The following is a 56,810-nucleotide window of genomic DNA, read 5'->3' as shown; positions in this document are numbered from 1 at the left end:
TCAGCAAGCTGGTTCTCATCCCCCCATCGGTCCTCACCTCTCACCGGGTGGTGCAACCCGTCCACAGTCCTGGCTGGCATCCCTTTCACACCCCTGATGCCTCACACCACCTCACGACAGACGCCTCCCTTGTCAGCTGGGGTGCTCATCTGGACAGCCACGCAGCTCAAGGCCTCTGGTCACCCAGGGAAGTGTGGATGCATTTCAACATCCTGGAGCTGCAGGCCATCTGCCTTGCTTGCCAAACTTTTCTGCCCTTTCTCCACTCTCACCACATCCATCTGCTATCCGACAACATGACGGTGGTCATCATAAACAAACAAGGCAGAGCTCGATCCCTCTCTCTTTGTGCATAGACCATCCTCCTCTGGAACTGGTGCCTCTCACACAACGCACACTACAGACTGTTCACCTTTTGGGCACCAGCAGCTCCCTGGCGGATATGCTGTGCCGCTCTTTCCATGCCAACACAAGTGGGAACTTCACAGCCCCACTCTCTGTCCCTCTTCCGTCTCTGGGGCACACAGCGTTGGGACCTCTTTGCCACCCCAGAGAATCACTAGCTTTCCCTCTTTTGTTCCGGGGAGGCCTCAGCCAGGGCTCCTGGGGTGATGCCTTCCTCCTATCCTGGACCACCAGCCTCTGCTAGGCCACATCCATTCCCCTGCTTCCCCATGTCTTGCGCAAGGTGCAGCATGACCACACAACTCTTCTCCTCATTGCCCCTGCCTGGCCTCGCCAGTACGGGTACCCGGATCTCCTGCTTCTCTCCACTCGCCCTCCGATCCATCTCCCGGACCTCCCACATCTCTTTACACATGCAAAGAGCCAGCTGCAACACCCCAATCCATCTCAAAACCTGGGGTTTGGATGGGGCTCATGCATAGACAATGTATGCTCCTCTCCTGTCCGCAACATCCTTACCCAGAGCCGGTACCCATCTACTCAGGCATGTTACTGAGCCAAATGGCGCCATTCTACCATCTGGGTACAGCGCCACCAACACCCCCTGCACTCTGCCCCCATTCCCATCATCCTCGATTATCTGCGCTCTCTCTCTCTGCCGATCAGGCCTTGCCCACTCCTCTGCATCCACATGGTGCCTTCTTAGTGCCTTCCTTCGCCCTGTGGATGGGTTTTCCGTCTTCACCCACCCTGCTACCTCCTGCTTCCTTTGTGGCCTTTTCAACACCTTCCCCATGGTCTGGAACTCCTTAATCTCATCCTTGCCGCTCTTTGAACCACCACCCTCTGCTCTCTCACTCATCTTTCCATGAAGGTGATCTTTCTGGTGGCTGTCACCTCTGGACGATGCCTTAGTGAACTGGTGCCCATGATGGCGGATCCGCCTTTCACTATCTTCCATGAGGACAAGATCTCCCTACGCCTCCATCCCAAATTTCTCCCCAAAGTGGCCTGACCATTCCACCTTAACCAGAGTGGAATTTATGTATGCATCCGATGAAGTGAGCTGTAGCTCACGAAAGCTTATGCTCAAATAAATTGGTTAGTCTCTAAGGTGCCACAAGTCCTCCTTTTCTTTTTGCGAATACAGACTAACACAGCTGTTACTCTGAAACTTAACCAGAGTGTGCACCTCCCAACCTTCCACCCTAAACCTTTTACCCTAAGGCCTATTACCTTCAGCGTGCCCACCCCTTCTGTGTATCTCTTCAACTCTTCATCACCATTGCTGAATGCTGCCAGGGTCACGCACTCTCTTCACAGTGACTCTCTCAATGGATCAGCTGGTGTATTGACAACTGCTGTGCGCTTTCCTGTGTCTCCTGCCTCTGGGGGTCACAGTCCGCTCTATGCTGGCCTTCCTCGTGGCTGTCCCGTGGCATGACATTTGTAGGGCAGCCACCTGGACCTCCATCCACACCTTTTCTGCCCATTACGCCATCACCCCTGCCACTGATATGGATGCAGCAGTCGGTCACACACTATCCTACAGAGCCCTCCCGCCCACTTCCTCACTGACCACTGCTCGCTACTCTCCCATGTTTGGAACCCACCGAGGGACCAGCACTTGAAGAAGAAGAGAAAGTTAGTTACTGTAACTGGAGGTTCTTCGAGATGTGCGGTCCCTGCCTGGATTCCAATCCTGCCCTCCATCTCTCTGCTGTGTGTTCCCTTGCTTCCAGGTAAGAGGGAGCGGCACTGACATGTGTAGCCTCTTAAAGCTTTGGACATGCCATGCGGTCGACACCCAATGCACATGTGGATCAACGGACGCGACTGTGATCAGCTCCGGCGCAAGGCATGTATGCGCACCCGCGTTTGGAATCCAGATAGGGCACACACATCTCAAAGAACCTCCAGTTACAGAAAGTCACCTTCCCTTCAAGAACGCAGCTTTTCTCCTCTTTACAAAAGCTCCCAACTGAGTCTTGTTTTCAAACATCGGCTCTTACTTGCAAACTGCTGTAGAGTTCTTTGTGCAGTTGCCAGTCGATTAAATATTTAAACTTGACAATGAGATCATGACTCAGTGGCTGACAAATAATGGTGAACGGCTGTGTCACAGGCAGGAAGAATTAGATCATTTAATATCTTAAAGACACAGCCTCTTCATGTCCAGAACCAACCTTTGCAACCTCAGGGTGGGAGACCTGTTCCTAAGAGCCCAGCTGAGGTGAAACCTCATGGCAGGCTCCTAGCTCAAAACTGATGCCTAGCTTGGCCATCCTTAACAAACCCGAGATGCCTTCTTGACACTGAGATTCCAGGGAGAAGTGTTTTGCTTGTTTTTCTTTTTTAAATTGGAAGAGAAACTAGATCTTGCAAATGCCAGTTCTGCAACTGCGCAAAGCAGCTGGGTTCAGGTCCTTGGTGCAAGCCAGGGATCACTGTTAGAATATATTGTGCTAATAGTTATGTCTCTAATAACACTCAGCACTTCAGTGGCACCTTTCAGCGGTAGACCCTAGAGCGTGTTACAAAGCCACCTATCATTTTGCCCAGGGTTAGGGTTAGGGAAACTGAGGCACAAGGCCACCTAGCGACTCCACAGCAGATCTGAAAATAGACCCCAAGTCTCCTGCCTCCCAGTCTGCTGCATCTATGGCTTTTCCTCTGCAGGTCTCAAGGGGCCGTAGCAAAGTCCCCAGGTCGTGGCACGGTGCCGATCCCCCAGACTAGCCGTAGGCACAGAGGGTCCATTGGCGCGGAGCAGTTGGCAGGATCGGGGCCGCCACTAGCCCGGTTCTGCAGGCAGGGCGTTGCGCCCTCGCCACTGAGAGCCACAGAAGGGATTTAACCCGGCTTCCGGCCATTGCCCAGCACGGGTCGCTGCCCCGCGCCCATCCCGGGACTGGCTGAAAATCCCCCGATTTCCTCCCCGGCACAAAGCGGCGCCTGGCCAGTCGCGCCCGGGAGGAACGCGCCGCTGCCGCTTTAACAGCGGGCGCAGCCCCGCCTGGGCCGGCTCCGGAGCCAAGTGGGCGGCCCGCCGCCTTTGTGCCCCGGCCTCTGGCGGCTGGAGCCGGCGGCGAGCTGAGGGCGGCGGGGAGTTTCCACAGCGAGCGGGCGCCGCCGAACTGCCCGCCCGGGGACGGACGCGAACCGGCCCCGGGAAACTCCGGGCGCCCCCGGAGCCGGGCTGCTCCCGGGCGAGGCTCAGCCCTGGCAGATTGAACCTCGTCGAGGCGTTGGCGGCGGAGGCTCCGGCGAGGACGAGGGTGAGTCTCCCTCCGGCGAGCCCCGGCTCCCCGGGGCTGCGCGGCTCTGCCCCGCCGCCCCCCGGCCGAGCTCCCTCTGCCCCGGCTGCTCGGACGATCGCTAGCGGCCGGCGCCGGCGGGGGAGAGGGGCAGGGAGGATGGTGACTCAGGTAAGCAGCGCCCACCTCTCTCCCCTTCCCTGGGCCCTGCCCTGCGCCGGGGAGCTGGGCAGCTGCAGCGGCTGCCTCTCGGTCTGGCTGGAGAAGGAGCTCGGCAGCCCGCTCCGAGCTCCATGCTTCGCAAAGGGCTCCGCTGCAGCTGCCGGGTGTATCTTGCATGGCCCTTCCCTAAGGCCCGTCCTCGTGCTTGGCCAGGATGCAGCACCCCTCCTTCCCCCTCTCGGAAAAGCGCCTCGAGCCCCCTAGGCCCAAGCGCTCCGAGCTCTGAATATGGGCCGCAGCTCGGCTGGCGGCTGGCGAAGGCCGGCTGTGAGTCACCCTTGCACAAGGGCTGCAGCCCAGAGCGGCTTGTTAGGCACCTGAAAGGAGCCGGTGAATACGGTCCTGAAACCCAACTGGCTCCTGCCACTTCCTCACTCAGGGCAGGCCAGGCCTGGCCACAGGGGTGTCTCCCCTCTATTCAATGGCTGGTGACCAGCTCACCGGCTCCTTGTTCCCTTAGTTAAAAAATAACTGATGACCAAGGGCTGGAAATATTCCCAGAGTCTGCTGACCTGCATGGTCTCCCCGACCCAACAGGAGGAATGAGGGCAGAGCAGAGGGAAGGGGCCATGAGACGAAAGCTTCAGAGTGTCACCTGAGCTAAAGATACTGGGTGATGGGCCCTGTTTGCAGAGGTGCTGAGGACTTGCAATTTCAGATGAAGTAAGTGGGATTCAGGGTTGCTGAATACTCCTGGAAATCAGGTCCCAAGACCTCAAAGCACTTCATGCATGTGGGGTGTGCCTCACAGCCCCCAATTTACAGATTTGGGAAACTGAGGCACAGAGGGGAAGGGAAGGAACTTGCCCAAAGTGACACCAGCCCTGCCCATGGGACCATGCTACTTCCACGCAATAGCTGGCATCTGGATCCCGATGATGCAATCTGTTCCCGTTGTTGGACTTGTCTGCTACATAGGAGGAGCTGGGCATAGCTTCCAGCTCACTGGAGAGGTGAGGAAGGAGTGGTAATTTCTCTGCTTTTCTCTGTCTCTAATGTGTGTCATCTTCTCGCTGAAGTGACGCCCAGGGACGGGATGCAAGATGGCTGAGCTGAGCAACATCCAGTCTGCAGCTTCCAAGAGCATCCGGCCTTTCCGGTCCAGTGAGGAGTATCTCTATGCCATGAAGGAGGACCTAGCTGAGTGGCTCAACATCCTCTATGGCTGGGATGTCCAGGTGGAGAATTTCATGGAGACCCTGGAGACCGGGTGTGATCTCTGCCAACATGCCAACAACGTCAACCGCATTGCTCTGGAGTACCAGCAGCAGCACCCAGAAGCTGCCGCCCACATGAGGGTGCCCCAGAATGAGGTTGTCTACCAGGCCAAGAATGTGGTGCCTGGCTCCTTCATCGCCAGGGACAACATCTCCAATTTCATCCAGTGGTGCCGGCAGGACCTGGGCATCCAGGACGTGCTGATGTTCGAAACCAATGACCTGGTGCTGAAGAAGAATGAGAAGAACTTCGTCCTGTGCCTTCTGGAGGTCGCCAGGAGGGGCTCCAAGTTTGGGATGCTGGCCCCCATGCTGATCCAGATGGAGCAGGAGATTGAGGAGGAAATGAGGGATCAGATAGCCTATGGGGGGCTGGAAACCCAGGAGGATAACCGAGACCTGGGCCCTGAGTCACCTGTCTACCCTAGCAGGCCGCAGAGAATCTCCTTGTGTGACCTCAAGAACCTGGATGAGCTGGTGAGAGACTGTTCCATTTTGTTGGTATTGTGTGCCCCCAGGTAACTTACAAGCAACATGAGACCCTCTCCTCCCACCATTACCCAATGTGGCTCTCCTAGTGATCTAAGCCACTTCAGCGTTGTATGTGGGGGAGGTAACTGGAAGGCATTGGTTCTCTCCACCCACCAGTGGTTACATTTCCTCCCACCCCAATTTATTTCTACTCTCCTTGCTTAGAGCATCTGTAGGCCTGGTTCATTCTCCCATCTGGTCCCCAGTCCCACCCACAAAGATGTGCTGGGTGGGAAGGGGACTATCACGTGGTGTATTAAGTAGTCTCTTGGCCTATTCAAGGCCATGATCAAGTGTCTTGATGGTTTTGGTCTTTTGGCCTCGAGATGAAAACCATGTCTGTGTCTCTTGGACCTTGAAGTGAAAAAATTATCTAAGTTATAACTGAGGGGGATCATGGCAGGCAGACCTCGGATAGCACAGGGGAAGACTTCGAACAGAGATCTCTTCAAATATGGAGACGGGAGTGCTGTGTAGCTTGGAGGCTTTGGTGATGGGGGAGCGTGGGGCCTTCCACCTCCAATGGGCAGATGGAATTGGCCCCAGGTTATTGGTGAGAAGTTGCCCCTCTGATGGCACTGTGGTGACCCATGGGAATGGGGAGGACAGGAGTTGTCTGCATCCTAACAAACCCCCGTTGTGACTGGCCCGCTGGGCAGAGAGGATGGGGTAGTCCGTGGCACTGACGGAGCCTTCCCGTCCCAGGGATGGGTGTGCCAGGCCAAGCGTGAGCCGTGCTTGCAGCCGAGTGGGGCATCGGGGAAGTGCGCCACCACCCGGTCTGCGGGGGTGGGTGTCGGACTGAGCTGGCGTGTGGGGATGCACCAAACCGGTGAGTCTCTGGCCACACCAATGGTTCTGGCAGGCTTTAAACTTCCACTGTCTTTAAAAATTAAGTTGTTAACCCCTTATGTCTGGGAAGCAGTCATTCTGCATGGGCTCCAAAGCAGTGCTGGCTGAGAAACCGCTCTGCAGTGAATTTCTCCCATCCATCTCCCTGTGGCATTAACTCTGAAACCTGATGGCAAAGTGTCAGCATCCTTAAAGGGGCAGTGCCACCTTAAAAATGCATTGAAAGCAAACTCCTGTCTCTAATGATGTCTTAGATGAGTGAAAGCTATTTGTGGTCTCAGAGCAGCAGCCGGGTTAGTCGGTATTCGCAAAAAGAACAGGAGGACGTGTGGCACCTTAGAGACTAACCAATTTATTTGAGCATGAGCTTTCCGGAGCTGCAGCTCACTTCCTCAGATGCATTCTGAGCTGTAGCTCACGAAAGCTCATGCTCAAATAAATTGGTTAGTCTCTAAGGTGCCACAAGTCCTCCTTTTCTATTTGTGGTCTGTTTGCTTTCTTCCCCTCTCTCAGACGCTGGCTGGACATCAGTGCAGGTGGCTCTTTGGCTTGCCAGTTCGTCTTGCTGCTGGGTTTGGGTGCCTGGGGCAGCAGGGCTGGCTTGTGGAACAAAGGCAGCATTTTCCACTGGAGCGTGTGTTGAGTTGGGCAGCATTTCTGTTGGTCTCTGGGCTTTTATAAAAGCTTTTTTCAGGATTGCCATTTTGGGCCACATTTTAAGTTGACTGCAGCGTCTCTAACTATTTCACTGCTGAGTCAAATGTAGCAAAGAGGGCCAACCATGCTGGAGTATGGGCTCCTATAGGGAGCCAGTACTATTTCCTCTTCTTGCCACCTCTCCGCCCCTGGGGCGGGTAAGTCTCATTCTAGTCAGTGACAAGGGCTGCAGGCTCTAAAGCTGTTAACATGCCACCCCGGGGTATGCTCAGTTGAAAGGGCAAAGTGGTCCAATAGCAAAGCCAAATACCTCCCGGAAAGTTGTCCGTGTGGGTGAGGGACGTGATTCCCCTTAGAGGAAAATCTAACTTGTGTAATCACCCGTCTGGTTCCCTTGGTACCTTTTCTATCTGTGAGGATTTTGATCTTGCTGCTTGCTTTATTTATTAGTTCTCAAAAGGGACTCCTGGCACCCACTGATGGGAACATCCTGACATCCCAGCAAGCTCTGGCAAAGCCAGGCTGTGGGTCAGAGCTGTGCGGCCAGTGCCCATCTCTAATGGAGGCCTAGGGCCGCCCTGGGAGATGAATCCAACGACAAGGGTCTCTCTCTGCTCAGCTGCAGCTTCATCACAAATTTTCCCATCTAGAGAAAACAGCTCTTCTCCCAGTCTGGACTTTGTTCGAAGCCTAGTGTCGGGCCAGGGTGGAAAGCAGGGGCTGGTGGGGTTCTGCTGAAGCCAGGGGCCGAGGGAATATGACAAACGGAGATCTCTAAGTATCTCCCAGCCCCGGGAGCTGCAGGTCCTGAATTCTGCTTTCAGAGCTGGCCCTGTGGTTGCCGAAGCAGTCTCTCTCTCCCAAAGTACACAGGCTGAAATTAAGCCCTTGGATAAATCACTGGCTTTATTTTTAGACCTGGAGTTTGCTTTATAGCTTCTCAAGGGGAAACATGCAGAAATGCCGGTTCTTCCCAAGGTGCGCCACGCCCATTTCACAAAGCAAACCAGGGAGTGGCTGTGCAGGGGTTGTAGGCAGAGAGAGCAGCCTGCAGACTTCTGGGGCCTGCTTGTGGGAGAGGCGCTACTAAGTGAGGAAGCTGCTGGTGCAGGGGAGTCAGCCTAGGGAAACCCTGGTTTCTCTCCCCCTTGCAGTGGGTCTGTGTGTCACACCTGGGGGGCTGAGCCTGATTCTCAGTGAATTGCTCCTCAGGGCTGACCCCTACCTGAGGGCTGGAAGTTGGGCTGGTGCTGAGCCTTGATTGCCCTGGGGAAGTCCCTGTGTAGGAGGAATCCTAGGGGGGCCGGTTCCACCTGGTTTAAGGCCTTCTGTGTTGCTCTGTAGTGTGAGGGGCCCTCTGTCCTGACAGCACTGTTCCGATGTGGGCCTGGGCATTCCAGGCTGGCCCACATTAACCCATGTGCACTTGGTGTGTTGGCCCGGGGCCCGCACCCCAGGGGAGAGAGCCCAGAACTGAGCGGCACTGCGACCCGTACGCCAGCTCATAACGCCACTGACTCAGAGTGGCCTGGCCCCTCGTCTGTTGTGGATCAAACCCGAGCAGCACTGGGCCATGTGAGTGCAGGGAGCGATGGGGGTACACACAGTTGCTGGGCGGCTGCATGGGGACCAGCCACTCTAGCCTGGGACAGCAGCTAAGCACTGAGATGGGGGCGGGCGCTTTGCTGGTGAAGGTCCAGGCAGGTCCTGGGGGTTGGGGCTGAGTTGTTGGTGGGCTGTGGGGTGAGTGGACCCTTTGGGGGCATGAGTTAGGGAGGATCAGGGGGCTGGGGAATGTTGAAGGGTGGTGGGGATGGTGGGAGCAGTGGGGTGAGTAATGGGAGATGTTGGGGACTGCGGTGAGTGGGGTGTATGTCAGGGCTGCAGGGATATGTGGGAGTTAGGGGAGGGTTGTAGGGGGATACATGTGGAGTGGGAGGGGCATTTGGGGGCCTGTGTGTGGGGTGGGGAGGGGGGCATTCTGGGGTCTGTGGGCAGGGATATATGTGGTGAGTGCTTTGCTATCTAGTTTATGAAAGGTGAGGGGCCCCCCAATTTCCATATTACTCGGCCCCAAAATTCCTTAATCTGGGGCTCCCAAGGCATCTATCCCATAGTGCTTAGCAGTGCTGCTGGGAACAGGGGGCTTTGGGGCTGTTTCTAACCAGAGCGCACTGCATTGTGGGATGGGGCGGGAGGGCCAGCTGATGAGGGTAGCTATGGCAGTTGCAGTTTCCCGGGACTGCTGGCAGTTCTGGGACAGTCGAATCCCAGCCCAAGGTTTCGTCCGCAGCAGTGCAGCCACCTGGCCCGACTGGTGCTTGGAAGGAGCTGGGGCATGGACAGGAAGAGCGGCGAGGTCGGGGCAGGCAGTGGGGTTTTGTGATGCTCTCACCTGGCATGGCCCGGGATGGGGAGTCTCACTCACTGGGGAGTGAATGCTTGCGGCACAACCAGAGCTTGTTAATGCTGCTCTCCAAGTGCCACCCCTGCGCCCTGCTCCGCTAGCCCGCTCCTGGGCCTGCGCGGGGCTCGGCCTCGGCACTTGACATCTGCAGAGACAGCAATCAACCCTCCCGACTCAGTGGGGAAACTGAGGCACGGGGCAAGGCCTGAGCATGGTGAAAGGTTGAGTTGGTGTTAGAGCCAGGAGTGGAACACTGATGTCCTCAGCCATCTGGCGGCTCCTGGGCTGGGGGCTAAGAGGAGCTGTCCTTGAATCCAAGCAGTCTCCACTCGAGAATCTAACAGCTGCCAAATGCCACTGCTCCCACGTGAGGCTGGGTACTTCCTGATTCTGGTCAGAAGCAGAAATGCAACAGGGAAGCAGTTTGCCAGGGTTTTCCCAGCCAGGCTGCAAGCAGGAGGGCGTGGTGGGTGCAAGCCTGCTCTCTTGTGAGCTTTCCGCCCTGGATTCTCTGCTGAGAGATTTGCAGAAGCAAGTGAGGGCAGGGGTGGGACCTTAGAGCTCCATCCCTGGGGTTGCGCCATGCACTCCCCTAGAGATGAAGCAGGGATGGAACTGTTCATCTGACCCTAGAGGGGTCAGCCCTTGCTGCTGGGCCTGTACCCAGGGTGTTGGGCATGGAGTCCTGTCCTTATAGTAGCAACTCTGCTGGGCCCCCTTGACTTATCCTACATGACAGCCCCTGCTCGGCAGAGCTTGCAGTCAAAGCCCAGACACAGTGGGTGGATGAGACACCCGTCCTCGCGGCAGGGCCAGCAGCAGCTGTGATAGGATGTGCATACCTCCTAGCCCGTTAGTTGTAGTGATCACCGCTCTCTGCCTGCCCAGCCATAACCCGGGAACCTCCAGCTCCTCTCTTTGTTGGCAGTGACTTTGCTTAGTGTATTCTTGGGCGCTGATAAGGCTTCGGTGGGATGCGGTGCATTCTGGGTGCTAGGGGCTTAAATGGATGCCAGCTGCTGCAGGGCATGTTTGCCGGGTGTGGGGTGTATCTATGGTTCTTCTCTGGCCCCCATCACCACTGTATCAAGCACTTCACAATCTATAATGGATTTATCCCTACACCCCCCTGTAGGACAGGGCTGTTCTCTCCAGAGTACAGAGGGGAAACGTAGGCCCAGAGAGAGAGATGCCCTCCAAGTCACACAGGGAATCTGTGCCAGGTCAGGGAATTGAGCCCTGGTCTCCCAAATCTCAGGATAGCAGCCTAACCACTGGACCATCCTTCCTCTGAGGCCTGGGCTGGGCCATGTAATACTGGGTTTAAGGAAACCATGTCCCAGCTGCTGTTTCCTCCCTCAGCTCTGCTCTCTGCTGGTGTAATGAAGCTGCCTGGAGTTAGGAGAGACACACTGATCCTGTCCGGCCTGTTGCCTGGGAGTGGGGAATCACTGCAGAATTGGGCCTTGCAGCATAGGCCGGCGGGGTTCCTTCCAGTGAGGGTGGGTGCTGGTCATGTGGCTAGTATGAAAGGACGGAGGGATACAGAGCAACATGCTTTCAACCTGAGGACTGGGAGAAAATCTGTCTGGCTGCAGATCGAGCTGCTGGGTCCTGCCTCCTGTTCCCAGCCGAAAGCACCATGGATCCTGTTGATTCCCCACCCGATTTCATTCGCTGCAGGGTTGGGGAGCAGCCAGCCAAGCGACCGGAGTTGCTCCTTGTCAAGTGTTTTATAGTTGTAATGGTGGGTTGTGCGTTTGTGCTGATGTCCCTCTAGCAACTTCCGGCCTTGCGGGGGGATGGCTGGCAGGGCTAATCGCAGCTGGGCTGCGGCAGAGGCTGGTGGCTAGCGGTGTTGGGGGTGTAATGGCATTGTGCGTGCTGCGGCCTCGTGCTGGCCGCCCACAGACGCTGTTGCCACTGGTGTGTGTGTGCCGCTTTTGCCAGGCGTGCAGCGAGTGCAGGAGGGCTGCGCCTCTCTGCCGTGGGGAGCAGAAGCGCAGTGTTTAGGGAACGGGACACTGGCTTCCCATTGCCCAGGCTAGATCTGCTGCCTCTTGGAATCCACCTGGGGGCTGGGTAACGGGACCATGAGGCTCTGCCCCGATGACGAGACAGTCATCAGCCTCCTGGCTCTATGGTGATGCGACGGCCACCCACAGGTGGTGGCAGGCTTTTCTTCTGGCCCTGCAAGCGACCCTGTGGAGCTCAATGCTGGCTGGCAGTCTTCCTCCCCTACTCCCCACGAAGGGCCATCCTGCAGCAGGCAGTAGGCATAGGAACCTGCTGCCAAGGGGGAGCGCCTGGCGTTGCTAAGTGGGGGTGCCCTGAGGCCTGGTGGGAAAGAAGCTTTCTCTAGCAGGAGAGGGCGCTGTGTCTAGTCTGGGCACCATATTTGCAGCTTCCCTGCCAATAGGCATGGAGAGGAACCTCGTGAGGCAGATGAGGCGATCTTGGCCTTCAGGAGCAGGAAAGGGCAGCAAACTCTGGTCGTCTAGTGAGGGCCTCAATTTATTTACTCCACGCCTGGCGGTAGGGCTCTGCTTTCCCATCTATTTCGGTGTTCGCTTCAAGACTTCCCCACTTCTTGTCTCCGCACCAATTTAAGATGTTTTCCTTCTCTAAAGGGCAGGGTGAGATTATAGCCTTTCTACCAGCCAGTGGCTGCTGGCTCAGGACCCGGCAGCTGTGTGCGGTAGGAGCTTGCAGCTGCTCCAACAGCAAGTTCGTACGAGAGTCTTGGTGATGGGGCAACTGGAGATCCAGGAGCATGGTCGGCACAGCCGTGCTAGGCCTGCATGGGGTTCTGAGGCCCTACACAGACTGTCCCGCTGTGCCCACCAGCCAGCCACAGTGGGCCACTGGCGATGCAAGGTCCCTGGGCTGGAGTGTGCTGTTTGGGTCATGCCCATGGGGCCCCGTGTTCCACTGCTCCAAGGGGGCTTCCACTGAGCTAAGGAGGCATCTGGGCTGCTCTTGGCCTGGCTTCTGGAGGACTGACGCACAAGATCCGTTCCGGACTTGGTGGGGTTGGGTCAGCTCCAAGGAGGGCACGGCTAGCGGGGGTACAGGAAAATGGTGAGGGGGCAGCAGCAACACAGGGTATTGCCCCAGGGACACCCAGCAGCCTTGGCTGTCCCCAGGCCCCATGATCGTGGAGTGCACTGCAGCTGGGGAAGTCCAGCTCTGCGCTGCTGCCCCACAAGAGAGATGGGGCAGTTTCCCAAGTGTCAGTGCAAGAGAGCAGACTGGCAGTGCACAGAGAGGGGCGAGGGCACTGAGGTGGCCATGGTGAGAGATCGCTGAGGCCTCTGCTCTCTCCCTTGAGCCCTTTGCGGTGGGCGCTAGGCCGTGAGCACTCCGGAGGCTGGACTGAGCCCCAGCAGCTCGAGCAGGCATCCCAGCTCTGCTTATGAAGGGGATGGCTGTGCTGGGGAGCTCCCCTCGGGCTGGGAGCCCAGAGCCTGGCAGCTGCATTCCAGCACTGGCTTTGGGTCTGATACAGCCTGGAGGGAGGTGGGGGGCAGGGGGCTAGGGAGGGAGAAGTAGAGGAGGGGCTCGGAATGAGGGAAAGGGACGTTGGAGGAGACGGGAGACCCAGGGCTGGCAGCGTGATTGGAGCAGCGGTGCCCCCAGCAGACAGCACGAGCTGAGAGTCTGCTCGTGTGTCCATTTCCATTTGCTGTTGGTGAGCCCTGAAGCCCCGAGGAGGAGGGTGTGTGTGTGTCCGGATTACTGAGACATCATTTAATCAGAGCCTTGGTGAGCAGGAGGGGGAACCTGACCTCCCCTGACTCCCTAATCTCAAAGACCTTTTTAATGTAAACCCTTTCCCTGCCCCCATTCCGCGTTAAGTCTCCAGCTTGCTGGGGTGGGGGGTGACCTTGGAGCACACTGGGGACTTCTGCTGCGGTGGCCACTCATTGGCTGACTTCTTTCACAGGGGCGGGGGGCGGGAGGTCTAAAGGGGTGTTTGCTGTGCGATGATGTGACTGCACCCCCAGCCCAGGGTAGGGGTCTGGGAGGGAGTGATCCACCCCCAGGCTAGCAGGAGCGATCAGAGTACGGCTGGCTGCAGGGTTGTGCCTACGGTGACCGAATGGGGTTTCAATGCGTCCCTGCCCGTCTGTGTTCCCAGAGGAGATGTGACCACACTGTTGTGCTGAGATTTAAAGAAGCCTCCTCCAAGCAGAGCCGGCTAAATACATTTTTCTCTGCTTTGTAATGACCAGCCGTGTGACATGCCCGGGGCTTTTATGGGCATCATGAGAAGTGGGGCGGAGCGTGGAGCAGAGAGCAAGCTTCCTGCAGGAGGCTGCTTCCAGTCCCAGATCTGTGTGTACAGACCTCGCGACAGCCCTGACCCTGTGCGTCTGCTCATGCTCGCTCCTGTTCCAGTCCTGAGAGTCTCAGCAAGCAGCAGCTGGAGACGGTGGCGTTCTCTGGTGGTTACCACAGGCAGTGGGAGTCAGAACTCACTGCACGGACAGGTTGCAGCCCCACAGTGCCTCAGTTTCCCCTGTCAGTAAAATGGGGATAGTACCTACATTGCAGTGGGGGTTACAGAGCCCACGCGATGAAAGGGGAGTATTACTGTGGAAAGGGGCAGTGTGACTGATGGGGCAGAATGCTGCCCCTGGCAGGCTGACCCCGCGTCCTTGTTACTATGGACAGAAAAGCCCCGGGCGCCAGCAGCACCTGGCATCGCTGTTCTGCTCCAGGAAAACCCGATGTCTGACAAGAACGCTCTCTTGCTGCCCAGCCTGCACTGGAGTAGGTGGAGTGCCTCAGGTTCGCAGGAAAGGGTTTGCTTAGTCTCCTGTCCCAGACCCGCTTGGTAATCCAGCGCAATGCTACTGGACTGGAGAGCTGTAGGCTTGCGAGGGATCGGTTGGGGGCTCCAGAGGGGAGTTGGAGAGCATGTGCTGGGCCCCGGGAAATGACACATGATGGAGTGGCAGCCAGTGTCTGCTTGGTGAAACTGTAAATGCAGCATAGGCCATAGGGAGCTCTGCCCTGCAGGGCCACTGGCCACGCACTGTGCCAGGCTCTCTTCAGTGGCCTTCATCGCTCTGACCATGCAGGGACTCCAGCTCAGGCAAAGCTACAAGGGGAACCAGCTCCGCCACCCGGCCTCAGCTGACTTGCTGGTGATGGTGGGGGGGATTAGAGGACTGAATGGAGAGGTTTGGGGTTGGAGGGACAGAGACAGGTAGAGGGAAAGGAAGAAAGGAAGGGTTGGGGGACTGCAGTGAGGTGCTGTCCGAGTCTGGAGAAGCCTGGATCTGAGTTCGGTGGGTCGGACCCATCTGTCAAATCTTGCCGTGAGAGGCGCACTCCTGGGCGTGTCGGTGGTCCCCGAGTATTGTCCATGCGGTGGGCCAGAGCACCTCAGTGCTGGGCTATAATTGATCTGTATGTGCTTGATTGTCAAACCCTGTGGGCTCAAAGGTGAGCGCCTCACTCTCTCTGGGCACCTCACCGAAGTGGCGGGGCTGTGAAAGGTGCTGAGCATTCAGCAGCTCCCACTGGCTTTGGTGGGACGCAGCGGGGATCCGGTTTTGTGAAAATCAGGCTGCATTTGGTTAGGTGCCTGGCTGGAGCTGGGAGAGACGCACTGATCCTGTCCAGCCTGTTGTCTGGGGGGAGGAATCGCTGCAGAATTGGGCCTTGCTGCATAGGCGGGCGGGGTCCTTCCAGCGAGGGTGGGTGCTGCTCATGTGGTTAGTACGGAAGGATGGAGGGTTTAATGTAGAGCAACTTGGTTCCCTGAGGACTGGGAGAAAATCCGTCTGGCTCCAGCTCAAGCTGCCTGTGAGCTGTGTGGTAGCACTCACTGAGTGTCCTGGGTCTGACATCTTCACCTGAGTGTCTGTCTGAAGTGCGGGCGGGGGAGAGTTGGTCCAGACCTTTTGTGGGGCACGTTCTCCAGATGAGCTAAAGCTGCTGCGGTTTGCTCAGCCCCTGTGCGCGCCCACTTTTCAGACCTACATTAGATGTTACGTTCTTCACCGCCTCCAGGTGAGGAATTTGATTCTGATTCGTGCCTCAAGCTCTGGTAATCTGTTACCAAACTCTGCCTACTAAATGCACTGCTCCCAGATCGTCACTTCCATTTACAGCTGGCGATCACGTTCCTCTGTGCTTCCTATTTTCATCTGTCAGCTAGTGTTGCTGTGTGCTGTTAAAAGGCTGCCATGACCTACCCCAGAGGTGGCTGCATTATGGGGATGGGTAAATTCTTCGCTGCATGGTAAAGTGTTTTTTGAGCTGAAAGGCTTTGATTTATAGAGGTGTCCTAGAAAGCCCACCAGGTTGTGGGCAGAGCGAGGCAGGCTGCTACGTAATCTGTGCCATAAACTTTGCTCGCTCTCTCTCTCCATTGAGATTCAGACATGTTTCAAACTGCCTTCCCAAATATAGCCATCAGCTGGCAGCTGCGTGGCTGGGGAAAGCAGAATGGAGAGTCCGTGGGTGGTAGGTGGGGGCAAAGGAAGTGGTGTTAGCGGGATAGCTGGTAGCGTGGCACTGGAAGAAGAATGGTGAGAGAACAGCAGAGCCGTTAACACCCTGCGGATAAACACAGCCCGCTTTAGCAAGCGGCTGTGGAGTGAGGGATCAGGACTGTGACCCAGGGCCTGCAGCTCTACCTGCCTGTGTGCTGACAGGTTGCTGCAGAGCTGGGCGCGCTGTTTGGGGCTGGGGGAAGCCGTGCCCAGCCGTCACAGGAGACTTGTGCCCATTTACTGATGAGGTTAACCGGCTGTCCGCTGACCGTCTGCCCTGGATTCTGTTGGAGGAGGCTACGGTCGTGCTCTCCGCTCCTAGAGCGTCGCTGTGGCTCCAGTGTGTTAATGCATGGCTTGAAATGACGGCATTGCCTGCGTGAGCAGGGGACTGGACGCTCCCCTCTTGGAGGTGCTTTCCAGGCCTGTGTTAGCCCAGCTGGGGGTTCTAGTCCCACCCCTGGACGCTGGCTCCAGTACCGGATGCTGCTGCTGGAGATGTTGAACCCACCTGCTGTTTGCAGGATTGTCCCACCTCTCTCAGGGTGACCATCAAGCAGCACTCACATGTCAGGACATAAGAACAGCCAGACTGGGTCAGACCAAAGGTCCGTCTACCCAGGATCCTGTCTTCGGACAGTGGCCGGTGCCAGGGACCCCAGAGGGAATGAACAGAACAGGTCCTCATCAAGTGATCCGTCCCCTGTCGCCCATTCCCATTCTCAGATGTCTCTGAGCCCGGTGAGGTGAGCCGTCCTGCTTTCCCCTTGCCCCGAAGGACGGCTTTGCGTCAGTTCCTCCGCCTTAACCAGGTGCTTCCTGGGGTAGGGAAGGTGGCAGGAGTTTCCTGTCCCCAGCTGAGCCACAGTCTCTCTTCCTGGGGACTCTCTTCCTCTGGCTGAGTCCTGCAGGTGACTCGGGCTCCTGCTGCTCCTCTCCCACCTGCTTGGCTCCACAGTGCTCCGACGCTGGGCTGATTGGTGCCCTCTAAATACATTAGATGCTTTAGGAAACTGGATCCTCCATAGCTGGGATCTTTGTACTGGGGGTGGGGGAGGGACAGTTCAGAGCCTCCCCCTCAATAACTCCCTTGTTTGACAAGTGCCCTGTCACAACTGCTGTCGTCCCCGTCCCCCCCGCCTTCCCCACTCTGTGCTTCTGGGCTGAGACGTCCAGGACCGGCTCCCCTCTTCCACTGCACTCTTAGTGCCCTTTGCTTTGGCATGGAATTCACAGCACCGTCGGGGGACGTGTGTGTGAGTGCGTGCAAGGCCCCCTTTCCAGTGTGGGGTCTGATCACCCTTGCCTTGGTATATCCAGGTTGCCAGAGCAATCAGTCTGGTGACCTGCATGACCCTTTCCCTTCCCCCTGCTCCAGCAAAGTGGACAATGGAGGCCAGGAGAGCTGTGCTTGTGAAATCAACCCATCCTGACCCTTTAAAATCCTTTGCACCCTGCTGGCTGACTCCCATTGAATAGCGCTGAGTTCCTGTAGAGCGAGCCTCCTTCTCCCTGCAGGGCACATGGCGTTTTACAGGGCCAAGACGATGGTGCCAGACCCTGCCCTCTGGTGCTGGAAACCATCCTTCTTATTGGGTGCATCTTGCTGCTTCCCCACACTAGCAGCTCCTCTCTCCCCTTCTGCTCTGCTGGCCCCAGGGGTCCATTCAGTCTGTGCCACCCTGAGAGTGGCTGGGAGGGAGCTGGGTACCCAGGGCAAAGTGACAGTTCCTGGGCTTCTCTCTTTCCTTCTGTGCTCTCCCTTTGCAGTGAGTCTCATGCCCTTGTGGGGGAGGAGGCGGGTTTAGTGTCTCTGCCACGTGGAAGTAGCTAAATCACTGCTTCCCGGCAGCCAATTGTACTCTGAGTTTGTCACCATGAAACCTTCATTAAGCTGGAAAAGGTACTCTGGATTTACAGCATGGAAAGTGTGACAGGTCTGGCTCCTTCCCCACCTGGCGAGACACATGCTGCACTACTGAGAAAGCAGCCAGCTCTGGGGTGGAGTGCAGCACACTAGTATGCGTGAGGGTGACCACTCACCAAGGTCACTGGGGCCTGTGTGGGAAGAGCCACGAGCTATTTAACATCCTCCAGAGCAGCTGGTTCCTCTGGCATCAAAGGCTGAGGGTCTCGGCTGAAAGAGTCCCAGACAGGAAACTGCCTATGACTTCATGTGGGAGCCTTGGCTGAAGGGAAGGAGTCCATGCTCCCAGGGGTCTCCAGCCTGGGGGTGGCGGTACTAAGCCAAGCCCTCAGGGGACGAGTATCTCTTAGGCATTCAGGCTCTTGCGCCTGTTTGTCTGGGCACCCAAGTGGTCCTCGCCTTGGCTCATGGCTTGCTCCTCAGACTGTCAACAACCTAATTTAGAAGCATTATGGGCTCCGAAGGGAGCCCCGTCTGGCTATTAGACCTGAGCAAACACGGTAACTGGCTCAGGGCGGAGGGCAGCCCCTAGAATTGGCATTGAACCGGAAGTTGCAGGTAGAATTCTGCCAGCACGGCTGAGTCTTGCCAGGGTGGGGGCAGTAGGGCCAGACCCCAGTGATGTTCCCATGTACTTCGCACCCCAGATGCTGCCAGGGGGTGGGGGGGGGCTGTGAACCTTCTGGCTAAGCAGATCTGCATTTGGGGGTTGTGACACACCCCGCCCCCCCCCCCCCGAACGTGCTGGGAAATCCAAGTCCAGTTGTCACTGCCCCAGGTCAGTGGGCAAGTGGCTGGGAATGGGAAGCGGGTGGTAGTGGGGAAGAACCCTCTTCTTGGGACTGAAGTGAATGATCCCGAAGAGCTGCAATCTAGAGGGAGGAGGGCCCTGGTCTGAGTGGAGCTCCCCAGAGGAGAGGAGGACCGATCCCACTGTGTTGCATCAGCCCTGCTGCTGAGGTGGTACAGAGGCGCCCCCCACCCGCCATGGGCCCTTCCTCGCTGCTGAACTTCCTGGCTTTGTGGGACACAAGCTGCCCCCTGCGTTAATTCATACATGGTGCTGGGGCTAAGTTGTAGCTGCCTGCGGCCAGGAGGATTTTGGTCCCATTTGATCTGAGTGGTAAGAAATCTGTTTTGTGTTACATGTCACAGGGCTCCATCCCCCCGTGTGGAAGATGACAGCAGACTTCACCCTGGGTTCTGGGATCTGTCTCGAAGGGTCTATAAATACCAGCCTCTCCCTGACGCTCTGGCTCTGGCCCGGAGCCGACAGCTGTTGAGGGCCAGTCCCCATGGCAGTGCTGGGACGCTTGCCTTCCCGGAGGACGCCCAGCCAGCCAGCAGTGCCACATGTGTGGGCTGAGCCGGCTGCAGTGTAATTCCGTTGTGGAGAGGGAGGGCTGGGCTGGGGGTGGCCTGGAGCCCCACAGCTCACCGCCTCCAGCTGCGGCCCTCTGCAGCACGGGGGATTAGATGGCGCTTGACAGGGGATTTTCTCTTAATTTCCTGTGTTCAGCAGTGAAGCTTTGTCTATCTAGGTACTCGCACAGCCGCCCAGTGGCCTCCCTGCACCTGCCAAGCCTTTAAAAATAGGACAACAACAGTTTCTCCCTCCCTTCCACCTTGCTTAGTGCACCATGCTGAAACTGACAGGAAAGCTACAGCCTGACCTCTGCTGGGGTTGCCCTGACTTCAGCAAACCGACGGCAACCCGTAGTACAAACCGGCAAGGGTGCTAAGAGCCAGTTTGTAGCAGCACATCCTGCCCTGGTTTCAAGCAGCGGTAACCTTCCCTGGTGCACAGGGTAGCATTAGCAGGACTCTGCCCTTCTGCCTTGGTGCAACTAGATCCGCTACAGGTCACTGGCTGGAGGCTCCGGTGTAGACACGGCTGTGGTCCGAGAGCTGAGTTGGTTTCTGAATTCAGCAAAGCTCTCTCCTGTTGCGGGGAGCCCTTTCAGTGGGGGAAGTGCCAGACAAAACTCCCCCTGTTGTTCTAGTGGAATGCAGCTGTCACGGTGGTGATCAATCAGCCCCATGGTGCGCACTTCCATCTGGAGGACAGATGCTCCCCCCTCCCCATATAGGCCAATCTGGGAATGGTTCCACCAGTGCTCGCAGTAATTCTACACTGGGCTGCAGGAGCGGGGCAGCAGTGCTGGCTGTTCCTCCCCCGCGGGAACTGTCCCTCCCCGGTGCTGAGCTCTGCGAGCTGGGATTCCAGATGGAGGAGAGGTTTGCAAGTCCTGAGGCGAGAGGGACTCCATAGGTCCTGTCATGTCTCACTGGAATGCCACGGGCCCTAGCATGACAGTATGGAGTCAGGCTCAGTGCTTTGCATTGCTAATTAGCAACAAAATCCCTTTGCTCCGTGTGCCACGATCTGCTCCCAAAGGGTCGTCAGTTTCTGGGCAATGATGGTTGCTGTCCCTTACATTTTCCCAGGGGAAGCTGCACCAGGAAGTAGTGGTAGCCAGGGTAAATCAGAGAACCTGCTGCAGACACTTGATGGCAGGCTGTGTTGATTGAGACAGAGGCCCTTCCTGTGGTGGGATTGCTCAAGTTGCAGTGGGGGAGGTTTAGTTTGGATATTAGGAAAAACTTTTTCACTAAGAGGGTGGTGAAACACTGGAATGCGTTACCTAGGGAGGTGGTGGAATCTCCTTCCTTAAAGGTTTTTAAGGTCAGGCTTGACAAAGCCCTGGCTGGGATGATTTAGTTGGTGTTGGTCCTGCTTTGAGCAGGGGGTTGGACTAGATGACCTCCTGAGGTCCCTTCCAACCCTGATATTCTATGATTCTTATCTGTGTTTTTGTTCGAACTCAGCCCATTTCCTAGCTGAGTGATTTAGGTAAACTGCATCTTCCAGCTCAAAATCCCCAGGTACTGGTGGTTGGGGCACTTTAAAGGTGACTGGGCTCATCTGCCTGAGAACACTGCACTTAAACCAGCGCACTTAAACTGCTGCCAGCCCCTGTGTGGACACACTTACTTTGGTGTGAGTGCCTTATTTCAAGGTAGCGGGAGTCAATTATGGATATGTTTAAAGCTAACTGAAAGCAGAGTGGCACCAGTTTGCACTAGTCTAGCTAAATTGATTTTACAGGATTGCTGTCCCCATGTGTTCCAAAATCCTGAGCTGGGGTCTCCAAAGCCCCTGAGGTTGTCTTGAAAGTCATACAATTATTTAAATATTGTGGCCTGTGTCTTTGCCTCCTGGTTTGTGGAGCCTTTGGGTCACATCCAGATCACATTTTCAAGCTTTTTCTCCAACATGCTGACATCTGGAAACTTACATTTTTGTTTTATTAACTGGAACCTGAGATTCTCATGTAATCATGGGATTCCAGGAGCTTGAGTGTTAAGTAAATATCAAATACGGTGAGACCTTTGATAACATGGCAAGAGTGGCCAATACTGGATTGAAGCCTGCGTGTAGACAAGGCCTTTGTTAGCAATACAGCACCTGTTGCCCTTTCGGACAGCATCTAAGTGCTCAGACTGTGTATCTTCTGAAATTCTCCCAAAAAGCAAAAGCAGGAGAAACGAGCAATCCTGTCCTGAGATCTCTAACAGCAAATATGAGCTGAACGACCCTATCATTATCCAGCATGAAGAAGCTGGAAAAATCCAACCCAATTAAAAGAATCATTTGCAAGCCACCGTTGAGCGACGGAGCAGTGACCAATGTGGCTGTGGTGAGTAGTAGCATGGAGAGACCAGATTGGTTGGAAATAGATCGATTTGTGGCTGGGGATGATTCCTCAAGACCGTTAAAGCCTGGGGGGAGGGCGGAAAGGGAATGAAATGGAGAGCTGGATCTCCAGGAACCTTGTCCCCACACAAGCCTTCCTGGAACTCACTCCTTTCGGCTTGGCGTAACCAAGGCGTCCAAGGGTCACCAGAGCTAATGCATCATGGGCAGTTTTCATAAAGGAGGCGCTAGACTTTGCACAATGTGTCCATTTCCCATTCCTGGCTGTCCCTGGCTTGCTTGGCTGCCTTCCACCTGTTGTGAGGTTAATATTTTTTGTAACTCTTTGTTCAGGAGCAAAAGAGCTGAAGCTGCAGGATCTCTGCCTTTTTATCTGTTCTAAACTTGTATTTGTGTGCTGGGTTTGGCTGCTGAGCACTTTAACCTTGGCTTCCTCCCTCCCTGCTGGTGCTCGTGAATGGGCCCTGTGTGTGTATGTGAGAGAAAGTGTAAGTGGTGGGAATTAGGGGCACAATGTCTGTGCTGCTGTCCAAAGCAATTTGTATGAGAAGGCATGGAAAGTGCTGAGCATGCTTGCCAGGCTCCCAAACAACAGATGCAGTGTCGTCAACTCTACCATGATTTTTTTTTTTAAGTGCCAGTCTCCCAATATTTGATGCTTTACTTAAAGCCCCAGCTCCTGGAGTCCTGTGATTACTTGAGACTCTCAACTTCCACTTAAAAGAAAATTAATATTAAATAGCCCCTCCCAGCCCAGTTGTGTAGATGTTCTCTGAGTCTCTGCTTGTGTCCTGTCTGTGTAAGGGGGTGATAGCCCTGTCTATGCCACTGGGCTGCTGGGAGGGTGAATCCATTCAAGGTGTTGAGGTAATGGGGGCTCCGATGTGCCCCTTGGGTCACTAGAAGGTAGTAGATTTGTAACCCTCTCACGCACCATGGCTAACATGGGCTCCCTGGTACAGTGACAGCGCTGGGGTGGTTCAGCACGGGATCACCGTGCCCACGCCAGGGTGGTGCAGCACTGCTTTGTTTGCTTAGAAGAACTCTCTGTCCAAAAGAAGGTGGCCTGCCAGCCTGGGTCCTCCTCGCCCGCGGACTGAACCCAGAGTCCTATCCAGGCAAGCTGAGAAACCCGACCTGGCTCCCTTTCCTCCCTGGCACCACATCCGCAATCTGCTCCAGGTCTCCGAAATCAGCCTGGGTTACTCCCGCCCAGGGCCTGTAGCCAGAGTCACTTGCAGGTGGGTGCGGGGCTGTGGCCCTCCTGGGGGTGCTCGTGGCTTGCTCTTGATGGTGGCTCCGGGTGTCACTCAAGAAGACAGACTCTTGCTGTGTATGGCTGGGAGTCCGGTCACCTCCCAACTCCCTTCGGGGGTGGGACTAGATGACCTCCTGAGGTCCCTTCCAACCCTGATAGTCTATGATTCTATGACCTCCTGGTTCTGCTGTGGGCTGGGGGTTCATCTCCTGTATGTGGCACTGACCCTTAATATTTTAATTTCCTCCTTCTCTTAGGTGCGAGAGATTCTGGGCTGCTGTACCTGCCCCTCTCAGTTTCCCATGATCAAAGTCTCAGAGGGTAAATATAAAGTGGGAGACTGCAACGCGCTGATCTTTGTTCGAGTAAGATCCTCCACAGCCCCATTTCCTTTCTAACCCGCCCCATCTTCTCCCCACACCCCTGCCTCTTCTCTGTCGAGGACTAGCTGGTCCCCAGCAATAATAGAATGCCAGTCTCCCTCCTCTCTTCCCTAGACATCGCTATGAGAGGTTGTGGGCATGGGGGGCTCTGTTGTCTAGTGGCCGGAGCAGAGGACGGGAGCCAGGAATTCCTAAATTCTAATTTCGGCTTTGCCATGGGCTCGCTGGGTGACCTTATGGCAAATTGCCAGTCCTATGAGCCCAACAATAGGGATCCTAATACCCAACCCACTTCCTGGGGAGAGGCTGTGAGGGTTGGTTAGTATCTGCACCGCACGTAGCAGCTGTCAAGTGCTCCGTATTACTGTTCTGCTCTGGTAGCTGCTGGACTAAGGGGGATGCCAGATAACGCTTGAAGTTTTGTCTTTGTCATGGGATCTCTTAGCCTGTCATAATTCATGTGGTGGTTCTTTGCTGGCCACGATCCCCTGTCCTGCTAAACACTTGATTTGCAGTAGTTGGAAAGGTGCCATTGGTTCTACATGGCTAACCACATCCAGGTTTATTTCCTCCCCAGTGCTGCCCAGTATTGCCTTTTTGACTGGCATTAGAGCTTGCAGTGATGCTGAGGGTGATGTGGCTTGGGGGCAGCAGGAGAAATGTTAGCACGCTGGGCTTGAGTGGCCTGTTTCAGCAGCTTGGAATAGAGGAGATCACAGGGTACAGGCCTCTAAGGGTTCTGGTGCCATGCTGCCTTCTTGGCATGAGCAGAGCTCTTCACAGCTGATGGCCATCAGAGCTGGCTGGGTTAGGGCTGTACAGACCCAAGCCTCACGATGCCAACCCAGAAGGGGCCTGCACTCTGGCAGTCCATGCCTAACGTGCCAGGAGAAGGCTGGCCGCTTCTCCCATGAGGCCAGTCCCCTTCCTGCCTCCATCTCCACACTTCATGGGCTGGAGTGGGTAGGTGCGTTGCCCAGCAGGAACATTATCACAGCTCAAGGTCACACACACAGTCTGTAGCAGAGCTGGGAATGGGCCCTAGATGTTCTGAGTCCCAGCTCAGGGCCGGAACCACAAGAACCCAAAAGCTATGCCCGGCCCCTGCACATGGATACAGAGTATCAAAGGCAGGAAGGGCCTCTGGAGGAGTTGGGATTCTGGACGTAGAAATCAGCAAACCCCGTGCCCCCTCCCTGTGCCTCAGTTTACCACCTATAAAATCAGGATAGTGACATTTCCTTTTTCCTGCCCCTTGTTTTGTCTGTTGAGAGAGTATAATCTCTGAGCAAATACCCACCCTGTACTACGTGTGCTAGAGATCCTAACACAATGCACCTGCCATCTCCAAGACAGCCAAGAGCTAATGCAATACAAATAATAAGTACTAATTTAGGGTTCATTAAATAACTTCTCAAACTGGTAATTTTTTAAATAAAACCCTCTTTGCATTATTCACAACACCTGAAATTATTAAACCTGTGAGACTATCCCAAATCTTAAATACTTCTCTCTCCTCCCCTACCCCCACCCCTGGTTTTTTTTGCCCTTCAGTTTGGATGAGAAGAAGAGAGTGGTTAGTGTCTTGTTCGGTCAGTTTCCTCCCATGCATTCGCCTAGGCCAGTGGTTCTCAACCAGGGGTACTTCGAGGTCTTTCAGGGGGTACATCATCGAGATACTTGCCTCAACAGGCTACATAAAAAGCACTAGCAAAGTCAGTACAAACTAAAATTTCCTACAGTGACTTGTTTATATTGCTCTATAGATTATACACTGAACTGTAAATACATTTTATATTCCAATTAATTTATTTTATAATCCTATAATCAGTAATAGTGGCCATGACACTTTTGTATTTTTATGTCTGATTTTGTAAGCAAGTAGATTTTAAGGGAGGTGAAACTTGGGGCTACACAAGACAAATCGGACTCCTGCAAGAGATACGGTACTCTGGAAAGGTTGAGACCCCCTGGCCTAGGCTGCCACACAGGGCAGGTATATATTTATGTCAAGAGTCTTCATGGAAACTTTTGAACCGCCATGAAAAACTTTTCTGTTAATATGGCAGAAACCCTGATTTTTGAGGCCTAAAGTCCCTAGCTTGGGGTGTTGAGTCACACGGTAGCTTGATCTTCAGATGGCTGCTACCTGTCAGAGTAACTCTTGTCTAGGATTTTAGCCACTGATGTATCTGCTCTGGTCCAAGCCCGCATCTAGCGTAGACCTGATTTGCTTTGATGGCTAAAATCCCACTGTCGACAAGACCGTAGTTATCTCTTTCAAAAAACCCAAAGCACTTGACAGAGAAAAGCTCTTAGAGAAGGGGAAACAAAGTTACAGAGGGATTAAATGACTTGTCCAAGGTCACACAGCAGATCAGTGGCAGAGCCAGGGATAAAACACAGGCCTCCTGACTCCCAAGTCCAGTTGTCTGAAGCACACTGCTTCCTATCTTTCTCTTTCTATCTCTCTCTTTATCATAGAGGTCTATAAAATCTTGAGTGGTGTGGAGAAAGTAAATAAGGAAAAGTTATTTACTTGTTCCCATAATATAAGAACTGGGGGCCACCAAATGAAATTAATGGGTAGCAGGTTTAAAACAAATAAAAGGAAGTTCTTCTTCACTCAGCGCACAGTCAACCTGTGGAACTCCTTGCCTGAGGAGGTTGTGAAGGCTAGGACTATAACAGGGTTTAAAAGAGAACTGGATAAATTCAGGGAGGTTGTCCATTAATGGCTATTAGCCAGGATGGGTAAGGAATGGTGTCCCTAGCCTCTGTCTGTCAGAGTGTGAAGATGGATGGCAGGAGAGAGATCACTAGATCATTACCTGTTAAGTTCACTCCCTCTGGGGCACCTGGCATTGGCCACTGTCGGTAGACAGGATACTGAGCTGGATGGACCTTTGGCCTGACCCAGTATGGCTGTTCTTATGTTCCCCCATCCCTCCTGTCTCAGTGTTTCCTTTCCAGTCTCTTCTGTCTCTTGATACTGGTTCTGACTGTGTATAGGTTTAGATCATCACTACATTATCTTCTCACTCCGTAATACATGGGCTGAGAATGACTAGCCTTTCTTGTAGTTAAGGTACCATGCGGGCTCTCATTTCAAACGGGATTTCCATTTCCTAATCCCTGGGACTAGTTATTCGCAAATCCACCATTGTATCTCTGAGATCACGGCATGCCCCATCCCAGAGGGGGTGCTGAGCTGTTTGGGGAGGAGTTGAAATATCTGGGCACCTGCAGGATACGGGGTTGCAAATTTCCCCTGGCAGTGAAATGCCTCCCACCCCACTGACGCATTTAACGGGGTCTCCTAAGAGTGGACTCTTGGTGTTGCAGCACGTAGTACAGCCAGGGACATCTGGAGTGAGTTTAAGGGAGAGAACTAGGCTTTGAGTGACCCCTGTCTTTTGGGGTTTGGAGAGCAGCTGGCCCTCCCATACTTGTAATGCATCCTGTGTGCTGCAGAAACAAGTCCACTTACGCAGTGCTGGTTCATTGGGGACCCCGTTCTTCAGGGAAACAGGGTTTTTGGCCCTTGAAGCTGAACTGCAAAAGTAACATGGGTAGTTTAAAAACTTCAGCTCTAGCAATTCTGCAGATTTGAGAGCTGCAGCTGCCCTTGCACTCGCACTAAGTATTTGCATCTCAAGTCCAGCAAGTCCCTATATCGGGGTTCATGTTGGCCTCCCTGAGCACCGTGGGGTTTGAAGACTGGAAGGAAGCGAATGGTGTACCAATCTGTAAAACGGAAAATGGGACAACTCTGGTAATTATAGGCCTGTCAGCCTGATGTTGCACCCAGCCAGGTAATGGAGTGGCTGATACAAGACCTGATTAATATAGAATTGAGTTTACAGATGACACAAAAATTTGGGTTAGTCGTAAATAATGATGAGGACAGGTCACTGGTTCAGGGAGATAGGGGCCAGAGAAGAGCCACGAGAGTGATTAAAAATTGGAAAACCTGCCTTACAGTGATAGACTCAAAGAGCTCAATCTATTTAATTTAACAAGGAGAAGGCTAAGGGGTGACTTGATGACAGACTATAAGTACCTACAAGGGGAACAAATATTTAATAATGGGTTCTTCAATCTTGCAGAGAAAGATCTAACACAATCTAATAGCTGGAAGTTGAAGCTAGAAAAATTCAGTTTGAATATAAGGTATAAATTTTTAAGTGAGAGTAACTAGCCATTGGAACAATTTACCAAGAGTTGTGGTGGATTCTCCATCACTGACCAGTTTTTTAAATCAAGACTGGATGTTTTTCTAAAAGCTCTGCTCCAGAAATTATTTTGGGGCAGGTCTCTGACCTGTGTGATACAGGAGGTCAGACTCAATGGTCCCTTCTGGCCTTGGAATCTATGTATATTAGCAAATTTGCAACCTTCCTGAGACGTAGGGAAGTATTATTCCCCTTTTGCAGATTGGACCTGAGACACAGAGAGGGAAGTGACTTGCCTAAGGTCATACAAGAACTCAGCGGTGGAGAGCTGGGAATTGAAGACCGATCTGCCGAGTCCCAGTTCTGTGCCTTAACTACACGACCTCCTTGCTGTAGGTGGCCCTAGGTCCTGTTGCTGCAAAGTACATGTAAACGCAGGTCTCCGTAGCTACGTATGGGGAGGATTAAGAAGTGCAGTCTAGTGGTGAAAGCTCAGGACTGGGAGTGAGAGCCTATGGAGTTTTGTGCCAGAGCTGGGATTTGAAAACCTCTGTGGCTTTGAGCAAGTCACTCGCTCAACTACTCACCTTGTACCTCAGTTTCCCCATCTGTAGAACAAGCCTAATGTTTGGTATAGTGAATGGATGGTGGGGAGTGCCAAGCAGGGTGACCCTGTATAACAGTCAGTCGCAAAGCTGCTGCTGACAGCTCAGCGGGAGTTACGACCAGCCCTCCCCACAGTAACTGACTGTAATAGCCCAAACAGGATGGGGATTTCCAGTGAGGAATGCATGGCAGGAAGCGAAATCTTGAACCAAGCTGTTTCCTCCACACCCTGAAAAAGACCAGGGGAGGATAGGTGTAGTAACACCACCGTGATCAGGGATCTTTTCCTTGAGACTTTAGGCGTTATTTAAACGAGAGCGTTACCATCCAGCGAGGCTAGGTGTTGGTGGGTCTAACAACCTGTGCTGTGATCTCATCCGATTTCACAAGCTAAACAGAGTTGGGCCTGGTCAGCATGTGGATGGGTGACCTGGAAGGGACCCCCAAGTGGTGCTGAGGTGTCAGCATTGAACCAAGGCCCTGTTACGGTGTTAGTGGGTGCTGTGCTGTTCGAGGTGCCAAGAGGCAGTACAGTCTGCAGGACTCAGGAGGTCCTAGGTTCTAGTCCCAACTCTGCTACTCTTTCGCTGCGTGGCCTTTGGCAAGTGAGGGAAACTGAGGCCTCTCTGTAAAGAGGGGACGGTAATAGTGCTGTGACATAGGCAAGTATAATTCAGGGTTAATTAGTTCAATGATTATAAAGTGCTTTGAACATAAAACACTATAGAAATAATCCCTGTAGTGCCCCAGCTAAATTCTAGCTTGAGTCATCACATTCTACCTCCCTAAATTCCTGCTGCAGCTTTAATTGGATACAGCATTCTGTTGCACTTCCTGTTGTGCCGTGTTATGTTTGGTTGCTGTGCGCTGCCAGGTTACACCCCAGAAGTGGCTGCATATTTGCAGTGGATGTAATGGTTCCTCTAAAGTCTGACTGGTAAAACCTGACGTAGTAATCCTGTAAGCAGTGAGTTAGTGCTTGCTTGGAGAGAGAGGGAGCAGTGTGGCTCCGAGGCAGGCATGGGTGTGCCAGCTGGCTGAGCCACAGTGACCCTGACGGGCGTTGTTTCTTTGGTGCCCTGCCAGGTGCTGAGAAGCCACGTGATGGTGCGAGTAGGTGGTGGATGGGATACCCTGGAGCACTATCTGGACAAGCACGATCCCTGCCGATGCGCTTCCCTCTGTGAGTGTGTGGGAAGAGGACTCGTCCCTTCCAGCAAGTTACCAGAGGGGCAGGGGCCAGAGAGACTCCCCCACCCCATGCTCACAGTGCATGCCAGTCACTTTCACTCCTTTCCAAGGGAGCCTCATCTGTGGATGAGTTTTCTTGGGACACTGCAGCAGACCCTTCTACCACCCCGAGTCCCTTTAGTTGGTTACTGCTCCTTGCACCTTGCTCCTCCGAGCCTACAGAGGCGAGCCTGGTTGGCCCATGCTGGCCTGAGAGGAGAGGACCTTGCAGCGCTGCAATAGCGACCCCTCGTGACTGACCGTTGGCCTCCATGGCAGAGGCTCTGGTCCCATCAGTAGTACCAGCTCCTTCCCAAGGCTAGTTCCCTTTCATGCTCCCTCTGTTCTCTGGGACCAGGGCTTCGTCTCTGGCCCAATCCTGCTACATGTACAGCTCTCCTCATCCGCTGGGGCAGCGCTGGAGGATCGAGCAGGACGAGGTGATGGGGAGGCAGCAGGAAGGCCCAGCGGGGAAGGGAATGGCTGCCTGTTAGCAGCCGTCCTGAGGGAGGGTCATGGGGAGTGTGAGGAGCCCATTGATCCCGGCCAGGCCCCCGTGAGCTCCGCTGCAGTGTCTTCCCTGAGCCGACATGCTGATGACTGTGTTCCCTCCACAGCGCATCGTCTAATGCAGACACGTGCCCTGGGCGTTTCCCCTCAGAAGATGGCATCTCCTAGCAGCTTCTCTCCCAGCCTCCGAGCTGCCAGCCCCAGCTCCCAGCGCCACTCGGAAGGCATGAACCCCAACCGGCCCATGGAGACCCTCCGCACAGTGGATAAGCGGCTCTCAGCTGGTGGGGACTTGACCCAGGCCAAGATGGACCGGTCTGGCCGTCTGGCCAGGGGAGCAGGAGATCTGTCTGTCCAATCAGACTGCTCGCGGCAGATCCCCAATGTGGCATCGCATGCCAGGCAGGAGAAGCTGGAAGGGCTCCCCCCAAGGGCTGGCACAGTCCCCTCATCTGGCCAGAGCTCCTCCAGTCCCTTGAGGACCTCCACACCACTGGCCCACCGTGACGTATCTGAGCCGAGAGCTTCAACCACTCTCAGGTAGCATGTGCCAGGCGATGCCAAGCAGGCCCTGCGCCCTCCACCCATCTCTGCATCCTTAGGCCACCTGACTTGGCAAAACTTAGGGGATCTGGGAGAGATGGCTCTTGGTGTGTTCATACCCAGGGAATGGAACAGGGAAATGCTTGGTAGGGAGGTGTCCTTCGATGTCCCCGAGTTGGCAGAGGCTGTGGGTGTGGGCAAGGTGCAGGTTATGTCCCCAGAGTACAGACGTGGCTGGGGATCTTCTCTCCCCCTGTGCAATACAGCCAGAATTCACCCCCTGCCTTGCAGGGCAGTGAGACCCACACATGGCGTGTCTTGGGACAGGGTGCCCCCCAGCTCCTGAAGGTAATAGACTGCCACCCTATTATGCCACGGGCAGACTCGCACTCCCCATCTCTGTGCACTGAGAATCCCCTGCACTGTCCTGGGGCAACTGGCTCTGTCCCTCCCTAACCCTGGGGCATCAGGGGGCCTTGCTCCCAGGGGTGTGTCTGGGCCCCAGCCTGGCACTCTCAGGGGAGGAGCGATGCAGCATCTCCAGTCTTCTGGGCACGTTTTGCTGCCAGCCCTGGAGGAGGGGCTGGGGCAAGGTGGGTGGGGGTGACATGGTGGCTGCCCAGCCACCCCAATATTCTGGGGAAGATAGGGTAGGTAGGGGTGGGGTGGTTACTTGAGGGAGGGGGGACTCCAGGCTCCTTGTAGGCAGGAGGGTCTCTGTGTCAGAGGGGAAAACCAGCCCCGCTCCCGCCCCAGTCCTGGGGGTGGGTGTCACGTCCTGCCCCTCCCAGAGGAAGAGTTCCTCCTTCCCCAACCAGCCTGCTCAGCCAGCCGGCCACTGACTCACTCCCTGGGAACCGCTGCAGGATGCGGGAGGCGAGCAGCTGCCAGCCACCGTGGCAACCACTTCCCAAACTATAACAACTTCTTGAGGCCAAGCGCTCCCCCTGGGCACCTTCCAGCCCCGCGCGGGCTGCTGGGGAAGGGAGGGGCTGTTGGTCTCTTGAAAGCAACATGCTCTGACCCTGTGGGTCTGGCTCCTGGGCTCTTGGTGAGGCTCCGCTCGATCCCGAGGCAAGGCAGAGACGTCTAGACCCAGATTCAAACCTTCCCTGGATGTTTGGAACTGCGCGTTGAAGCTCCCCGGGTGCGTTCTCTCTTCTAGCCCCCCACGTGGCCAGCAGGAGCTGCCTGCCCCCCTTTGCTGCCCCGACCATCATTCTCTGCTCCCCTTTTGAGCAATGAGACACCCCCTTAACTCAGCTGTGCGCTGAACCAGGATCACCCTCCTGCCCCCTCCATGTCTGGAGCTGGCAACTGCAGGCCAGTTTGCCCCAAAGAGAATCCCATGGGACACTCCCAAGGTGCCTTGCTCTCTAGGCCAGTGGCTTTCAAACTGCGGGTCGCGACCCAGTCCTGGGTCATGGCATGTCTGGCACTGGGTTGTGGCGGCTCCGGTCAGCACCGCCATCTGGGCTGTTAAAAGTCCCGTTGTCAGTGCTGCCCGGCTAAGGCAGGCTAGTCCCTACCTGTGCAGTGCCTGCGGGTGAGAGCCGGGCAGAGCCGCTTGCATGCCTCCGTCTAGGAACTGGACCTGCTGCTGGCCGCTTCCAGGGTGCAGCGCGGTTCTCACTGCCAGGACAGGCAGGAAGCCCCACCCCCGCTCTCCAATCCCCTACCCCAGCCCTGAGCCCCCACAAAACCCAGAGGCCTACACCCCCCAGCCCAGAGCCCTGACCCCCTCCCACACCCTGAACCCATCCCACACCCCAACCTCCTGCCCCAGCCCTGAACCCCCTCCAAACCTGGAGCCCCCTCCTATACCCCAAACGCCTCATTCCCCAGCCCCACCCCAGAGCCCTGACCCCCTCCCACACCCTGAACCCTTCATTCCCGGCCCCGCCCTCCCACACCCCAAACCCCTCATCCCCAGCTCCACTGGGTTACGGGCATCAACAGTTTTCTTCAACTGGGTCACCAGAAAAAAAGTTTGAAAAGCACTGTACTAGAGGACCTGCCATCCCGTCAGAGTGGGCACAAAGCCATGGCAGTGTATCTTGGATTCCCAGGGCACAGGGATAGTGGGACCAGGGGCCGGGTCCACCACCTCTGCCCCCTCTCTTATGAGATTTGGGGTTTCTCTCCAAGGCCTAGTTCCGGGAGTCAGCATGTGAGGGGAGAATCTTGGCTTTCGCTTGATCGTAAAACCAAGTTTCTAGTCCCCGTGGTGGCAGAGAAGCTAGAAAACGTGACCCCTAACGGCTTAACACCAGAAGACAAAGGAAGAGCCCAGACATGTTCTCTCTTAGCATTGTGTGACTTCAGAGCCAGTTCCTGGTGGTCTGGGGCCTGGCTCATCATTCTGGAGTGCTGGGGTTGGGAGTGCTGTGCTCTGACTGCCCACTGGTGAATCCAGCCCCTGGGGCCAAGGGACACCCATGGCAGGGCTTCCACAATACTGGGCCCACAGGAAGTTTATAGTGTCATGAAACCAAGTGCTCCTCCTCCCCACCAGCCAGGAGCTCACTTGCATTGTAGATCTATTCTTAGTTCTTGTTATCAGCTTTGCTCAGGATCAGCCTGCTGGCTTCCTGTTTTTGTGTGTGTGTGTGTGTCTAAGACAGACTCACCCATGCAATCTGGGATGTTAGAGATCACTACTGCCAAGGTATTTGTATTAAATAGCACCTAGCCGAGAGGGGACTCTATCGAAGTAGGCATTCTTGAAATGAGTTTTCCTTTTCCTGTTGCTAGAAACTTTCTCTAACTCAGAATTCCTCTTGGGCTGAATTCCACCCCCTCACCCCCACCCCCCAGCTCAAAGGTGAACGTTTCTGGAAAGCTTGAGCTCACCTATTTTTGAAGGAGTTATTTGAGCGTGGGATAAAAATACTCCATGTGCCATTCAGAACAGTTGCAGAGGTGGGACTCGAAAATAGCTGGAGTGAATGACTTAAAACTTGGCTTGTTTGATAGCCTCCTTCAGGTTTACAAAGCAAGCCAGGTTTGGAGGAGGTGGATTAAGTCGTAGGTGCCAACTCCATGGGTGCTTCGGGGCTCAAGCACCCACAGGCAAAAATAGTGGGTGCTCAACACCCAGGAGCCAGAGCTGGAGCGTGGAATGTGATGAGTTCTGTGCTGCTCACAAGGTCTACCCTTGGGGCAGGGAGTTTGTTTATAAACAGAGGCAGGGTGATTAAGATAACAAAAGGCTTGTCATTAAATTAAATTTAAGCATGCGTAGATGATCCTGAAAGCATTGCCAGGCACTCCAGTTAAAAGAGAGGACACAAAGGGTAGGAATAAATGGTCCATTTTCAGACTGGAGAGAGGTAAATAGCAGTGTTCCCAGTGGCTTTTACAGGGACCAGTCCTATTCAACATATTCATAACTGATCTGCAAAAAGGGGTACACAGCGAGGTGGCAAAGTTTGCAGATGAAACAAAATTACTCGAGGTAGTTAAGTCCGAAACAGACTGCGCAGAGTTACTAAGGGATCTCACAAAGCTGGGTGACTGGGCACTAAAATGGCAGACGAAATTCAGTGTTAAAGTAATGCACATTGGAAGACGTAATCCCAACTATCCATACAACATGATGGTGCCTAAATTAACTGTTACCACTCAGGAAAGAGCTCTTGCTGTCATTTGCACTACTCTGGAAGCACCATGTCTCCAGAGAACTGCAAATTCATAAGAATCCTTCTCACTGTTCCTGTATGATCCTGAACTGCGGAATGCTCATTCAGCAGCTTCAGAAGACTTAAAAATTATCCCCAGTCATCAATGGGACAGACCCAACTGAATATGTAGCTGCCCTTAACATGCATCAGGACAATACCAGGGAACTAGATGTGAATAACATTGCTGACCGTTGCATCCAGAAAGCTAGTGAGATGTAATGTCTTTAAACTGGGACATTAGTGAAGACCGCTTGGGATTGCAATGATTTTAATATGCTGTAATTCATGATAATGTAGTTCATAACAACTGAATCATTATTAAAATAGTAAAGAGACCAATGACAGACCCATTCAATAACTAGAATATGAAAGAAGTGTATAAATATGCTGAAAATAGCCCCCCCCAATTGGCAGAGTGCCCCCACCCACACCCCCCAACACACACACCTCTTCAAGAGCGCCCACCGGCAAAACCAAAAATCAGAGCCTGCAGGTTAAGTGTCTGTCTGTAGCTGTGCACATGCTGGTTTTGCACCTTCCTCTGCAGCGTGGGGCCCGGGTCACGTGCAGGTTTAAAGTCACGTAAATGGTGAATTCTCTGTAACTTGAAGTCTTTAAATCAGGATTTGAGGTGTCTGTTACAGCAGAGGGTGGGTGGGGTTCTGTGGCCCTGAAATGTGCAGGGGGTCAGACTACATGATCACAGTGGCCTTAAAGGCTATGAGTCTGTCTGGGGAGCAGTGTGGTCCCATGGACAGGATGCTGGGCTGGGACTGGGTTCTACTCCTGGCTCTACCACTGAGCTGTGGGATGACCTTGGCTGAGTCGCATCCGCTCTCTATGCCTCAGTTTCCCTTCTCACCATTGTCTATTTAGATTGTAAGCTCTTTGGGGCAGGATCTGCCTCACGTAGGTGTTTGTACAGCACCTAGCGCAATGATCCAGATCTTGGTTGGGTGCTGATGTAATAGTAAAATTTTAAAGGCTGCTTAGTTAGAGGCATTTGTTAGTGACAAAAGCCCTAACCTCCCCAAGCTGGGGGCTCTGCAGATGGAGGCTGTACGTGTTGCTAGTTGGATAAATCAGAAAGGTGGGTGGGGGATTCAGTGTAAGATGGAGGAATTGGAAGTCAGGAAAGCACAGTGGCTAAGGCTTTGCCCCAGGAAGATTAGCTGTGTTATGTTGCATCATTTGTATTCCTGTGTTAAATCTGGGTAGGAAAGGAAATGTGCCCCATTTAACATAGCAGGGGAAAACCTCCCCAGGCTGGAATGTGGAGCACTTGATTTCTGCATCCAGGTGAGCTGGGCTGTGTTGGAATGGACAGAGGGCTCTGTGAGATGCGGCTGGCTCCACTTGGGAGGGATCAGCAGAGAAGGGGCTGCTGTTATTCTGGGGCCTGTCTCTCTCTCTCTCTATCCCTTCTGAGAACGAAGCGCTCCGCAGGGCAGGTTGGTAGCCCAGGACGGAGAGGCTGGGCTCTGTGCTGCCGGCTGGGGAACTGGGGAGGGGAAAAGCTCTGGCAGATGTATCTGAGAACCGGATTTTGCTGTGGAGCCTCCTGAGGGCTGGGTGGGGGATGGTGCCGCTATTCGCCCTGGCAACTCTGTGCTAAAGCACTTACGCCTCTTGTTCAGCTTGTGCAAGCTGGGGCTTGACGCAGCACCAGCCTCCAGCCAGCTCTGCGGCCAGGCCCGATTCTGGTCTCAGGCCAACTCTAGCCCGGCTTGCTGCATTGCCCTCGGCAGGGTGAGCCCTAGGAGCCGAGAGTCCAAGGCAGAGCTGGGGCCTGGGTCAGAATGACAGGTCCCAGCACCCCCAGCTTTGGGGAGGGAGCTTTGTATCTCGGCTGAGGTGCCACCAGCCAGGGGGCTGGGGCCTGGACAGCTGCCCCGGCCCTGGCAGCCCACGCTGTGCAGCAGGGGCCCCTGACGGGCAGTGAAATGTATTGTCTCCAGCAGGCTCTCTCCCTCCCCTCATGCAGTTCCTTTCCCCAGCCCTGGCCACAGATGGCGCTGACCTCCCTTCCTTCTTATCCTCCCCTCTGTTTCAGACTTCGTGACCAGCTGCCCCCCAGAGCCAGACGCCTCTCCGGAGACAGTGACTCCTCCACGTCATCCACGCAGAGTGGCACCCTGGGCAGGAGGTGTGGCGAGGACCGTGCCTTGCGAACAGCCCGCAGGAAGGAGGTGGGGAGGCACATGCCAGAGGGGGCCCCCAAGAGTCAGCCTTCGAGCCGCAGCCAGTCACGGGAGCGCGGGGCCGCCTTGGAGCTGAGACCATTGGTGGGGGCCAGGAGGGCAGAGCCAGAGGAGCGGAGCCGGCCTCGCCTGGTGAACCGGCCTGTCAGGCCCAGCCCCAGACCGCGGAGCCAGGGGAGAGGTGGCGGGGAGCCAGTGCTGCTCATCAGCCGAGGGAAGGACGGGCAGCACTCCTGGGCACGGGCCAACAAGGTGAAGGAGAATGGCCAAGACTCTGGCCGAGCCACGAGCCCGACTCGCAGGCACCTCCCTCGGGGGAGCTCCAGGAGCCCTGCGCCCACCAGTCCCAGAGCGTCCCTTCCAGCCAACAAACTGGCAGAGCCCTCAATCCGGGCACCTCAGCAGACGCTGGGGTCTGTGAGGCAGTGGCAGGCGGGTGAGACTGAGCCAAGGGTCCCTGTGGGGGAGCGGCTCTCTGGGGAGACCCTCCAGGCCAGACAGCTGTCTGAGAGCTTCCGCCAGGAGCTGGAGGAACTGGCAGAGAGCTTCCGGACCCCTCTGTGCCTAGACCCCAGCCAGGAGCAGCAGCTGTACCGGTGCCTGGAGGAGGAGTTCCTGGCCAACTCCCGGATGATCGAGCTGGTCGGGGATGATGGGGAGCCCCTGGGCTGCGCCCACGATGCGGGGCAACTCCAGCAGACCACACCAGACCCAGGGGCCGTTGACTCTGCCTACTGCTCCTCCAGCTCCTCCTCCTCATCGCTGAACTTCTTCAGCAAGCACGGCTTCCAGGCAGACTTCGGTGAGCGGCCCAAAGACGACCCCAAGAGGAACCCCGCATCCCAGCGCCCATGGCCCTCCAACTGTAGCCCAGCCCACACTGAGTTCCAGAATGGCTCTGGCTGGAACTCCCACGTCGCCCTGGAGCCGGCCACATGCTGGAGGAAGCCAGCTCTCTCGAGTTCCTCTGATGAAAGTAACTACTACACAGCCTTGAATGACCTCCAGGAGGTGGCCGAGGGAGCAGAGGTCTCCAGTCCAGGCATGGATGCGGCCTGGACCATCTTGGAGCTTGCAGGCTCGGACACAGACTTGGGGCCCTCGGCCCCAGATGAGCTGACGGAGACCGAGGGGGACTCTGCGGTGGGGCCTGTTGGTGAGACAGCCCCAGATGGATTGCCGGATGTACTCCAGACACAGGAGGTGGTGCTGAGACAAAAGAAGTCCCCGAAGAAACCAGGCCGAGTGCCTTCCATCTACAAACTGAAGCTGCGGCCCAAGGCCAAGCCACGTGTAGACACTCAGCCAGATAAGAAGCCCTCCAAAATACCGACGCCGCTCAGCTACAAGACGTCCGGCACCTCACCCAAGGGGAGCCCTCCCAAGCGCCCATCTGAGCACAAGCCCTGGAGAGCTTTTCACAGCGTCTTCTCCTCCTTCATGGAGCCGCCGCAGGGCCAGATGGAGCCAAGAGGGCCAGACGAGGATGCCTGGGCATGATGGGCTGGTAGCACTCGTACAAGATGGAGGGACCAGCCTGTAGCATTCCCCACTGTTGCTCCCAGATCCCCATGTCCCACACCTGCTGCCTTGGATGTGCTGCTGTAGTGGCCCTGGCTTGCTGCTGCTGCTGGGAAGGGGTGGGCGGCCAGATGCCCCAGAGTTTTTTATTTTTGAAGATAGCTCTGGATGGAGCTTCCATTTGCAGGGCCAGACCCAGGGTCAGAGGAGGGCTGGGCAGCTGGGTGGTTTTGATTTTACTTGAGATCTCTTAAGTGAATTGACTTTTAGGGGGACGTTCCGGAGCCCTGGAGAAAGGCTAATGTAGTGCCCATCTTTAAAAAAGGGAAGAAGGAGGATCCTGGGAACTACAGGCCGGTCAGCCTCACCTCAGTCCCTGGAAAAATCATGGAGCAGGTCCTCAAGGAATCAATTCTGAAGCATTTCGAGGAGAGGAAAGTGATCAGGAACAGTCAGCATGGATTCACCAAGGTCAAGTCATGCCTGACTAACCTAATTGCCTTCTATGACAAGATAACTGGCTCTGTGGATGAGGGGAAAGTAGTGGACGTGTTGTTCCTTGACTTTAGCAAAACTTTTCACATGGTCTCCCGCAGTATTCTTGCCAGCAAGTTAAAGTAGTACGGGCTGGCTGAAATGGACTATAAGGTGGATAGAAAGTTGGCTAGATTGTCAGGCTCAACGGGTAGTGATCAATGGCTCCATGTCTAGTTGGCAGCCGGTATCAAGTGGAGTGCCCCAAGGGTCGGTCCTGGGGCCGGTTTTGTTCAATATCTTCATAAATGATCTGGAGGATGGTGTGGATTGCACCCTCAGCAAGTTTGCAGATGACACTAAACTGGGAGGAGTGGTAGATACGCTGGAGGGTACTGTTAGGATACAGAGGGACCTAGACAAATTAGAGGATTGGGCCAAAAGAAATCTGATGAGGTTCAACAAGGACAAGTGCAGAGTCCTGCACTTAGGACGGAAGACTTCCATGCACTGCTACAGACTAGGGACTGAGTGGCTAGGCAGCCGTTATGCAGAAAAGGACCTGGGGTGACAGTGGACGAGAAGCTGGATATGAGTCAACAGTGTGCCCTTGTTGCCAAGAAGGCCAATGGCATTTTGGGATGTATAAGTAGGAGCGTTGCCAGTAGATCGAGGGACGTGATCATTCCCCTCTATCGGGCATTGGTGAGACCTCATCTGGAGTACCGTGTCCAGTTTTGGGCCCCACACTACAAGAAGGATGTGAAAGAGTCCAGCAGAGGGCAACAAAAATTTATTAGGGTGCTGGAGACACATGACACATGACTGATGAGGTGAGGCTGAGGGAACTGGGATTATTTAGTCTGCAGAAGAGAAGAATGAGGGGGGATTTGATAGCTGCTTTCAACTTCCTGAAAGGGGGTTCCAAAGAGAATCCTAGAATATCAGGGTTGGAAGGGACCTCAGGAGGTCATCTAGTCTAACCCCCTGGTCAAAGCAGGACCAATCCCCAACTAAATTATCCCAGCCAGGGCTTTGTCAAGCCTGACCTTAAAAACCTCTAGGGAAGGAGATTCCACCACCTCCCTAGGTAACCCATTCCAGTGCTTCACCACTCTCCTCGTGAAAAAGTTTTTCCTAATATCTAACCTAAAGCTCCCCCACTGCAACTTTAGACCATTACTCCTTGGCCTGTCATCTGCTACTACCGAGAACAGTCTAGAGCCATCCTCTTGGAACCCCCCTAGGTCTAGAGGATGGATCTTTTTCACTAGGAGGGTGGTGAAGCACTGGAATGGGTTACCTAGGGAGGTGGTGGAATCTCCTTCCTTAGAGGTTTTTATGGTCAGGCTTGACAAAGCCCTGGCTGGGATCATTTAGTTGGGGATTGGCCCTGCTTTGAGCAGGGGGTTGGACTAGATGACCTCCTGAAGTCCCTTCCAACCCTGATATTCTATGATGCCTGCGGGTCTTAGACCTTCCTTGGTTTCAGACCAGAATTGTTGTGGGGGTCTGGGATTGAACACCCTCAGATGCCCTCTGGGTCTTCTGACCCCCAAAGTGCTTTGATCTCCAGCTCAGGGCACCCCATCATTCTGCGCTGAAACCCAAGAGGCTCTGTGGCCATTCTTCAGGGTTGTGATCGCTGTGGGGGAGGGCGTAGTGGATGGGGCACACCTCCTCTGAGCAGTAGCAGAGAGGGACTGAGCTGCACAGCAGAGTCTCCGAGGGGAAGGCAGTGCAGTTGGACTTTATTTGAGTTAGGGTTGTTTTCTATTGCCTCTGGGTTTGGGGCGGGCGGGGTGGAGGGAGGGTTAGCGAACTGTATTGCACATCTTTTCGGAAGCACCTACGGGGCCCCCAGCATTAAGTGACCCTGACGTACTGTATGTTTGTTAATAACATCTGTATTTATAGATAATATATTGAGTGTCTGTGTACATATAACTACTCTGCGTAGGCTGCTGCTTCCCTCGGTGTCATCAGCCCTAGGAACGTAGAGCTGGAACTGACCATAGAAGGACTAAGGCCAATAAAAATAATGACCCAACCCCCCCCGTGTCCTGTCTGTCCTGGTTTGTATATTGCCAGGGTGGGGGTGGGGTACTGGAAGAACTGGCCCTAGGACAACCCTAAAGGTGTAATCTAGGCAGGCTTCGGCCATGTCCCAAATCTACCGCCCCTCCCACCCATCAAATTGTTCTACCATCCGTGTTGTGGGGGGAGGGGGCATACTCCAGCCCAAGGGAGCTGGAAGCTTTGGGGATAATCCCCCATGTCATTTCTCCATCCCCTCCAGGTGCTGTTCCAACTTCTCCTCCTTAGCAGGGCTCTTTCCCTGCCAGGGGGAATCAGCACTAGGGCTGGCTGCTTCCAGGGCTCAGAACAGTGGTCTCTGCTGGCCAGAGGTGAGAACTACAGCAAAAAATAAAGTGATGGGGGGGTGGGGGGGGGGAATTTATTTGCTGGGATAGAGGCCAGCATCTCAGGAGGGTCCTGCCTGATGCAGGCCAATTGCCCAACGTGTCCCATGCTGATCCTCCTCACCCACCCCAGCTTTCTGCCTCCCTGAGTCCTGCCTTGGCAGTCCTAGGTCGAGAGGAGATTTTTAAAACGTAAACTGGCAAGGGGCTGGGGGCAATGGGCGCTGGTCAGGGGGTAGAGGTCCTTCCACCACGCTCCTGGGCTCGGAAAGGCGAGTTGTGGATGCTACTATTAAGCCCGTGATCCAACTGCTGCTCCGAGAGCTGGAGTGTGGAACGAGTCCCCTGGGCGTGGGAGGGAGATGGGGGCCAGCTAAGGTGACCCTTCTTACGTGGCCATGGGAACACAAGTTCCATGGGTCAGGTCCCCTGCTGTGCCCTCCCAGAGAGGGAAGAACAGCTGGGCCTGACTATCAGACTAGCAGCCCTCATCTTCAACAAGGTGAGGGGGAGACCCCAAGAGCCCAGCTGCCTGGCCCCTTTTGTAGCTGACACCCCAGGCTGGAGGGCTGGGTTTGGAACCCCCAGTTCTCCCTCCACACACTATAAAACAAGCACTGTTGTGTCCCAGCAGGTATCTCACGGGGGGGGGCATTTTGCGCTATTAGGAAAGTTTTCTTGGCGCTGTCCCTTGGGGGCGTGCACACCTAGAGCAGCAAGGGGCAGGGTGAGCAGTGCTTGCTGCCCTGGCTGTTTTGACCATGAGAAGCTCGTTCTGCCCATGCTAATGTTTGAAAGGGCAAGAGGCGCGAGGGAATCCTTGTACCTAACATCCTGACTTTTGTAATGACTCCCAAACACCATGCCTCTTGCCCCTGCCTTTTCTCCCAAGGATGGGGCTTCAGCCTGTGCCCTCCCCTCCCCTGAACCAAGCCATCCCATTTTAGGGGCATTTTCCCTGATAAGCCAACTAAATTTTCCACCAGCTGGTTATGCTATCTCCTCACCCCCTATTTTGAACCAGAGTAATCCTTAAACAGGAGCGATTAACAAACAAAAACTACAGCCACCCCCACTTCCCCCCGCAATCTAATAGGGCTTCCACCTTACTCAAGTCCCAGTCTTGTCTCCTTTGTTAACCAGGGTGCACATGGCCTGTGTCCGGCACACAGCTAGTGGCTGAAGAGTATATTGCAAGCAACATCTCATTACATCCCCCAAAGCAAGGTGGGATGCCCCGGCCCTCATTTCTGGTTTTGGAAGCCAGGCCCTAGAAATTGTGGGGAGTCAATGCCCAAGCCCCAATTGGCTCAGTGCCAGGTATGCTACAGCAGTGAGGGAACCAGCAAGCCCCAGAACAACAGCCCTCCCCCCAAAGTATACCACAAGTCAAGGCGGCCAAACACACCCGGCTCCTGTAGCAGTTTTCCTGGGTTTGATGCTCCCCCTCTTCCCCTGAAAGTGCAGCAGTTTGGCTCCCGGGCGAGGAGCAGAGCATGAGAATAGCCCTTAGGAGGAGTGAGGGCCTGACCACAGGGGCTGGATGTCCAGCCTGGTGGAGGGAGGGGCCTGCAATGGGAATATTGGGGAGAGGGGCTGAACTCGCGAGAGTGGAGGATCTGGACCAGTTGCCCAGAATCGGGCTGGGGAGCATGATCAGGCCAAGGCTGGGAGCAGCTACTCCTAGTGAGAATGAGAGATGCTTTCCCCCGCCCCGGTCTCACTATCTCCTGCCTATCTATGACATGCTGCCTAGCCCCAAGGCCCCATGACCCTGTACCCCGCCGGCTCCCCCGGCCAGGGTCCCCCTGGGGACCGTGTTCAGTGCCGTGTGCAGTACATTTGGTTTCACACCCCTCCCCTCCCCAACCCCTTCGGCCCTCAGCACCACCCCAAACTGAGCTGCAGGCAGCTGGAAGGCGAGTCCAGCCCCCGGCCGAAGGGAGGGTCAGTCTGCCCCGCTGTGGAAACCAATCTAGAGGCCTGTCCCCATACCCGCATCTGTCATCGGGGTTGTTGTCAGCCCCTTAAAAACTACCCAGCTAGGCTGTGGGGGTGTAAACAACCAGGGTATTTATTAAAACCACCAACCGTTGGCAGCACGGGGAAGCCGAGGTGAACCAAAGGACTCGGAACCGGTGCTATACGGTGAGTAAAGGCCCGGCAGGGTGCGGTGACAGCGGGTACGTTCCCTCCCCTAGGATGGGGCCCAGGGACGAGGATGGAGGCTCCATGGACCACACCCCCCGCCCTGCAGCTGCGAGGCCCCTCGCAACGCCAGGACAGCTCCGGCCTCGGCCAGGAAGGTGGAACCCCCAGGTGCGGAGGGACCTCGGGGTCAGGCGCTGACGGCTCTGCCCCAGCAATGACTTGGGGGGGGGCGAACGAGTGCAGTGCTCAGCGTACTCCTCTGAGGTGCCCGCTGTGCTCGCCCATGGCTGCAGCAGCCGGCCCGCACCGCCAGACTCTGCCACTCCAAAGGGCAGCCCCTTCCCTCCGCTGTGCTGGCCGTTACTGCGCAGATCACAGCACCATTAGGAACCATGCAGCACCCGCTCCTGTCCCATGGTGCCTCCTGGGCTCCAGCTGCTGTGACCCCACACAAGGGCTCCCCCTGCTGGCTGTGGCAAGCATGACTGCAGCCCGGGGCTGGGGGGGTGCCCGAGGGTTCTGCAGGTGGGTGGGGGCAAGGCAGCCGCAGTGGCTGCAGCGTGCATTCAGTGAGCTAGGCCGTGACATCCACCACGGCCTTGGCCCATCGCATTAACAGCACCGCGGAACCTGCTGCCCAGCCCCACAACTGGCAGCTGCCGTGGCAATGTCCCATGTACAGTCTGCGCCAGCCCCTCCACCTCCCCACCGCCCAGCTCCCACCTGCATCACGGCGGAGATTCCTGCCGCCTTCCCTTCAGCACACCCTGCTGCTTGGCCACAAGCACGCTGGCTGCGGGGCACGCCAAAACATTAAAAACAACCCAAATCCCCCAAAGCACTTACCAGGCTGGGCTCCTGTGCGGGGCACATGGCAGGCTTAGTGTGCCACCCCGTGCCATGGCTTCAGCAGCACCCGATTAGCTGTACCTTAGATTGCAGGGGGGGGGGGCACACGGTGGGGTAGTCCTAGCCCCCGGGGGCTCTTTTCACTGAGGGTGGCATGTGAGTTCTGCAGCAGAGTGGTGCTGCTCCCAGCTTGTGCCCCGGGGGCAGGGAGTCAGGGTTTTATTTACAAACAGCTAAGAAAGGGCTGGTAAGTAAATTAAGGTTTCAGAGTAACAGCCGTGTTAGTCTGTATTCGCAAAAAGAAAAGGAGGACTTGTGGCACCTTAGAGACTAACCAATTTAAGCAAAAGAATGAGTCAGAGGAGAGGAGAGCACGTAACCCCCAAGGGTGGCAGGTGCTACCCCAGGCTGGGTCGTACAGCAATGGCTGCTGTCAGCACATTTAACTGAAAACCATTTTGTTTTGTCATGTTTTTGTTCGGCGTTCTAGAAAAGGAAGGAATTAGAAAGCGCCATGTGAGTATCAGATGTGATTATACATCAAATTCTTCGGGTTTCAGCTGTAATTCAGGCCAATTCCAGAACAAAGCACAGAAATTGCATCCAGAAAGTCCATAGCGTGGACGATTATTGTCATGATTTGTATTATTCACTGGACCCCATCTGTGTGCTCAGCACAGACGCCAGAAAATGTAGTCACTGAGCCAATGTGCATAAAGCATGGGGGAGCCCTGGCTCAGATATTTACGTATGAAGTGTCCGGTTATTAAGCACATTCATATAAATGAGTAGAGGTGCTGATGGCAACAGTTTTACCTGATTAAGGACTAGAAGAATTAACCCTCCAACTCTTTTTCAAGAGGCAGAGCTGCCCAGAGCTCCCGTGCCTCTTCAGAGCAGCGGCCGGGTTCGTCTGTATCTGCAAAAAGAAAAGGAGGACTTGTGGCACCTTAGAGACCAACAAATTTATTTGAGCATAAGCTTTCGTGGGCTACAGCTCACTTCATCAGATGCAACTTCATCTCTAGGGTGCCACAAATCCTCCTTTTCTTTTTGCGTGCCTGTTTAGTTTCCTTTCCTGCCTGCAGTAGCCCTGATATACCTCAGAAAACGAAATTTTTTCCTTAACTTTAAAATGTGAAATTTTCTTGCTGCTTGGTTTGAAATATTCTCCTGTGAGACCTGCTGGCGGGAGGGGGCCGGTGAAAGTAAAGGCTGGTTTGTGCACCCCCTCAACTCCTCAGGCGGCAGAGACCGTTTACACTACCAACACGTCCAGCGCGGATGAGCAGCGCTGTAGGGCAGCTCTCGCGGGACGGGGGTGAGCAGAAGGCATCCTGGGTCCCTGCTCAGTGCCCCCTGCTGCCCTGCGTCATATCTCAGGAGCCCCATTACTTCCTGGTTCCTTCCTTGACATTATTTTTAAAACCCTCCTGCTGTCCAGCTGCTTTCCCCGGAAAGGGAGCGTCAAACTTCCCAGGGCTTACAGGGGGAGGGGCGGACGTCCACACGTCCAAGCAGCGGAGAGGCTGGCCAGAGTGGTCACTTTTGGAACTGTGTGATATCCTTCGGAGGCCAAAGGGCGTTTACGGTGGTGGACTGTGTCTTCACTTTCACAGCAGTGCAAAAAGAACAACGGTAAGAGCAGAACCCCTCTCGTGAAGGTGGTTTTCTTGTTGCCGTCAAAGTTCTGAGTTTCACCGCAAAAAATCATTAACAAGTGTAGGTTTCAGAGTAACAGCCGTGTTAGTCTGTACTCCTTTTCTATTAACAAGTGTAGACGCTTCCGGGGTTTTAGCACAGAAAAGAGACTTTTTGCGCTTTAAATGGTAAATGTAGACATACCCTAAGGGTCTTCTGGAGAGTCACTAGGCTTTAAACAGAAGTGACAGCAGGTTTGCCAACTCTCATGAGTCTCAGGATAATTATTGTTTTCCTTAAAACCCCAGCTCCTGGAGTCAAGTGACGTGATGATTTCAGCCTTCATTCTTAAAGGAAAAGGAAGTTTCTAGCCCTTGTGGCTGTGGAGACAGCATCCAAACATGACCCCTGGGCACCCTAAGGGCTCACAAAGTGGAAGGCCAATAACAAGAACCCAAATCTAGTGTAGTTACATGATCTCATGGTTTCAAGCCAATCTCCTGATTTTGGTGACCCTGACTCGTGATTTTTGAACATGTGGGGTTGGCAATACTGTGAAAGTGACTTGAAAGGGTCAAGTTTCACTCCTGTCTAAAGCCAGTTTCTCGTCTGTTATTTGTAGTGGGGTGACACCCCTAGAGCCCCAGGCAGGCGCCGTATACAATCAGGGGCCTTGCCCTAGTAGGATGTTTCCAAAAGTTCAATGATCTGTTCCAAGCTTGCTGAACTGCAAAAAGCGAGTAGCCGAAGGGACAGAAAGTAACCCAGACATCTCTACACCTGTTTCCAGTGCTGCAGTGCGGAGTAAGCTCCTACACTGCAATTTCAAACCTAACCCGGGTCCCTTCAATGACTTGACACAAGACGTCAGTACATGTTAGTATTAGAGCTGAATGGGTCTAATATTTATTGACTGTTTCCTTTATATAGGAACTGGAATCAGTGCTCCTGTCAGCCAATTGCTAAGTTATTATCTGCTAACAATTAGAGTTTTCAGGTGTCTAAGTAGCCTCTGGAATCATGGTTAAAATTGTGCCCTTCCTCCAATCTGAAGTGGTGCCTTTAGATAAGTGCACGTGGGCCTGAACTATTCAGCTTCGGCCAGCAAGTCATGGACTAGGAAGTCATTGCCATGTGTTTTCATAGAATCAGAATATAAGGGTTGGAAGGGACCTCAGGCGGTCATTGAGTCCAATCCCCTGATCAAATCAGGCCCAATCCCCAATTTTTGCCCCAGATCCCTAAATGGCCCCCTCAAGGATTGAACTCACAACCCTGGGTTTTGCAGGCCAATGCTCAAACCACTGAGCTATTCCTCCCCCACCCCTGCTACAGGGGGCCAGGCCGAGGCTTCATACAGCAGTTACAGTCCACACAGCAGCCCTTAAAACAGCTGCATGAAAGTTCATTTTGTCAGGGGAAGCGAGGAGCTGGAGGAGTTCATACCTTACCATCCACCCAGCACAGCACCAGCAATCCACGCTCCATGCCCTGGCTCCCCATTGATCACCCCATTGTCCCTCCAAAAGAATATTGGCAGACAGTTCCGCAGGAAGAAAGGAAGCTCAGGGTTGGTGCTGTCACTGGGGTGGGGCGAGGTGGAGCGGGAGGGAGCTACGTGGTTCTGTCTGGCTACCACTGACACGGCCAGGCCCGCTGGCCAAAGAGCCGCCCTGAGCGTGCTGCGGCTGCTGGGAACCAGATCTCACCAACGCAGCAGCCAGAGCTGCTCCCCACCAGGCATGTCAATTTCATAAACCTGCTAACAGGAAATGAACCCATTGTTTGGTTCAACTGAAGGTTTTCACGAAATATTTTATTTTGTTGAGAAATTTTCAAACATAATTTTTGAAAATTTCCCCCCAAACTGGTTGGGGTGAAGGGAGAGAAAAGCCATGTCCACGGGCTTCCTGCTCTACCCCTCATTGGTTCCATCAGCAAACAAGAGGGGAAGGTTGGGGGGAGGGGCAGTGGCAGCAACGGGGATTTTTTTTCCCCACCCCCATGAACTAAAACATTAAAAAAAATGTTTAATAAAATAATGAAACATTTTGACCAAAATTCTCACGTTTGGTTTGGTTGAAAAGGCTGCAACGTTTTGTAAAAGAAAGTTTTGTTGAAAACATTTTGCCCCTCGCCCCAACATGGGCCTAAAACCAGCTGGCCAAACGGTCACAGCTAAGGAACGTGTTTGGGGGGCTATGGAGCGCTGTTTGCATCTGCTCTGGAGCCTGCAGCATGTGCTCAGTCCCTGCAGACTTTCCCCAGTAGGGATTGCCTCCACACAAACCCTTGTGCACCTGACCTGAGCTCCTTTGGGTGCTACAGCACTCAGCAGTGGATGCTTTAGGGTAGGGGGGTGAGCAGATCACATCTCCCCCCCACTCTCTGTCCCCATCACATCTGCAACCGCAGCACCCCCCTGCACTGCCCCGCATCAGCACCATAAGCCAGCTCTGGGATTCACATTTAAATAAGGACCACAACCACGCTCAGGTCATCCCCATTCTCATCTGCTCTGGAGCCAGCAGCCTGTGCTCAGTCCCTGAGAAGTTGGGGCACAGGTGCCCAGAACGATGACACAGTGGAACCCCTGGTGCCAGGAGAGGCGAGGTGGTGGTGGGAGGGTCCCCGCTGCACACAGAGCCCATTTCAGGTGGCGATGGGTAACCAGTTCCCAACCCGCCCCCACTCTACGCCCAGAGCAGAGGGAGCACCCCCTGGAGGTGGCGGGCAGCATGTCTCCCATGAGGCTGCACCTGGTTGTGCGCAGTGCCCCCTGGAGGCGCATAGTGGAGTGGTGGTGTTTGCAGCCCCGGGCCAGCACACTGCTCAGCATCTCCTTGAAGAGCAGGACAATGTGCCCATTGTACTTGGCAGAGCACTCCATGGAGCCGCACTTCCAGCTCTTCTTCACCAGCACCGAGAGCGTCCGAGGCGGCATGAAGCGCTGCTTCTGCTGGTCCCGCTTGTTCCCCACCACGATGATGGGGGCCTCCCGGGTGCCACCTACCCTGTGGGAGAAAGGACCCATAGATCAGGGAGTGCTGCAAGGGGCAGGAGCCGTCTGAGAGACGCCTCGTGGGGAGTGACCGACTGCCCCAAGCAAAAGCTGTGGCCAGCCCTGGCGAGGGGGAGGAGAGGACTTCCAGTAGCCAGTGTAAACTGTGCTAGGTGCCTGCCCACTCTCATCCCCAGCTGGCCTCAACACCAGCCGTGATGTGCTGTTATTTACAGGTCTTTACACAACCGCCCTCATCTGACTCTAGCTTGTTGTCCACACAGAGCCACCTCCCCTCCTGGAGCCAGAGTTTCTCTCCTCTTCCCTCCAGCCAGGATGGTGAACTAGGAGTATCTGCACCCCCCATAAATTGCGGGACCCACCTGTGATCCCCCAGCACCCAAAGTGAATGAGTTAATTCTGATGTCTGAGTCTCGGCCCACGGCCAGCCTGACCAAGGAGATGGATCTGCCCTGGAGCTAGATGCAGACAAGGGAGGTTTGGCCAGGTCTCCGGCTGCAGAGATCAGAAGCCTCTGAGTTTAGGGCTGGTGGCATCACCCCAGGAAGAGGATCCCCGGCACTTATTTTGTGCCAGGGCTTCCCAGCACTTTCAAGCTTAGCAGTTCATAGCCATGGCACTGCTGGGCTCCCAGCCAGCAACCGCCGCTCTCCAGCCACCCAGGTCTGAAGGCAGCAGAGCCAGGAGCACTGGGCAGTGGCAAGCGAGTGCCTTGAGGAACTTCTCCTGGCAGCCAGGCTCTACAGGCAGGGACCGGCTCCAGAGGGCATTGCTGGCCAGTACCAGGCTCCTTTGGGAGCACGCTGGGGCAGAGCTCAGAGCTGTGTTGCCACCTGGCCTGGGGTGCACCCACCTGTGCAGCAGCAGCTGGCTTGGGGAGCAGGTGTCGGCTTCCTCTGGGCTGCGGGGGTGCTCAGTACCCTGCTCTGCCCCCGTCCTTCCGGAAGCTCCCCACCCCCCCTCCCCCGCCTCTTCTTGCCCCTTCCCACCCAGTTCCACCCACTCCCCCAGGTGCGCCCCAGCCCTGCTCCTCTCCTCTCCAGCATGCCACAAAACAGCTGATCACAGCAGGTGCTGGGGGGGTGGGGGCTGCCGGTGGGGGAGTTGGGCAGGCAGGGCAGCCAGGCAGCACCCCAGCTCCCGCGGTGCAGAGAACCAGGGGCCAGAGCAGCTCCCACCAGCTTCCCACTGGTTTCTGACAGGAGACGACAGTTTGAAGGGGAGGGGAGGCTTGTGGGGGGGCATGCAGAGTGACATGCCTCCCCCGATTGCTTGGGCGCATGGGGTGGCTGGGCCCCTTCCCTGAGGGGCAGCTGAGCCAGCGAGCTGCGCCAGGCAGGGAGAGGCAGAGGCCGGAGGAACAGCTGGAAGCTGTAGGGAGGGGCCGCTGCTTTCTGGGAGGGAGGGGCTGCCCGCGGGAGGCATGACTTGACCAGTTCCAGGGTTGTGCCCCCCCAGGCAGCATGCACAGGTCATCTCTGGTTTGAAACCTCTGTGCTAAATGGAAGGCAGAAATCTGGGGGGGCGGGTGAGGGGGGGGCGACAGATGACACGTGACTCTTCACGTCCCCCCCATTACCTCTAGGGATGCAAATATGCTTGCTCGCCCCGGGCGTTAAAATGAGCCCCGGTATATTTTTCATTTCAAATTAAGCACTGAGGAACTCCTGGGATCTGTGGCCCTTCCCTTTCCCCCACTCCCTTTGGGAGCTCAAATGGAGCCATGGGGGGCACCCAGCTTCCCCCCCCCTTCCCACCCCACACTCACCTGTTCTCCATGATCTGCTGCTGGATCATCTTCATGTATTCGAAGCTCTCGGGGTTGCAGATATCATACACCTGCACGTAGGCATTGGTGTTCCTCAGCCCATGGCACTTCACATCCAACCACTCCTGGGGGAGGGAGAGTGCAGGCTGCTTGGGGGAGGGGGGGCAGGAGAGCCATCCCATCAGCCTCCACCCCACCACTGGAGGTCCTGCCTGCAAGGCAACTGTGGGGCAGGGAGGCTTCAACAAGCAAAGGGGAGGAGACCAAGATCTCCTCAGCTCTCAGAAAGGACGGCTGAGGGTTGTGGGCAGTGTGGGAGCCTAGGATTGCTTAGACCCTCTCACCCATCAGTGTCGGGGGCCGTTGGGAAGGGGGTGGGTGTTGCTTGGAGACTGAATGGCCCAGGGCAGGGGGATGGTCCCAGGCTGCGATTCATGGGGGTGGGGCGGGGGAACCATTAGCCACTCCCTTATTGACTCATGAGAGCATCCCAGCCCCTGCCCTGGGCTCCCCTCCCTACTCTGTCACAGCAGCACGTGCATGCAAACCCCACACCTACCTGCATGTTTGGGACACCTGCCCAACCACTGAGCTGCTCTCAGGAGTTGCTATCAGAGCTGGCTGGAAAGGGGAAGTCCCGTTTTCTGGGAAATTCTGGGGTGTCGATGTTTCATTTCCTATTGGAACAACATGTCAACATCCCAGAAATTCCAGTGGCCACAATGCTCGGGAACTGGGCAGCAGGGCTGGCAACCAGGCCACCCATGGAGCTGGTCAGGCCCCATCAGCCAGCCACCCAGGACACCTGATCAACGGACCTGCCTGCCTGGCTTCCCAACGTTTGGATGGAATCAGCACATTCCCATGGAACGTTTGTCACATGAGCTGTTTCCAGCAAACACTGTTCGGTCTGAAAAACGTCACCCTGCTTTATTGTTAGATAAGAGTTTTCTGCCCTCAGGGATGTGTTCAGCCAATGAAAGTTTGTTCTGATGATGTAATGATTTTGGCTCCAGGCCTCAACTGGTATAAATCAGCATTGAATCACACCAGCTGGGGGCCTGTCCCCACTGACTCCGATGGAGCAGCACTGATTTACAGCCGCTGAGTTTGCCAGAGAGGGTGTGTCAGGGGCGCGTGGCAGGAGTTAGGATGTTCCTTTTCAGTTTGCTCATGTTGTTGGCTTTAGCTGTTAATAAAAACCTCACTTTGTGAATCTAACTCTGCACCCTTGAACAGGGCGGCTCCAAATGCAATCCTGGCCGACATGCCACAGCAGCTGAGTTCAATTGGTTTTTTTCTTGCCCAGAAACACGCCCATGTGCTAAGAGGTGGCCATGTGCAGCCACGCAAACCCCAACCCCAGGAGCAGCAGATGGTCTTAGCTGCTCCAGTAAGAGGCACTACCAACTGTGACGTATCGGGTTCTTCAGAGAGAATATTCTCCCTGATGGTGGCTTAGAAGGTAGGAAATCAACTCAAACTCAATTAGAGGCTCCTTGAAGATCAGGGGAAGAGATGAGAAATGCACATCTACTTTCAAACCAGTGCTTTTAATCAGAAATTTCATTGGATGGATGAAGACTCAGCATGATGTTGCCTTTAATTCTTTCAACGATCATGACCAGGGCTGTCCGTGCTGCCCAGGAAAGTGTGTTATGGGGCAGACTGCTTGGAACTCACTTGGCCTAGCTTGCCTGTCCTTCTTGACTTTGGGAAACAATTCAAAGGGCATTGCAACCATAGAAATGGATTCAGCTGGGCCCTGGAGAACATCTCCCTAAGCATGGCCCAGCCTATCACCACGGAGAAAGGATGGGAAACCAGAATGCAGAACAAAACTCAGCTTCCCAAAAGAGCAGTGGGATGAGCCATGGAAGTAGAAGCTGGGAAGTGTCATATGGGTTATCAAGTCTAACCTTCTGCAATCAGTGATGCTTCTCCTCTCTGCAGGCATTCTCAGCCTGAGGGGCATGACCCACAGAGGGTTGCAAAAGGTTGAGAGCCATTGCCCTGGGGGCATTAACTTGTCTCTTCAAGAGCATTTCTCATGATGGGGTAAGGAGGCGGCTACTAAATGGGTGACCTCATGAGGAAGAGATTGACCCTTTAAATAAACCTAGAGCGAGGAAGGGAGCAAAGGACCAGCATCGAGCCGAGCAGGGTTTAGTCACTGCTGCCAAATGAGCCACATAGGCCTGAAGCCTGTCCCCTCGTGGTGGAAGCCCTTTCCACTCACCTCCAAGGTGAAGGGCCCTGGGACTAGCAGAGAGCAGAAGGCCCAAGTGGGGATCTCAGGCATCACTCCTGTGTAAGGGGCCTTTCACCTCTGGGTCGGTGTGGTGAGGGGTTTTGGGGGCAGCAGAATCATGGGGGGGCTCCTGCCCCTCTCCAATCTCCCTTCATCACAAGGGGCAGCTAGCCACTGCTTATCGACATTGCTGCCCCCATGGCCCCTTGCCAAGCCAAATTAAGCTCGGATGCCTGGACACCCGGTTTCCATCCATTCTTGATGGTTAGGCCAGTCTCTGCCTTCTAAGGAAATACGCAAGAGTGGGGGCATACAGGCCCTATTCTCCTAGCTGCCAAATGGCCCCCAAAGCCTGAAAACAGTGACAATGACTGTGACAATGAAAGGAAATGTGAGTCATCATTTGAGTTCGGCGTGTGCAATGAAGCCTGCAGGGAGAGGCCCGAGCCCCTTCCGAGTCCGACCCTCCTCTTCCCAGACAGCTCCCCGCAGAAGGCACAGAGCAGATGGCTGATACATACACATCTCTGGTTTGCAGCTAATTCAGGCTTTTGCTTCCCACAGGTGCCTAATGCCAGGGTAACCATCTGTTCCTTGAAACCCGGTAATAACTTTCTCTGGACATAGCTGGAATTGTGAGGCTGCATCTAGAAGTGACCTGAAGTGAAGTGACCCGCCCCAGCTCCCATTTCATCAGCCAGCTCTCTTCTTGCTGCCCCGGCAAGCAGCCCAACCCTGGTCCCTTCAACACCTCCCCTGGCTTCTGTGGAACGACAATGCTGCCTGTTGCATTTTCTTAACCCAAGAGTCTCTGAATACCTTACAGACTAGGCCCAGGAATCACAACAGCCACTACTGAAATGCAGCCGCCTGGTGGGTGGATCATGACAGCTGGTTAATTAACACAGCACTATCACAACCAGTTTAGGACAGGAAGTGTAGAAGAATCCTGTATCCAATGAAACTGCAGGTGGCTTTCAGAGAAGCAGAGTGTAGACAGCCCAGGACGTCAGGATTAACAGGCCAGCTCCTAGAGAAAGAACTAGGGGATCTGTAGTGACCACAAGCAGCCAGGGGCTCAGTTCTACATCTCATCCACCTGTTGCTTCCACAGCAGCCCCTGTGCCCAGCTGGTTCCAGACCAGCTGAGAGGTGAGAGCGCCATCTACTGACATACCAGCACCACTGCGAGGTCTCCGATTCAGGTACTGAAGAGACACAGCTTGGCTTTGGAGTTCAGACAGGTATATGCTGGTCCTTGCACCCAGCGGGGCATAACCCACCTCCCATCCTGCACCCTCAGAAGAAGCTATGCAAGGCAAACTCCAGCTTGCTTTTGTGCATTGACATTCACTGCAGCAAATACCTGGAGAAAACAAGTATATATTTTAATAAACTTTGTGGTAAAGCAAATCCCTCTGCCATATGCCATGGTGTTTCTAGTTGTGGAGAAGCCTTTTTAGTGAAGGATCAGACAAGGACTCAAATTTTGCTGAAAGGAGTTATAATAATAAAGCAGCTACTCAGGGAATGGGGAAAGCCTCCCATTAATCAGAGCCATGAAACATGCTCCAGCCCCGGCGGGAGCAGGAAAATACCCTCCTATGCCCCAGATGCAAAGAAGAGAGTTATTTTCCCTGCATGTCCATAATGAAGCAATAATCCTGCTGAGGGGGGCTAGCAATGAGAATGGAGCTGGAATGGTTTGTTCATCTCACAGGCACCTGGAAGACAGAATGATAGCCCCATGCAGACCATTTTAGTGCATTGTTTTTCCCCACCAGGGCCTGGTAATAAGTAAGGCCTTTATGTCTATTAACGTGGTGGCTCCCCTTCCCCCATTCCTGCTGACCAGCCCTTCATTCCCCCCCAACTCTGCTCTGGTTCTGCAGCTGGTGCCCAGCAGTGGGTTTTTCTAGCCTACTTACTCACTAGGCATGATGGATTCTCACACTGATTTCCAATTTTAAAAACAAACACCACCACCACTAAAATTAACAGCCAAAGGGGAGGTCCCCTCCCCACACCATTGGTTTGGGAGGGGTCAAAGCAGCTGCAGAGCCAGGGAAGCCTGACTGAGATGTACAGTCAGTCGAGACTCTGAGTCAGTTAAGGGGTTTCTTATGATCATAGAATATCAGGGTTGGAAGGGACCTCAGGAGATCATCTAGTCCAACCCCCTGCTCAAAGCAGGACCAATCCTCAACTAAATCATCCCAGCCAGGGCTTTGTCAAGCTTAATCTTAAAAACCTCTAAGGAAGGAGATTCCACCACCTCCCTAGGTAACATATTACAGTGCTTCACCATCCTCCTAGTGAAAAAGTTTTTCCTAATATGCAACCTAAACCTCCCCTACTACAACTTGAGACCATTACTCCTTGCTCTGTCATCTGCTACCACAGAAAAGTCCAGATCCATCCTCTTTGGAACCCCCCTTTCAGGTTGTCAAATATAAAGGGAAGGGTAAACTCCTTTGAAATCCCTCCTGGCCAGGGGAAAGCTTCTCTCACCTGTAAAGGGTTAAGAAGCTAAAGGTAACCTCGCTGGCACCTGACCAAAATGACCAATGAGGAGACAAGATACTTTCAAAAGCTGGGAAGAGGGAGAGAAACAAAGGGTCTGTGTGTCTGTCTATAGTCTGTCTTTGTCGGGGATAGACCAGGAATGGAGTCTTAGAACTTTTAGTAAGTAATCTAGCTAGGTATGTGTTAGATTATGATTTCTTTAAATGGCTGAGAAAAGAATTGTACTGAATAGAATAATTATTTCTGTCTGTGTATCTTTTTTGTAACTTAAGGTTTTGCCTAGAGGGGTTCTCTATGTTTTTTTAATCTAATTACCCTGTAAGATATTTACCATCCTGATTTTACAAGGGGGATTTCTTTATTTCTATTTACTTCTATTTTTATTAAAAGTCTTCCTGTAAGAAACTGAATGCTTTTTCATTGTTCTCAGATCCAAGGGTTTGGGTCTGTGGTCACCTATGCACATTGGTGAGGCTTTTTATCCAACATTTCCCAGGAAAGGGGGGGTGCAAGTGTTGGGAGGATTGTTCATTGTTCTTAAGATCCAAGGGTCTGGAGTCACCTAGGCAAATTGGTGAGGCTTTTTACCAAACCTTGTCCAGGAAGTGGGGTGCAAGGTTTTGGGAAGTATTTTTGGGGGGGGGGGGAGGACGCGTCCAAACAGCTCTTCCCCAGTAACCAGTATTAGTTTGGTGGTGGTAGTGGCCAGTCCAAGGACAACGGGTGGAATATTTTGTACCTTGGGGAAGTTTTGACCTAAGCTGGTAAAGATAAGCTTAGGAGGTTTTTCATGCAGGTCCCCACATCTGTACCCTAGAGTTCAGAGTGGGGGAGGAACCTTGACATGGTGGCATAGTGGTGGGATTAACCTGAAATCATTTTGAGATCCAGTTGAGATTTTCTGAACTGGAAATACAGATTTTAAAAAGGAAATTTTTTTTTCCTTTGGAAAGGAAGTCCAGAAAGCAGCTGAAACTGAAAGCAGCTTGTTTTTTCTCTGCTTTGTGGCCAAGCAGAGACAAAAGGGGATTATCTTTGTGAATTGCAGGTTTTCTTTGCCTGGAGGCAGGGTACTTAACTCCTGCAGGGAAATTCACAGTCTTCCAACCCAGAGGTTTTTTTTTTCTTCCTAAAAGTAAATAGGGGGGGTGTGTTCTACCCATTTGCTTTTTCTTTGGGCTGGGTAAGCAGGTTTCCAAGTAGTTGGAGGTTTTTTGCTTTAATTTGGGCCCAGAGCAGAGACAAGGGAATTGTCTTTTTCTGTAGGCTGACCATCACTATCAGAGAATAGGTATTCTATTCCAGCACAGCAAAATTTTACAGCCAAGTTTTGTTTGTTTATTTCTAAACCTCAGGTGTAAAGTTAGTTAAAAACAGAGAGGTTAGAATGACAAAATCCGCGGCTCGACTACAGCTCGAATTAGCCAAATTTCAGGCTGAGGAAAGACAAAGGGAACATGAAAGACAGATAGAACTCATGCGGCTGAAGAAGGAAGAAAAAAGGGAGGCAGCGAGAGAAGCAGAACACCACCAAGCGGCTGCTCACAGGAGAGCTATGGAAGCAAGGGACAAAGAACTGGAGGAGAAGGAAAAAGAGAGGAAGTATGTGGAGGAGATGGAGAAGATAAAGGCTCAGCAGAATATCCCAACAAACCCTAGTAATCCTTCTCCAAGTACCACTTCCCATCCCAGAAAGTTCCCCACCTACAAGGCAGGCGATGATACTGAGGTCTTCCTAGAAAACTTCGAAAGGGCCTGCCACTCCTTACCACCATCAAACAAATGGCATGGTGGAGAAGTTTAATGGAACTTTGGGGGCCATGATACGTAAATTCGTAAATGAGCACTCCAATGATTGGGACCTAGTGTTGCAGCAGTTGCTCTTTGCCTACA

At 54.3% G+C, this 56,810-nt stretch overlaps 2 protein-coding genes across 5 annotated transcripts; one reads left to right on the top strand and one right to left on the bottom strand.

Moving 5' to 3' along the window:
* Nucleotides 1–3,422: 3,422 nt before the first annotated feature.
* GAS2L1 (growth arrest specific 2 like 1) lies at nucleotides 3,423–39,277 on the top strand. Of its 4 annotated transcripts, XM_084648991.1 has the most exons (7): nucleotides 3,423–3,833; nucleotides 4,422–4,547; nucleotides 4,904–5,578; nucleotides 23,218–23,325; nucleotides 29,211–29,307; nucleotides 29,972–30,404; nucleotides 36,144–39,277. In XM_084648991.1, exons 3-7 carry the CDS (start codon nucleotides 4,928–4,930, stop codon nucleotides 37,789–37,791), a joined length of 2,937 nt encoding a protein of 978 aa, XP_084505117.1. In that variant the 5' UTR covers nucleotides 3,423–3,833; nucleotides 4,422–4,547; nucleotides 4,904–4,927; the 3' UTR covers nucleotides 37,792–39,277. The 4 variants fall into 4 exon arrangements, with proteins under 4 accessions (XP_084505117.1, XP_084505116.1, XP_084505118.1 ...); XM_084648990.1 differs by lacking the exon at nucleotides 4,422–4,547; XM_084648989.1 differs by lacking the exon at nucleotides 4,422–4,547 and having other exon boundaries at nucleotides 3,424–3,683.
* Nucleotides 39,278–46,028: 6,751 nt separating this feature from the next.
* On the bottom strand, nucleotides 46,029–50,705 carry RASL10A (RAS like family 10 member A; the record flags this gene model as incomplete). The annotated part of the gene is made up of 4 exons (XM_084648777.1): nucleotides 46,029–46,077; nucleotides 48,068–48,364; nucleotides 50,141–50,265; nucleotides 50,700–50,705. The coding sequence occupies 4 exons, from the start codon at nucleotides 50,703–50,705 to the stop codon at nucleotides 46,029–46,031; spliced, it is 477 nt and encodes a 158-aa protein (XP_084504903.1).
* Between the last annotated feature and the right edge of the window lie 6,105 nt (nucleotides 50,706–56,810).

The sequence above is a fragment of the Lepidochelys olivacea genome, assembly GCF_965140295.1.
Source record: "Lepidochelys olivacea isolate rLepOli2 genome assembly, chromosome: 15".
NCBI lineage: Eukaryota > Metazoa > Chordata > Testudines > Cheloniidae > Lepidochelys > Lepidochelys olivacea.
Note: the sequence above shows the minus strand (reverse complement) of the source record. Positions and strands in the feature narration are given on the sequence as shown.

Coding starts and splice junctions, on each gene's coding strand:
- GAS2L1 (XM_084648990.1), top strand. CDS start 4,928: ATGGCTGAGCTGAGCAACATCCAGTCTGCAGCTTCCAAGAGCATCCGG. Junction 5,579..23,217: donor TCAAGAACCTGGATGAGCTG/GTGAGAGACTGT, acceptor TCCTTCTCTTAG/GTGCGAGAGATTCTGGGCTG. Junction 29,308..29,971: donor CTGCCGATGCGCTTCCCTCT/GTGAGTGTGTGG, acceptor TTCCCTCCACAG/CGCATCGTCTAATGCAGACA.